Raw genomic sequence first — 72,089 nt, 5'->3', positions numbered from 1 at the left:
ATTATTATTAATTTACTAATAAAACGAACAAAATACATTAAAGAGTTGGTATTAATAGAGGTTTAATGTTCTAAAAATGAAATGTTAACTAAAATAAAAATATTATCGCCGCCAAAAGAGAGACAATATATAATTATGCAAACTGTTCTTGTAATCCTTATTTTGGGAAACAGGGTTAAAGCAACCATGGCCATTCTCATGTCCTGGTTCGGCTGCACATTTAAAGAACTCAAGAATAAAACAGGCATCATTTATCATCATCCAGCATAATTTTTCTCCATCGCAATTTATTTCTTCTTCATAGTAATGTCTGATTTTTTTCTCTAAAATTTTTTCTCCATCGCAATTTTTTTCTTCTTTATGGTGCTCTCTGATTTTTTTCTTCAACTCTACAATCAAAAATGCCTGTTCTTTGTTGATCCTTGTCACCGTTTCCTGAAGCGCTTCATATTTCTTGATCCCTCTTGCCATTCTACAAAATGCTTCACGTTATGTCAATCCATTTTACTTGTTGAACCATGGTGGTAAGGTCCTAACGATACAATGGAAGGGACATAAGCTTCCCGATTACAAATCATCATCGGTTGAAGCACCCTAAAAATACACACCTCTTCACCGGCTCGGCAGATATTACTTGAACCATCGCTTTGCCATTGGCTTCGCCGACTTGACTCAGGAATATCATCTTGTGTACCGTTGTGTATAGAAATAAGGCTGTCTGAGAGAGACATATCTTCTCTGCCTTTAATCTTTCAGACGACTGTTCTAAATATGTTCTGCAGATGTCTGCAAAGAACATAGCAAACCTTTGTAAGAGAGAAAAACAATTGACAATACCCTGCTGGTGAATAATATCTTACATTGATGTTTAAGATAGAGGCCTTAAAATACCAATTTACAACAAAACAACAAATTTAACCTACTATGATGATCATATGTTGCTTTACTAAATTATTAACATTCTACAAAAAAAAATTTAATGTATTATTGAGTTATGTGATTGGAATGATAGAAATGTATACAATGATTACATTTCTTATGAAATTGGTTAGTAATTATGAGTACACTATATATTGTTGATATTATTTCTGATAATGTCAAATTAATTAATTATTTAACTTCATAAGTCTTGAGACATGTTCTCTTACTTCAATCCAATCCAATTTGACTATTCTCAAACCTTCCTACTCGAATACTCTATATTTTCCTTGCTCTCCTGTTATGTGTGGCTAGTTCTCCACCAAATATCCATCCCCTACATACATTATTATATTTTTGTCCATTCATTCTATTTATACTACAACAAATTGTACTATAGAGTAGTTTAATAGAAATTATGGTAGAAATATTTAATATGAACCCACTTTGATGGGAGAAACTTCTAAAAGTCTCCAAAAAGAACACAAATAATGTAATATTATGATTAAATAATACTTACTAGGTCCAATAAATACCTTAATTATTCCTTGAATAACATTGAAATTAACATGAATATAAAAATGTAACACCTTGGACAACCTAATTATCTAAATAAGAATAGAATAGTGATCATATAACTTAACTAAAGGAAAAGTATGTCCCGATAAAGTAAACGTTTCAGAAGTATCTCTAATACAATTGTATGTTGCTCACAACCATATATACATAATCTAGATTGGGAAACATAGAATAAAGATTTTGGTCTCCCATGTTTTTCTTCTCGACTAGTATTAAAGAGGGTTTAGATTCAGATAAGTTAGTTATTAAATGTATACATATATACTCCTAAATATATAATTAGGACATGTGGTTATATTTCTATTACAAATGCATGTGAAAAATAAAGGTAAGCATGATTACTTTTATATTGAAATAAACAGACTTCATTAGACATAGTGAGTACGACATTAAGGAAATACAGATCAGATATCTTTTGCGTCGGATTGGCTCCTCAGATATGACATCAAAGCTAACTTATCAGTGCTTAAGACTTTTTGTGGGGTAGAGGTATATGAAAAAATGGAATTGATAATTGACATAATCCATATAGAGGCAATGAATTTCATTTTCTTTACATAGCGAATAAGAGGTCAAATAAAATAGAATTATGTGATTTTTGTTTCATAATATTAGAATGAAAATTCAATTCATCTTATTCTGTGAGAAAGTTAATAAATAAAAAAAAAGAAATATTTTTATATTACAATGTAATTTTTTTATATAAAATTAGATTAAGATTCATTATATCTTATTATATGAAATAGTTAACAAAATGAAAATAGAATTATTTCTATAGTACAATCTGATTTTTGTTTTATAAAAGTAGCTTAAAGATTTATTTCATCTTATCATTTGAATTAATTAACAAATGAAAATAGAGTCATTTCCATATTACTAGCATACCTATCTTTAGAGAAATATATGTAAAGTATGCCAAGATTGATCTTTTTCAAGATCTTTTTCACACTAATTTTTTATTTTAATTATTATGTTTAGTAATATTATTATTTTTGTTAATTTTATATTATAATTTGATTTGAAAATGGAATGTTTCTAAATAAATAGTTACATTTATATTATAATTTGATTTCAAAATGGAATGTTTCCAAATATATAGTTACATTTAAAGGAATAAACTATTCAATGATATTAGATTTCCATAATCTATAATTTAATTGCTATTGTTTGTTTCTAGATTAAACTATGTGTAATTTTTTGTATCTACATTTTTGTGATGGCGACTAATATAAAAGCATGTAAATGATATCTACTTAAAGAAAAATATTCCATTTGAAGAATACTAAGATGCATGGTCTTGGGATCATAATTTTTAAGATTGAAAATAATTATTAAATAATAAATAAATAAATAAATAGTTGCAAAGGTATCCACATCTATAATTTTAAAACAAATAATAACTATTATGAAAACTAACATTAATATTCACCCAAAATCCAACCTTTCTAAGATACAAGAAAGGAAATGTATAAATTGACAAGATTGATTTATATGCAAGGCAAGGGAAAACCTGGAAGCTACCTTCTTTTGTTTGTGCAGAAAGAAAAAATATGGAACAAGTTAATTGGCTTGGCGTGCATTTAAACAAAGTTTTATGTGCACATGGTATGGAATAAGGCTAAGCTCATGGTATTTATGGGTCAATCCACAAATATTAAAAAGGCATGCAAGAAATTTACAAAGGAAAGGCATGATAAGTGAAGCTATAGGAAAGGAAAGAAAATGCAAACTTTACCTTCCTACCACCATTGAAATGTTACCTCAAAACTTGTGTCAAACTTAGCTATAGAAAAGCAATTCAATACTCAATTCCAACTAAGAATGTCATTGGAAATAATGTATCAAAGACTAATGAGCCAAAATCGATAGAGAATATATATTCTAATAATGGAGTAGTAAATTCAATCAAACTGGAATACGACAAACAAGCAACAAAATAAAAATTTGATTCCCGATTAACTGGGAGTTGTCGTTAATTGTTGATGATGAATTTCTTCGTTTCTCTAATATTCTTGGGTGTCCTATAGGATCTTTTAGGTATCTCCAATATAACATTCTAGAAAGTGCCATGAATAACATTCACATGTGAAATAATACAAGATTGTAAATGAGAAATTAAAAAAAAAAATTGTAAAGAAAAAGATTACAATCAATGTAAAAAAAAAGGCATGTGAGTTTTAAAATCATGAAAAACCTCATGCTTCCCATGGCCCAAGCATTGGAATTCTTTGCAATGGAGTCCACATCTTATTCATTTCTCTATTTGTGTTAAATCAATTACCTTATTAGCTCCCTTGGGTGTGAGAATGAAATTTATGCATAGAATACTTTGATAGAAAGAGATTAATCTATCATTTTATGGATCATAATTTTCATTAATATGGATGAGTCACCTTCTATCTAAGTTCCACAAATTTTCTTATGTTAAAAAAAAAAAGTTTGAATGCAATAAAATTATTCTTGAAGGTGAGAGAGACTTGTCTATATTTAAATAATAAATATCCAAATCTCATAACTCAAAGGAAACTTGCCAATTAATTTACAATAAATATAAGCTTGTTAATTATAAATAAAAAGTTGTCTTTTAAATTGTATTTTGAAATGAGTTTTTTGAAATAGAAGGTTGAAAAATTAGAAACTTTCAAACTATCCATTCTTTATATATTTTTACCCTTTTTGCTTTATTACATGGATAAGAAAGTGTGTTACAAGTCTATATTTGTGCCTCTTGGCATAATTAATGGATGGGCATCAATTTTAATCACAGGGAGTTTTTATTAACAAACATTCTTCAATTCATTATGTGATTGTAATATGCCTTTCGTTACAACGGATGCCAATTTTAATCTATAGAGTCCTAAAATTGCACCCTTGTAAAATTTTGATTGCATTGGGTCCTTACCTTAGCATTTACGTCCATCCTTACACATGGGAAATTTCCTTAATTCCCTCCAACATTCAACATGTATCCCCAAATATTTAATTTTTCACTAATGGGTAACTAATGATCATAGTGCAATGCCCAAAAATTACATGCTTAATGGACATTACACAACCTATTTATCCCACTTTAAAATCATGTATTTTGAACTATTTTTTTTTTTAACAAAACATACTACATTTCTAAAACCAAAAGCAATAGTAACAATTTACTTATGTGAGCTAACACGAAGGGATGCCAAAAATCTTGGCCAATGACCAAATATTAATGATGCCATATTTTCAAATTGGTAATGTCATTTCTTGTAATAAGTGGAGTCAACATTCTAGATTGTTCTTGGTTGTCTAGTGTTGTATCTACTGGTTCGGATTCGGGGTTAATCAGGTGAATATCCAAATCTATAGGGGTACTTTTATTATGGGGGGAGATAAGAATAGAATGGAGTTGTGATCATGCCAAAAGTGGGAAAAACACAAGGAGCTATAGACTGACATTTCGGATGGTAGTCTTGCGCCATACTCAAAACATTGCACAGACATGATCCCAAGATGACGGAAGAGTTTTTGAATGGATGGCATAAAGGTATTCTCACTACTTATGGAATGGAATTTAGAATTGATTAGCCTTTCATAGCAGAGATCATGGGTTTACAAATGGAAGGAAAAAAATTCTACAAAGATCAAAAGGTGATGGAGGAAGCCCTGTCGGTTTTCTTCAACAAACAGAGTGAAAGGAATATAGTGAGAAATATGGCTAATAGGGGCTTCAATAGTAAATACCTTATGACTCTTTGGGCAGAAATGGCAGAGGTTATAGTGAGGTACATCACTTTGGATGGTCATTTTGCCAGCATTTTTTCCTATTATTTCACCATTTTAAATCATTTTAGGCATAATAGGAAAAAAAATTTACCATTTTATTTATGTTCTTCGCTTGATCATAGTCTTTCAAATCATGCCAAAAAATAGTTAGAACCTTGTCCTACATGAGGGGTTAATCTTTCTTATAATGGAATATGCCAAAGCACATGAGGTCAAGCCCTCCCTTGTTTTGGACAACCCTAACACTTCAGCTAGGCCTCATGTGCATTTGGTTTCTGACATTGAGATTTATGAGAAGGAGTTGGGTGAGATAGCCATGGACTAGTGTGACCTTCATGTGTCTGATATGCCAGATTATTGGCCCTTGGAGGAAGAGGGTCTCCCATAGAAAGCTACTCCTAAAACCAACAAAAGCAGAAAAAGAAAACCCCACCCTAAACCTATAGCTACTAAGTTGAAAACACCCCCTCTAAACCCAAAAACTTGGGCCCATAGAGCTTGAAAAATAAAAAAGTAGGGAATGTGATGGAGTCAAAGGGTAAAGGGGAAAAGGAAATCAAATTGGATATTCCCCTTAATGTGGATGCAGGAAAACAGAATAAGGACAAAATAGATTTTAAAGTGCTTATGGCTAATTCCACAAACAACCAAGAGAAGCATTTTCGCAGGATTATTAGCCAGATTGCCTTCGTTAAACAGGGAATTGATGACATAATAAACACCTTTACTAAGAACCCTATGTTAGATAAAACCAACAAGCTCCTGAGAATGACTTAAAAACTAACTAAAGATGTGAGGTTTATGAAAACTGAGTATGAGTCAACAATTACTAATCTGGAAAAGAATATGGAGGAATTAAAAGGAAATTTCAGGGGTCTGGTGGAAATAAGCAAAGAGGCTATGAATAATAGTGTGGAAAGTCTGAAAAAGGTAAATGAAGGAATTTATATTCAAAAAGTCCAGTCGCTTAGAAGTGTGCTACCTTCAGTTGCCAAGTCAAAAAAAGTAGAATGTGGACATAAATTCACAGGGGGTGGATATGCAAGTTTCATCTGGACCATCTACCAGGACTAGAAGTAGGAACCAGGAGAGGAGTGACATGAGATTCATCATGGAGAAGCTCAAAGAAATAAAGAAGAATATAATCCAGAAAAATTTTGAGCACATGCAAGCTCTTGGTTAGATTTTTGTTAGTGTTTCTTGGTTGTTTAGCTAATGTTTCTCTGTTTCTTTTTGGGAGCCAAGGGGTTTTTCCCATGTTTCTTTTTCCATTTGGCTATTGGTTGTACTCTGGTTCGCTACTAGTTTAATTTTCTATTGTTTGGATTTGGGTTTCAAGTAATTGTAAATCCTGTTTTATCTTAATCAAAAGCAATTAACATGTAACTATTAAAACTAAGAATAATTTGTTAGAAAAATGGCAAATTCCTCCTTTACTTTAGATCACAATTTACTTCTTTATCACCCAATTTTCTCTTGCATTTCATACCTACACCTGCAAGATGCCTACATGTCTAGATGTTCAAGACAAGGTCAAAGGATAATTAAATACATAACCATTGTGATAATTTATTTCATTGCTTTAATTGGATCTATCATATAGTAATCACCAACTAAATTTGCATAGATGAACAAGGTATGCATGAGATTCAGAAGGAGAGGCATGATCATTTCAAACCCAGAAGAGCAATACCTAAGGGCCAGAACTAATGTCTCGAGGGATCATCATAGATGGCCTTGCCTATGTGAAAGTGTAGAGACTTCATAGTTCAATAAAACAATTTAAAATCCATCTATTATGAAAGTATAAGAGTGGGTATGCAACCCTTTCTAGGGTCTAGTTTCCTAGACAATTTTTTCATTGATTGCCATCCACTTAGGTGAAATAGAGAAGAAATCCTAGATTTAATTAATTATTTGACATTGATTACAACATCATAGGATAGGGTACTAGCCACACTATAATAAGATCACTAATATTCATTATAAGGGTTATCACTAATTACACATTTATAAATTATTAAAATTGGTTCATTCTTTACAAGCTCCCATTTGGTGTAGGGACATCATGGGATTAATAGGATTTAGAGAATAAGAATAAATAACTAATAAAATGGGATTAATAATCAACAAATTGATCACAAAGATGGGATAAAATAACTTATTAAAATGATAATAACTTAGGACATCATTGTCATGTGATAGGCTAAAAGAAAAATCAAGACTAGAGAGATACTACTATACACAATCTACCTACCTTTTTTTTCAATTATGAACTAAATAAATTATGGAACTATCATAATCTCTTTCAATTCCTTTTAAACATACTTTTAGATACTTTGGATGATTCATAGAAAATTAATGACGATAGGTAGATATTGTCTCCAAAAAAAACAAGAGTTCTTATCCCAATAGAAAGTCATTCCATTTGTTAATCTCTACACTTCTCATTTGCTCCACTATCAATTCATGTAGAACGATACCTAACTATCAAGCATATATTATTAAAATAGATTATTAACCTTCATTACAAATGTAAGGACTATTCTTGGACTCTTTTGTATTACTTGGTCACATTTGAATTTATGTAGTGCTTATATTAGGAGAATAGTGATACAAAAAAGGGGTTTATGTTTTCTTCAATGAAGTGATGATAGGAGTCAATATCTACTATTTCTTCTTAGATCCACTAAAATATAATAGAGATTAACTATTGGTAGTTATAAGGTCTATTTAATTTATGAAAGCACATAGATAAAATTTTATAATAAACGAGAAGGAGGTCACATATAATATATTATAATAAAGTTCACAATAATAAATACTAAATTAAGAAGGTATGGAGATATGAGCCACAATAATACATAAGGCTTTCTTCTTCTTTTTTATCTAGATAATATAAGAATATAGTAATACAAAATTAATTTTATTTAATGATAAGTAGGGGATATTTTTTCACAGCAAGTTTAATTATGATATTACTATCAGGATTCAACTGTGTAGTTTCCGAGTCAAACTCATTGACCCATGATTCATGGGTAGTGGTTCACAAGAACCCATCTCTCATGAGAATGAATGGTACACTTAGCACTCATTGCAAAAACAAAAATGAATGCTAGAACACAATGATTATTAATATCAAACCAATAAGAAAACAAAATAAGCTAAATTGCATCAATAAGACGGATTAACCTATGAACAACATCCCATATTAGATAAGGCACTAAGAAACCCCGACTCAATCAAACCCACATAATAATAGAATTACCCTAATCTAAAATATACTAGCAAATTAGCACAAGTAAAGGACTTACAGGTCTAGAAACAACCGAAGGAAGTCCAATTTCTCTCTGTGTGCTATGCGCCACAAAATCGATAATCCAAGCACCACAAACAACGATCATGAAGCTTCACTTCCATCCTCCCTGCCTGTGCCCAATTGGAAGCCCTGGAACGTGACATCTTCACAGCCCTCGTAGATAGGTAACCAAGGTGTGGAAGCATAGACAAGGCAAATGTATTGTTTGACAGAATACCTCAAGAAAATTTACTCTCATGAATTGCGATTATTGTAAGATATGGGCAAGAATGAATTTTAAGAAAATGGCCTAGAAGCCTTCAAGCAATTGCTCCTTGAGGCTGTAATGCCCGACTCCACAATGTTGCAAAAACGAGAGCCTTTGAACAGGGTACGGACAAGCAAAAAGGAAAGGTTATGTCTCAGTCAGAGATTTCTAGTAGGCATTTATGCAAAATGTGGAAGCATAGATGACACACATGAATGTTTGACCGGATGCCTCAAATAAATGTGGTCTCATGGAATGCTTTTATTGTAGGATATGTAGAAGAAACGTTTAATAATTCCAACCAGATGCGATTAGCAGGTGTAATGCTCTTTCTGAATTTCCCAGCCTGTGGGAAAATGGGATCTTTGATATAGGGTATATAAGAGTTTTGTCAGGTGCTGTAGCTGCAATCGCCCTTGTAGACGTGTAAGCTTAGAGGAGGCATGTGAACGGTTTGACAGAATGAATTTGGCCTCATGGAACGCCCTGACTACAGGATCTGAACAAAATGGATTTGTTGCAAAGGCTTATAAACTTACAATCAGATGCGATTGTCAGGTCTAAATCTTTTTTTTTTCCAGCATCCCCCACGCGTGCGCTAAAACGAGAGTTGTACGGTAAGACAAAATTCTTCAAAGGGATGTCATCTCATGGAATACAATGAGCGCCAGCTTTGTAGAACAATGAATTTCATGAAAGGCTTCAGAAACTCGCAAGCAAATGTAATTTGCAGGCGTAAGGCTAAATTCTTGACTAGTTTCCTCACGTCTTATGCAAAAACAGGAGCTAAATTATTTGACAGAACAAATCAAAGAGGTTTTGTCTCCTAGAATGCAATCCTAGCCAGATTCTTTAGAAAAAGGACTTAATGAAAATGCTTTCAAAACTTTCACGTAAAAAATACCACTGGCAGTTGAAATCGACATATCCTTCCAGACATATGCAGCAGCCCCAAGGCCTTAGAAAAAATCGTCCCCCTTCCACTACTCAGCTTCTTTCAGCCCTTCTTGATGGTAAGGGTCGTAGTAGGTGGCTCAAACAAATCTTCTTCCCATTTGTGTATCACCAAAGGGCCGTCTTTTAGCTGGAGGTGGAGGCCATCCAAGTTTAAGAAAAAACATTACTTTCGTCTTAAACACATGTTTTATGTTTATTTTATATTTTTGAAGTATGTTTCAGAGCTTTTATGAATTTCACATTATATCCTGTCTTAACTGTTTCCATAATGAATGCGGCATACACGTTACTGTTTCTAAATATAACATGCAGGTCTTTGAATGTAAATAAGATGCACTGAATCTTCAGTTATTTTTTTCTAATTGTATAAAACATTTGTAATGCGGGAGTTCATGATTTTTCCTATACAAGCTTGATCATTTTAAAGAGGTCATGAAGATGGGTTAAGAAGTTTGCCACCATTTGAAGATATAGCATATTTTTTGGCTTTAATATTTCATGTATTTTTTATAGCCTAAATGATGAGCGCAAGATATAGTCACATCAGTTGGATATGGTCAAACAAAACTCTGCAACTTGGATTGGCAGGTTGTCATTGGCATGGATGTTGCTGCATTTGAGTTTTATGGTCCGGATAAAACATATGATTTGAACTTCAAGGAGGAGGTAGCTATCTAACTTTCCTTACTAGTGTCAATGCATTTTTGTGGCAAATAATTTCTTTGAATTAGGAAATGGCATTCAATACTATACAATGACCTTGTGTACGTTAGGACTAGACACGGTCATTTTTGTTTGTTGATATGTTTACAACATTTAAAAGGAGGTTTTTTTTGTTTTTGTTTGTTGTTGAAAAAATTGGAATTGTAAATGTGTTTTCAAGGCATTCTTAGTGCTCTTCCAGTGCAACCATTGATTGGAAACAGTTAATCTATATGCTCAAGATGATCATTTCTTTTGGCAAACAATTTATTTAATATATACTAGTATATGATAACCGTTTTTGGGTCATAAGATAAACAATGAAAAAGCCTTTTTGCGTCAACATTATTATGATGGTGCATTCAAATCTTCATGCTACTCAGGCTAAGATAAATTTTCTAGTTTTCTAAGTAATTATTATGTCTGAGTTTTGAGGGCCAAATGAAGACTCGGGTGTATTTTTGTTGTATCACTTTGGCATCTGTATCTAGCTAACTTTAGTTCTATTTCTTTAGCAGCTTTACAAATTGAGGAGGAATTGGGGCTAGTCGATGTCTATTGAGGTACAAATTTCTGCAAACCTATAGAGCCATACTAAAACAAGGAATGCAATATGCAATCAAGATCCCTGAATTTTCTTTTGTTGAGCAATAGAAGAGTGTCTCACAATAAGCAAGATGTATTAGGTGTGAATAAAAGGGCAGTAGATGAATGCCTTAATACCATCATTTGTATTGCTTCCTATATGTGAAGGGAGAATTCATTACCCAAAATTTTGCCTCCAACCTTTTAAGTGGGTCTCTGGTATTATTGCTAAAATATTTTCCAAATTATTTTACCTACACTAGAAATTTGTCTGAGAACAAATAACTCTTTCTTCTTGCTACTAAACTTGAGTTTTGTATCTACAGTTTTATTGTTGTTCAATGATAGTCTTATATTGTTTAGTGACAATTTTATTACTATTCACTGTACAACCTTGTGTTTTGATGTATGTAATGTTGAGATTCTATAATAAAATGAAAAATATTTGTTTCCACAATCTTTTTATCTATAGGATGATTTTAAGGAATACATTTTCAAAGATAAAAGATCACTTAGCAAAAGCATCAAATTTTTTACATAAATGAAGATCTCAATACTTATGTTACTATGGAGGAAAATATTAGTTTTCCTAAAATTTACATTTTTACAAAAGTTTAATTCATGATTTCAGTTTGGATGTATGTCTTGATAGAGTGACTTGTTTCTTTACCACTCAATATATGTTTGTTTCTCTTGTGCAAATAATTTAAGTTGTATTTACCAGTTATGGTTATACAACAACTTAATTGATGATTTCATTTTGAATCTGTAGTGAGATCCAAGATTATATTGAAGAGCATAATTATTCTTTAAAGGGTGCTAGCTTAATGGAAGAGCACCTGCTTGTTTCACAAGCAAGAGGATGGTGGTTCGATTCTATCATGCCCTAACATGAAGTAATCAATGATATTGTAGTTTATATTTAACTATACTGATTTATCTAAATAGTGAGCTATTTTTTAAAATTCATTATTTTATATCATCTCTAGAGAGACAAAAGTGATATTCTCATTAATGAGAATATTTTTATTGTCTTAAGAAAGATATTAAGTGGGATTAAAGATAAATTTGTCTCTATAGAGATAATAATGTTGGTTTTTTTTATTGTCATTATTTAAGACACTCATTTAAAGACAATATTTAAGACAATACACAAGTTTTATTTTGTCTCAAGTTAAGAAAATTTACTCAAAAATTGTCTCAAATATTATCTTAAAACCCCCACTATATAGTAGTTGCACAGATCTTATACCACATAGTAGATCACCATTCTGTGGTAATATAACTCCTGAAAGATATTTGGAAAACTAGAAATATGTACTAAAAAGGTTCAGCCTTTATCCAGAGTTAGTACATATCATCTGATATTTTGGGAATATTACATCAAAAACAGAATTAGTTCAGAGACCACAAAGAGACTCAACTCTGATATTTGTCCTTGCAATACCCATTAAATGGTACTTTCACCAATGTTCTGATTAAACTTTAACAAAATATTTAGATTCAACTCCCAAGGGACTCTAAATTGTAGCCAAGACTCAAATCAACTGCTAGGACTTGCTGTCTTGTAGGCTTCTATTTTCTTCTGTACTTTTCTTTCATCTTCTCATTGTTGCTTGTAGTTCAAAATTCAAACTCTGGAAACACTCTCTTTGATATATACAATATGCAAAACATAAAAAAATCTGTAATTTGAAACATACCGGGCAATCAAAGTTTGGGACTTCACAGCAGGTGCTTTATAAATTTTACCTATGTGTAAAACCATATATTTGAATCTATGTGAACTTTGTCGAAGGTATACACTATATAATCACTTCAAAATTGTTTAGAAAGAGCAAATGCAAAAATATTAAATCTTTCAACCAGCCTAATCTTGGACAAAGTTTCAAAGGTACTGCCAGAGCTCACAAGACAAGGCATAAGGGATCAACTTTGTAGGTTAGGTACAAAGGCAATATTTGTGGGAACTTGAAAGACGAGAACACTAGCTATGCATATGCATCAAAAGATGCCAGTTCACTCCTTTGGGAACTTCAGATCAGTTACAAAAGTTGATACATTTTATAGACCCTTTTGGCCCTATATATGTTGTAGTTGATGTAAATTAATTATTCTTTATTCTTGGCACAGAAGCTGCAATTTTTATATTTCTTCTAATATTTTTTTATTAAATATTTGTTGTTTGATATTCTTTATTGAACAGTTATCTACAAACATAAAATCAGTTAGAAACATCTTGAATTTTCGTACAGTCCACTTCAATTTCTAAGGAGTTATTCAATAAAGGGCTACAAATGTTATAATACTGAAAACTATCAATAGACTAATAGAAGAAATGAAATCATATTCTACCATACAGAAGCAAATCAAGCAAAAACCTTCTTCAAATAATACCTTATTGATATATCAGAAATGTATCGCTGGTGCAAAATCATAGAGAGAAGAACAAATCCTCTAAAGTTAATCTAATAAGAAAAACAATAGTCTAAAAATAAGCATACTATAGCTCAATCACTCCTACGCAATGATCATACTAAATACTCCAACACTAAGGATAGAAATAAATCCATTAACAAACTAAAATTTTATATAGACCTAGAAATCAATGAGATGTTGTGCATATCTAAATTCTTAGAGAATAATTACACTTCATGAATATGGGTGAAAAATTGTTCTAAGTTATAGGTTTGACGCCATTACTATATAATATGAAGGTATTAAAATATTTTTACGCTACCTCAATTACAACTGTATGTATGCACTTTTCATATCTCTAATTTTTCCTTTTCAACACTTTTATCTTTGTGAGGTTGAGCACCAACATTGGAAGAAGGTAGCTGCTGATAACCACATCTATAAGCAGTAGATGATTCTGAGCTAGATGATTCTGAGCTTGGAATTAGTAGATCACTAATCACCATTCTATACAAATCCAATAAATGACATGGATTTTCCTCAATATATTTTTTCAGCTTTGATTTTATAGAATCATCACTTTCTTGTTTTGAATTGAAAGGAAACCCTTTAAACGGGTTGGAGTTGCTCAATATTCTAGCTAATTCTCTTTTTCCTTCATCAAACTCCAATTGAAGTAGTTTGATGAGAATAGACATAGGAACCTTATTTTGTGACTTCATAATGTCAGTTAATATAGCACTATGCATACAGTTCTTGTAACCCTTATTTTTGAAAACATGGCTATAGCAACCTTGGACATTCTAATCATCTCTTGTTTCTGCTGCACGTTTAAAGAATTCAAGAATAAAACAGGCATCATCTGTCATCGTCCACCACAATTTTTCTCCATCACAATTTATTTCTTCTTCTTCATAGTGCTCCCTGATTTCTTTCTCTAACTTTTGAATCTCTTTCATCAACCAGTCTTCATTTTTGTTGATCTGTGTCGCTTATCTATGAACTGCTTGACGTTTATATTTATCCATTGTACTTTTTTCACCTTGGTGGTAAGGTCCTAATAATACAATGCAAGGAACATAAGCATCCCTATTACTATTCATCATCGGGTTAGGCACCTTAAAAATACACACCTTTTCACCCCCTTGGCAGATATTACGCGAGCCATCGCCTTGTCGTTGGCTTCCACAACTTGATACAGGAATATCATTTTGTTTACCCTTGTCGTTGGCTTCCATTGTACTTTATGTATGCAAGCTCATGTGATATGGTCCATAGGTCTGAGTACAATTTCACGTGCAAGATGATTAACTTATTTTATTAAGATCCAATTCATCATAAAATCTCTATAGTGGTCAATCAGCTATATAGTGGTCAATCAACTATATAGCATACAAAAAGAAATCACAATCCTAAGAACTTATAATTAGCACATGAAATATAAAGTGTTTCCACTTACTTTATTCACTATAGGGAGAATCTTCATGCCCAATTCAATTCAAAGAGATTTTCTCCATTTGAGGTTAATATTGCATAATCAACTAAACCATATTGTGTTTTCAATTCACCTTAAATATATAACATTCAAGAGAATAATTAGATTATTCCACATTAGCAACATATCATAATAAAGATCTAATCATTAACCAAATAACTATATTATCAAACTCAAGTATACAATCTAAAGGTAGCACCTTGAAACTAGAATTATTTATCTCCCTTAATAAACGGAGCCTGACATCCTCCCCCCCTTGGACTAAACTTTCTCTTGGAAGTTATTAAGGAGGTAGAACACCTACACTATTTAAGCTAATATGCAAGGCGATAGAGTCAAAATGATTCCTTAACAACTTGTTCAGCATTACAACATAGTCAATCATACTGATACCACTAATTAAGTATCCATAATGAAAATTTCCACAATATGGAGTGTCAACATATTCTATTAATTAATTTTATACACCACACATAGTAAAAAGATGTCAATATCATAACATATCTTATAAATATTTACAACAAAAAAGAGAAACAAGTCACACCCAAGGTGGTCTTAAATACAAAATTAATTTGTTATCACTAACAACTTTCTCTTTAACCAAACATCATTAGATTTCAAAAAATGCCTCAAATAAACTTAATTCATAGAAAGAAGTCATGCATCTCATCATGCCTAATATTTTAGCAATCATTTGATCTCCTCCTCAATTGTTAAAATTTAACACTTGGTTTCCCATTTGTACAACCAATCAATATAACCACCATACCTCAAAATGGACTCACATGACTCACAACACAAGAATAACACAAAGAGGGATGAGGATGACTAGTGCACCAATTTAAGTTCTAAGAATTCATGTCACATAAATAATCACCATCAGGTCCTCCCCAAGAACCTTTGCATTAATATATTATATAGATCTAGGGGAAATGGGTTGTAAATGTCCCATACCAGTCTCATTTTGCCCTTCACAATAGTTCCCTAGGATATCTACCACCCCCATACAAGCTATCAGGAACCCCTCATGAGTATGATAGTCTACATATTTTACATCACAATACACATGCCAACAATAAGAAGCATTTGATTGAGCCTCAAAATGATAAATTTTAAATGTAGATATTATCAATTATAGAAAAGGATAAGAAACATTTGATTGAGCCTCAAAATGATAAATTTTTGTTGGTGTAAATAATTATTCATCTTGGATATTATTACACCTTACTTAAGTTTACTTAGGTACATGCATTTCATAGTATTTTGGGTATGATACACTTGGGTGTTTGTGTCACATTGGGATAGTGTGTGTAGGAGAATTTCCACCTTTTATGGTGTTGATCTTGTTGTTACTCTCTAGATTCAGTGGGTGATCCACCTCATGTGGAATATTGTATTGTTTCTCCTACCTACCCACACCTATTTCCTACCTACCCTTATTTCTTATTGAGCCACATGTCATGTTTGTGTGCTCACATATCCATATAGCCTTGCCTATATAAACAAGCTCATATTCATTGTATGTAACATCGATTGATGATCTAGTTGATCAGTATTTTCTCTTGATAGAATACAGTTTATTTCTATCATCTATTTTGTTCTCTCTTATTTGTACTTTCCATTGCCTCTTGATCTTGGAAAAATATCACATGGTATCAGAGCTGGTCCATGTCTCACATGGTATCAGAGCCATTAGAGTGTCATTGGTTTGCCAATTGAGAGAAATTTGATGTTATTTGGGGTTTGCATTTTGGAGATTTCTATTGCAGGTTTTTCTTGAAGCTTGATGGGTCAAATCTAAGGTTACCATTGGATTGAGGAGGACCAAGAAAGTCAATTTTACCTTTTGTTTCATCCAAATCAGACTTCGAAGGCCAAATCTAGAGGCATTTGAAGTTTGACGCTGCGGCGGAAATTTTCCAGAAATTATAATTTTGTAGCCAATTTTCAAAGAGCGATATCTCACTCATCTGGACTCATTTTTTTGAGCAATTTTTTTGGTTTTGGGGTATAATTTCATGATCTAAACAGTGGTGTAGGAGTTTTCTGATTTTTTAGATACAGATTTTACAAAAATCATGAAATCCCAATTTTTACAACTTTGGAGGCTTTGTTTGGGCTCATATGGACTCCTTTTCAGGTGCCATTTTTTTTGAAAGTGCATATTTTTTCATCTACTTTCATAATCTACCATCTGTTTGCAGTGATTTTAAGTAGAAACTGCACTTTCAGTATTTGGCCATTTTTGACATATTTGGTACTTGCATTTTGCTTGGATCTCAGTTTAGATCACTAGCAGTATTTGTTGAAGTCTCTTAGATCTCATTTTGAGAAGTTGTAAATTGAAATCAGAAGTCCACTTTTCCCTGTTTTGCAAGTGGCTCATTGTATATGCACTAAGTATAAAGTGCCAAAATCACCAATTTGGGAAGATTTCTTAATTGAGTATTTTGGGGGGGTGTCTTGTGTGATTGTGCCTCTCTCTATCTTGTGTTTTTTAATTTTGGTGCTATGGGTTATCCTAAATTTCCACTTTTAACTCCTCATAATTATGCATCATGGAAAAAGGACTCATTCATTATGTAAATGAAACTATAACAGCACCACCTGATCCTAAGGCTGATCCTAATGCTCAAACTGAATGGCTTACTAAGAATGCTATGGCACTTGGAACTCTTAGAAAGTATGTATCAGATGACCTCATTTTTCACATTGATAAGTGTACAACAATTAAAGAGGCTTGGGATATTTTTAAGAAATTGTATGGTCAAGTTGATGAGATTAAGGGCTACAAGCTTGATAGTGAACTCACAACTTTGGATCCCAAGGATTTTGATACAATCCAAGATTATGTCAGAAAAGTAATTAAGCTAAGAGAAAAACTAAAGGATTGTGGAAATTACAAAAAGGATGCTCAATTAGTTTATAACTTGTTGGACAAGCTTCCTTCAGAGTACGCAGCCTTTGTATCTAGCTTTCACACCCATAGGTTAGCTCAAGGTTCCTCATACACTTCTCCCTCATTTGATTCATTCACGGAGATGTTGATACTTGAGCAATCTAAGTTGACCATGATGGGGATTCTCAAATATTCAAAGTCACAAGCTTTGGTGGCTAATAAAGGGAATCAAAGTAATCAAGGAAAATGCAAGAATCAAAAGCAACCTAAGTCTAAACCACAACAAGATGGAGCACAATCTTCCTCTCCACAACAAGGTGGTTCACCATTCCCACCTAAGAGGAAATCATATAAGGACAATATTTTTTGTGGATATTGCAAGAAGTCAGGACATGATGAACATCATTGTTATAAGAAGGATATTGATGAGTTGAAGAATCTTCTTGAGAAGAATAGAATCAACCTACCTTCTAGAATGTCTACATCGGCTTCTTCTTCAAAGGATAAAGGAAAGGATCACTCTTTTGGGACAGATAAAGGAAAGGGACAAGCTCTTTTTGCTACTACAAGTCATGATTCGGGGAGATGGCTTCTAGATTAGGGGGCTTCTCATCATATGGCATCTTCACAGTCTATGTTTTCTACATTTGAGCCTTGCCACATGCCACAGATTTTGATGGGCAATCATACATACATGGATATGATTGGGAAAGGAACCATTGCCATTGGGGATAACTCCTTCAATGATGTGTTGTGTGTACCCCACTTGACAAATAATCTTCTTTCCATCTATCAAATCACACATGGGACAACTAGGAAAACTATGGAGTTCACACTTGATTCAGTTATCATTAGAGACTTGGAGAGTGGAGCTATCATTGCAATTGGGGTAGTTGATCATGTATCTCGGTTGTACTCTTTTTCAGATTTTGGTCCTATTGATGAGGTTGATTCTTCCTATGTTGATGATTCAGATTTTGAGCACTTTGGGCATTTGAACTTGGGGATTCTCACATGTGACCCCATTCTTGAGCCTTGCATTTCATCTCCTTCTATTGATATCACACCACCTATTGCACCTAATGATGCAACTAGTGCGACAATTTTGCCTTCTTATGATTCAGTGTAGCAAGATATTTCATGTCTTCTAGCTTCAATTGATTGGGATGCCTACTTGACAGACATTGCGGGTTTGTTTGTGGACTCCTACATTGTAGATTTGGGAGACACCATTGATGACATTCATCTTCTCTTTCATGAAGATGATCCTTCTTTGATTGTTGCGAGGGATCACTCTGACCCTCTTGTGCATTCTCTACATGATCAATCTTTAGAGGTTGACATGATTGTGGATACTTTTGTACAACACTTGGAGGAAGTCTCTTTATCTTTTGAGGAGACATATGAGTCTTTGGATATTGTTCTACATTAGTCTCCACTTGATCTTGGAGTGCCTTTTTTAGCAGAGTGGCACAGTTTACCACCTTTGGAGGGGGTACCTTTTAGCATGGACATGGGGACACTTGAGTAGTTTTCAGAGATTCCTTTCATCATGAGTATTTTTGCTTCATCTTCCCTTCATGGTTGGGGAGACTTCATGGATACACCTTTGGTTTTGTTTCTTCCTAAGCGGAGGAATGTTGTTCATCATTCATAGAGCAGTTTCTTCATTAATCTTCAAGCTTCTATCATTGGTGCAGATTCTAGACTGAAGGGGGGCTTCCTAGTCTCTCTTCTTCTTCTCTCATATTGGGGGGACTTTTTCCTCACATGGGGTTTTGTTCTTCACATACTTTTATGAGAGTTCTTTGTATCTAGTTTTCATCTCTCTTTTGAGGGAGGGTTTTTTCCCATTGGGTTTTTCTCCCTTTCCCCACTTTGTGAGAGATTTCATTGCATTGATTTTCATGCATTCGCATTTGTACATGGGTACCTAACATGACCTTGTAGCCGAGACTCATCTTGCATTGCTTAGTTGCATTGTAGACTTTAGTGCATTCCCCTAAGTTGCACTTAAGGGGGGGTGTTGGTGTAAATAATTATTCATCTTGGATATTATTACAACTTACTTAAGTTTACATAGGTACATGCATTTCATAGTAGTTTGGGTATGAGACACTTGGGTGTTTGTGTCACATTGGGATAGTGTGTGTAGGAGAATTTCCACTTTCTATGGTGTTGATCTTGTTGTTACTCTCCACATTCAGTGGGTGATCCACCTCATGCGGAATATTATATTGTTTCTCCTACCTACCCTTGTTTCTTATTGAGCCACATGTCATGTTTGTGTGCTCACATATCCATATAGCCTTGCCTATATAAGCAAGCTCATATTCATTGTATGTAACATCGATTGATGATCCAGTTGATCAGTATTTTCTCTTGATAGAATACAGTTTATTTCTATCATCTATTTTGTTCTCTCTTATTTGTGCTTTCTATTTCCTCTTGATCTTGGAAAAATCTCACATGGTATCAGAGCTGGTCCATGTCTCACAATTTTAAATGTAGATATAATAAATTATAGAAACTACACAAATGAAGATAAAATTTTCAGAAATCGCCACCAAACTTCAATGCAAACATTTTAAAAAAAAAGTCATAATAATCGGTCCTCAAGGCAAAAAGGACAATTTATAATGGATTTAGTTAATACTTAAGAGAATCTCAAAACCACTGGCTTCATCAATCAAATGTAAATCATATAAATAATAAAAAACGTTTTCAAATGGCATAACTTTTCACAACACAATCACTTTGTGACTTCTTTCAAGTCACCTAAGGGGGAGGAGGGGAAAATGGTTGTCTCAAACCACGTGGATCTCATGAAAATTTCATAATATCACATTAAACATGTCCCACACAACCAGGACAATCATATAATAGTTGAACTATCAATATTAAATCTGCTCCAAAATGCAAATACACTTAAGTTCATCCTCAACCCATGGGGTATATCCATCAAGGGATAGGTTTCACTATGAACTAGTGAGCATGGCTCTACATGTGGGGGAGTCTCAAGGACTAACATTGTTCAAAGTCTTCACTCAATGAAGATCCTCTATCTCTCAACAAGGTGTGCATCTCATATAGCAGAAAGAAATTAGCTATGGAGCACTACCAACATAGAACTTGATTGTAAGACTCCAATGGAGGTCCTCTATCACAAAAACCATAATTACATGGTGTGCATCCCATATAGGGAAAAATATATTGCGAAGATACTACCCGCATAGTATTATATAACACATGATTGTTAATATTTATTTCCAAACACAAGTACTTCACCATCACATTGAGATTCATTGATACATAATCTTTGTTTACATATACATAATTTAGGTGTATCACCCATGGTGTCTGTTGGGACTGATTAAAATTGAGTCAAATTTTGTAGGCCTATTTCAAATTTTTGCTTTTCATCTCCGAGCATCTTCAAATAAGTCAGTTTGAATGGCCTAGTTAGCAAGGGGGTTAAAATGGAGCCAGTTGATTTTCAAGGGGTAAGGCTCGGGATTCATGTCCCACACCTTTCATTTGGCCTATTCAGTGATGTGCAACTTTCAGAATTCAGTTTGGATAAGTATATGAGGTACCCATTTTGAGGGGTGAGCTGGAAGTGCATTTTAGGCATAAATGCAAATTTTATTGAGTAGCCTAATTTGAGCGATTACATCTTTTGCCCTATTGATTGTCATGGAGAAATTAAAAATGGATTCAATTTTATGCATTAATGTGAGTCACCCTACAAAATTTCAGGTCTTGACGAATCCATTTGCTCAGTTTTCAAAACCGAATCCATTTGCAGTTTGTGTGTTTTGGCAAGTCCCTGTTTCGACAGCTAGTCGGAGCCTTGTTTCGCGTAAGTGTAAAATTTGCCTCAATAAGCGTCATGTCAGAATGTTTGTTCCGGACCAATTTTGGTATAAATGATGAGCTACATTTCAAATTTCAAGCCTCTATCAATCCATTTGATCGGTTTTCAAAAGAGCTCATTTTACCATCAAATTCAATTATCCGCACTCCAGTGTTATATCAATTAATCTGGCCATTTTGCTGAGCGCGCCGTTTGCATCTTGTTAGTCTGTTGATCAATCTGAGAATTCAAAGATTTAATATGTACTTTAAGGTACCTATGTTTCAAATTTGAGGGCCTATAGAGGTCATTTGATATTTTTGAGAAAGGGGTCATGTGTTGCCAGAACATTGACTTCATCAGGTCCGCAGTGTTGACAAAGCTAGTTGGGTATTTTCAAAAATTAATATCTCTTTGCTCGGGACTTGTCTTGAAAAAGAACTTGGTAGTGTTCATGCTTGTATATCAGAGTACACACCTATCAGATGGCGAGCTCCGGAAAGGTGTTTTGACAGGTTTGAAAATTACGTCTTCACAATTAAATGTGAAAATTGTGGCATAATTGCCTAGAAGTTGTAAATTTCAGTCTAATGATCCGAAAACAATGCCGATCGATTCCAGAGGTATGGGTAAGGTCCCCGAAGCATTCCTAAGGTCAGTTGCATGAAAAAAAATAAATTTTAAGCCAAACCCACTTTGGGGCCCGACCTGGCTTGCTGCTTCATGCATCTTTTCAGGCAAAGTTAAATTGTTATTTTCGCAATCATATGTTTATATGATTTAAATATGAAGGAATGGTATTTATATTGTTGAAAAGAAGAGATTTGCGGAGTTTGGGAAGTTTTAAAACTTCAAACAAGTGCGTTGACAATTCAGAACCAGCTTCTTCCCCCAATGTGGCAGTTGAATGGGAAGCTTAAAAGCTTTTTAGCAAAATGAAATGGTAGTCTTATGTGCAGTGTTTGGAGAAGGGAATTAAAACTCCAACAATACCATTGATAGGTGAAGAGCCTCCTTCCTTCTCCCACATGTTGGCAGCCCTCAAAAGATTTCAACAATGGCTGGGGAGTGCAAGTTAAAACCTTCAACATTAAATCTTCAGCGAAATTCAATTGGCAAGTGACAACAACAACAAACCATTAAAAGCTAAAATCAAACAAATGCAATGCGATTGGGACTACTTACCTTCATTATGGTTTTTATTCATGCCTTACACCAGTCTTCCTTGCTGCACGTGAGGTGATTGGAATAAAAATCATGGCTTAGAACTCTCCCAGCAAACACCATTGGGTTTGGAGCAAGGCAGATCACTTGAGATGTAAGAGAGTTTTGTTTTCCTAGGATTTTTGTGCATGAAGTTTTCAACAGCAGATTTAAACCTTCCCAGCAAGCTCCTCATATACTCTCCCTTTGGTAGCAACTACAGCAGCAACCAAGGACCTCCCAGGTGGATGTGTAGATGGTAAGATTGCGTAGAATTCCATTTAAATGCAAACCAGCAACTAAGTCCAGCGTGGTGTATGAAGTTCCCTGGTGGTGGCTTAACCCCCAAGTTCTTCCTTGTCTTTCTCTACCGGTGGTGGATGTGTTTGCTAGGTGTTGGAAGCATGTTCCAAAACAAAGGAAACAATTAATCCAAGTCCTCCTACGTGGCATGTGAAGGGAGGCATAGAAATCATTAAGAAAAGTGACACGCACAGCAGGCAACATGGAGAATATGAAGCAGTGATTAAAGCATTCAAGAAAATGCAGATGTTGACAAATAAAAATTCCAAACACATTCCCAATTCCTCCCACGTGATGCTTGGAAAGGGGCGTTGAAGAAACTACAGAGTGTTTTTTTTTTAAAAGGGGGCAAATCCATTCATCCTCTGCGTGCCATCAATGGAGGGGAAGTAGTATGAAGTTTTTCATAACAAATCTTATTGGCAAACCTATTGGACATGGCGTGAAGATGGAGTTTAAGCATTAAGAAGGTCTTAGACCAAAGGCTCCATGAAAAGTCTCAGAGATTGCTCCAAAATCGTAGTCCCAGGCATAATGCATTATCCCACATTGGCTGGGCGAGAGCATTTTTTGATCTTTATAATAAAAAACAAACCCATCTATAATGTCTAAGCCATAAAGGCTTTTGACGGATGGTGCCTATGGGTGCCAAAAGTAGGCCCACGTGTGAGCATGGATCCCGAGGTGATAGAGGAGATGACTGAGCGATGACCAGGTGGACCCCACGTAGGCACGCTTCTCGAGGCAGACAGGCAAAATTTTGTAGAGAAAGGTCAGGCTAACAAGTGAGTAAGTTCGAGATGGATCAACAGTGCACCCTATTTCGCGAAGGGAAGATGCACGTAGTTTAAACCCCACAAAGTTGCAAAAGCCAGGTGGTAGGTACAGTCAGATGTCTAGCAAGTGGGTCCTAGTGAGGTGGCAGTGATGTGGCACATAGTTGGTGCATAGGTGGTAGTCTAGTGGTGATGACATGGCGGCCAAGTGGTAGTGACGAAGCAGATGACATGGCGGTGATGAGGTGTCATCCCAGGTGGCATCCAGTCAACCCCATTGACCAATCAGATCCCGCCACATGGCAAAGCATCAGAGCACATATGGAGGCAAAAATCAAATTTAAAATGAATAAATGATATACTTTAAACTATAGAGAAATTCAAAAAATTTAAATGATGGGTCCATGTTGAGGATTAATTCACCCAGGGCTCAAGTTTTGGCCAAAGTATAAAGTGTTATATGTTTTCAGAAAGCTCTCAGAGTGAGGAATCCGATTATGAGGTTAATTTTGACAAATGTGGGACATTTTGGAAGTAGTATCCATGGGAACAAAATTCAGTTAGAGGGGAGACACTTGGCAATTTTCAGTTGTAGATTTGATTCTCTTCCCTCTCCTTCTTATTCCCCATTCTTCTCAGTTGTAGGGGTTCCAGTTTTTGAGAGATTTGCTCCAAGGGAGAAATCCGAAATTGTAGGTTCCAGTGATGGCATCCTTTTATCAATGCAAATGATAGTGTGTTCATCTATGTTTTTAGTGTTGTCTTTACTGTAGGTTTAGTTTTAGTTTCCAGGTTCACGCATATGCAAGGCATGTGTGAGTTTCCATGAAATTGTCTCCAAAATGTACTCAGATTCATATAATTTCATATTATCAAGGATAATTTGAGTTGTCTCTTTTAGATTCCTCTAAGAGTGTAATGTTGTCTTTTTGGTATTCTTCAAGGAAGGATTTAAATCCTAAAACCCAGCAATTTATGTTTTCTTCAGTGATAGGAGTCAATATCTACTATTTCTTCTTAGATCCACTAAAATATAATAGGGATTAACTATTAGTAGTTATAAGGTCTATTTAATTTATGAAATCACAAAGATAAAATTTTATAATAAACAAGAAGGAAGTCACATAATATATCATGTTAAAGTTCACAATAATAAATACTGAATTAAGAAGTTATGACGATATGATTCTCAATAAAAAAAAAGGATTTCTTCTTCTTCTTTTTCTTAATAATATAAGAATATAGTAATTATTAAATTAATTTTATTTTCATAAGAGTCCCACCATTAACTCCTTGGATACATGTAGGTGATGAATAAGAACACATGATTACCATAAGATTATTAATATATCACCAATTAAAAAAATGCATCATGTAATGCCTCACCAAGAACCCTAAAGGAAAACAACACAACTAGGCAACTAAAGGGTGAAATATTTTTTTTAAAAAAAGATTAAGTTCATTAATTATAACAATAGAACATTTAATAACACAGTAGAAGTTTAACACATGATTTCCTAAGGGTTACAAATGAAGATTAATTCATAGATTATTTTAACACCATGGTTAATCCAATTGTCCATTTAATAAGGTAAATTAAATTCTTAAGATTAAACCTACACATACATCTAAATTCCATAATGAAAGAATCAAAGTATTCCAATGCATTTATTTATACATATTTCATTTATACACAAGATCAAAGCAACTGAATTAACATACATTCCATCGATATAATATTACAATATCCATAAATACATGGCTTCCAAATAGACCATGGAATCCAAAAGTTACAATATCAAGGTTACATTAAAAGTTTGATACAATGACCACAAGGTCTTAACTGAACAAAGATCATGAGCATGAGTTGGTACATGAACCACAAACCAAGAAACACCAGCAAAGCCTTTCCTCGCCTGAAGATACAATCCAGAAAATCCGATGGGAAGTGTCACTACCACCAGACCATGTGATCCCAAAATGGAGCCACCCCATCGTGCTAGGAGATAGTAGAAGATCCTCAAGCAAGAAAAATAAGACAAGTATGATAGAATTAAATGACTCTGCAATCATCCATGTGACTCAACTCACAAACACTAGTGACTCTAAGGAGAGAGTGTCATCGCATGGCTTAAGGTAGTTACCCTAGTAGCCCTCCATAGGTCCCGACCCCATCTTGGGTTATCCTGGTAACCTCTCTCGAACCTCCGGCTCCATCTAAGCCTCATGTGGACCCTACCAATCCTTTCGTGAAGACAAGGTGATAGGTTTGCCATTCCAGGCCTTCTCACCACATCCTGAGCCTATACAAGCACTCAACCATGTGCGAGGCACATTATCTTAATTAATATTTTAACTACCCACCCCCTAATCAATTATTAGGTTATCACTTTTTAATTGACTTTCGAGGTGTTATCCTGCCATCCACTTCTAGCACGACCCCTGCTTGAAAGCCACTCTCTCTCATAGGACACTAACAGGAAAGGTTTCTCTATGAGAACTCTATGGTGAAATAGATAGCCATATCTAATCCTAACAAACCACAGGTGAAGAATACACAATCACTAACCCAGGATTGACCATTTGGAACAAAACACACAATGGCTCACATCAATAGGGTTATACAACAACACCTGACCAAGGGGTATAACAACATATGACATAATGACAACTCAACCAGAATTGCAACGAAATCAAGCTTGACTGCAAATACCATTTACACAAAATCCTAATACAGGCAATCTTTTCTTTAAACAGCCAATAGCAAAAAATATTTGCAATTAAAGATTTTCTAGAATATAAGAAAATACAACTATATTAATACAAGGAAATCAATGTTGTCATTTGTCCAATAAGGTTAAATAAAATTACATAAAAATTAACCCCTAATTATATGTTCATGATTAATTTATAAATAAATCCGATTAGCTTATATCAATAATCAAAACTAAATTTCAAATTATATATATATATATATATATATATATATATATATATATATATACATAACTATAAATATTCTTCGAATATAATATCATGTAATTATATCACATTAAAAATATATAATAAAATGAAGATTTAATTTTGCAATAACTTTCATTTTCAATAATTAGGAAATAACTTTATTCCAAAAATAACATAATTAAAACCACAGAAAATACTATATATATATATATATATATAATATTATTATTATTTTTTAACGTATTAAAAATTAAATAAAACTGAATTATAAAACTCTGGCATGAAAACCAAAAGTACCAAACTTTGCACAAAATTTAACATAGGGAGAAGCAAATCATTATAACCCCTTGCTACCGCACGGTAGTAGGTACTACCGTAGGTAGTACATGCTACCTTATGGTAGTAGGTTCTACCACTGGTAGCACTGCTACCGCATGGTAGTAGGTTCTACCGCTAGTAGCATTGCTACCGCATGGTAGCAGGTACTACCATAGGTAGCACTGCTACCTTACGCCGATAGATGTACTACTGTTAGTAGTAACTACTGAAATTTTATATTTTTAAAATTTTTTCTTTTAATTTAAAATTTACAATAGCATAAAAAAATATAATAAATTTCATTTTCCAATAAAATTTATTTCTCACCAATTTATTTAATACATTTTTTTTCCCAAAAATAATTAAATAAAACAATTTCCCCAAAACTTTAATAACCCAATAAATTTAATTGAAATTAAATTTATTACCATAATAATTAAATAATTACACAGAGATGCACAAATACTAAAAAGGACAGCCGTAGCCAAATATCGAAACAAAAATCAAACAAGATGGAATATTTTCTCTAATAAATTCCATTTCTCCCAAAACTTGCAATTTTCATGCACAGTAGAAATCTTGAACTTTTCCCAATTTTCTCAAAATTTTAATCTACAAACACCCAGGAAATAACTTCTTTCCATAAACTAGAAATTAATTTCAAGAATGGACTTTAACCAAGAACAAGAAATAACCAGAAAGGATTTTGACAAATGTTTTTAACACACATCATTCAGAAAGAGGAAAGAAATAAAAATATTTTCTTTAAAAACAACCAGAAGAAGCCACCCAACCTGGTATAGCTGTCCTGGAAGAACTTTGTCGAAGAGATTCAATCTTTCAAAAGGCTTCCAAATAATTTTTCTTCAAAAAAATCTCTACCTCTTTCCCGTGACTCTCCCCAAAATAAAAAGATATCTTCCCCTTTTAAACCAAAATTTTAGGTTGCATATATTTTTCCCAAAAACCCTAATATTTAATTTTAGTAATTAAAAGCAATTTTCTTTTCTTTTCTAATTCGTAACAAAGGAATAAATTAACATGCAATAAGCAAAAATCATTTTTTTCTTTTCTTTTCTCATGCAAATAATTAATTTTCTAAAACAAGAAATTAAAGCAATACTTTAATTCTAATTTATTCTTTTATTCATTTATTTATTATTTAAAATTCTAGGAAACAATAAATGAAATTAATCTAATTTATTTTTCACTAAAATTTAAATAAGATATAATTCGAATACAATGCAACTTGCAATCTAATTTAATAACTTCTTTTAATTAATTAAATTTATAATCTTAATTAAGTCGACCGTAGCCACTACTCTTCCCCCACCTCACCCTCCTCTCCCCCTCTCCTCCTTTTTTGCACTCTCCTGGGTTGATGACATACCTCTCCCCTCCCTTAAAGCCAAATGCATATATGCATCCCTCAACGAGGCAGATGCCATTTTTCTTCACCTAAATAGTTGTTGGGATCTAAAATGGGAACCAAAGGAATGGAAAGATAGGTTAAGTAAATTTTGGATGACTCAAAATGAACTTCAAAAACAATTCTTTTCCTGGAGACTACTGTTAAATAAACTCCCCATTAAAGACAAGGAGGGTAACTACCTAAACTGCAAAATATGTAGAGTACCCAAAACTATGAAACATACCTTTTTTGATTGTCACTTTGCAAAGGAAATATGGAACTTGTTTGGTCTGAATCTGGAAACTAATTGTGTTGAAATCATAAATGTTGTTTTAGGCTACATTAAGGGCTATAGGAAAACTGCAAATATCTTCTGGTCCTGTTTATCTTCAGAAGTTCTTTGGCTCATTTAGAAATACTGTAATGATGATGTCTTTAATAATAGCACCAGGCACCTCACTGAGTCTCTTAGGAGACTCATTTTTTATACTATTTCAATGCAGATTATTGTGGTTATAAAGTTAGAATCAGAAAAGTTTGATAGATGGATAAAGGAAGGTGCCACCACTGTTTACATCTGAGAGCTACCCACGGCTTCACATGGGAGAGAGATGAACCAAGAAAGGCTGCATTTGAGCAAGCACTCATGGCCTTCGTGAGACAGATGGACCGTAGACACCTACACATGGAGATTTCTCAGGATGAAGCTGACTTGCTTCATGAGCGCACCTCACACCCCCACAAGCAGGACATACTTGATGGCTGCGTGGAAGTATGGCAGGATGGAAACATGGGCTGGTGGCCTGGATCCCACCAGTGGGACACAACTTTGCTCCATAATCTGAAATCTCTTTTTCATAGTCCTTTAGAACTCTCTATTTTTGTCATTTTTGTTCATATAATTATGATGTAATTATTGTAATCATCTTCCCATAAGTGGAGGTGCTTGTGAAACTGTATATTTTTGGTGTATGCACCTTCCTACAATGCCTAGATGTGGCTAAACTCAAACATTTCTGATGATATGTAATGGCTATATGATATCTGATCCAAAAAAAAAAATTATAATCTCAATGCATAAAATACATAATTCAAAAATACCAACTATGAGATAACTCCATAAATTTAATTAATTAATTAAATCCACTAAACACACAAACTGAGAAAACCCCAAGCAAAGACTTAGAAAAAGTCAAACGACAATACACGAACGCTGAACAAACTGACAGGACGGCCAACTGACAACACTCACAAGAATGTAACTGGTTAAAATAGGGTCAACTACTACCTCCTCCACTTCCATTAGATAATATAAGGCACGCTCAGACCTGTGAAGCCAGGTGGAGATGATACCCCGTACCTACCCGGTACTTGTACCTGCAATATCCTGCATCACCGAGCCACACATGCATATATACAATATAGAAAACATGGCATGCATACCGATGAAGGAGAATCGCGACGTTCCTTGTCTCACTGGAGTGAGTGAAGGAAAATCGTCCCCTTGCATCCAATAGACTCACAGACATGCAACATATAATTACACATTGCATAGATAAAGTAAAGTGTCAGTGCATAGAAATAATCCATAAAATACCATAAATCACAAGTACTGAAATAATGCAAATAAATTATGCATCTCATATCTAGATAAAGCATGAAACAATGTCATACAAGTCTGAATAACACATCATGGTAATGTATCCACTGAAAGTAAACAATAGTAAAATATGAGTCTAATAATTTCAAACGAGGAGGGGTACTACACATTAACACCTCTGAATAGTCTAGACTTAGTATTACAATGAAAAATATGGATTAAATAAAATCTAGATCCTAACTCAACACAGTGACCATTTTAATAAAATTATGTTCATTGCATACTCCAAAATATTAAACTTTATAAATTTACATCGAAAGTTTCCCAACATCCTCCATTTCAAAAAAAATTCCTTTGAATATACAATGCAAAAACATATATTAACCTAGAATTTAAATATTATACCCCCTTATAAATTTTCAAAATAATTGGTTTAAATTCTTTCAATATTTAAGCTTGTCAAAATATATAATCAAATATTATTCTTATACATGAGTGATTTACCCAAAATAGTTTCATAAATTATAGGTTTGCTACTCATAGCCCAACAAATATAAAAATTCACATTCTTTAAACCTAACATTTCTACTAAACATAAATACAAAAAAGGACTTGGGTTTATCAAGCACCTAGACATAAGGAAAAATGAATCATGGACAAAAGTCTATAATTAAAAAATGACAATAGAATTATCTTAGGTCTAGAATATACAAATAGTTCTTTAATTTGAACACTATAAATTTAAGATGATGAATAGGGGGAGTAGAAAGGGTTTTTGGTCAAAATATACAAATAATTTTTTAATCTGAACACTATAAATTTAAGATGATGAATAGGGGGAGTAGAAAGGGTTTTTGGTTAAACTAGAAATGGAATTGAAAAAAATGATATAAGGCCAACATAGCATACATGATACTCAAAAATTATAACGTATGCATGAGGGACAAAAATCAATCCACCATGCATAAAACTTCTAAGATTAATTCAAATATAGTTTACTAAAGAAAATTTAAAAGGAAATAAAAATAAGAGATACAGACATGATGAAGAGTTCAATAATGTACATAAAACTATTTATTGAGTCAACGTTATCAAATTGGTTACAACTAGGGAACTAGTATATTAGCGGAAATTAAAGAGAATTTGAAGTACAATATTTTGTGTCAAATAAATAGTCCACTATAAGTTTGACAATGGAAACTAATCAAAACATGTGATAGGTCTAATACAATATAATATATGAAGCCGATGATAAATCACAAAAGATGTATAATAGTTATGACATGAATCAAGCTATTATTAATTTGTGTCAATAATAGTAACATAAAATGCATGCATTAGTGTATTATTATCATTTATGTATAAGCTCTTCATATGATAACATAATGGAATCCACATTTGAAACTACATGTCCACTAAAAATAAATGACTCTATAACGTGGTTAAAAATAATTTGCATTGTAACCCAAATAATTATCTAGAAAAGAGCCACTAGTATCATCTTCGCAAAATAAAGCAGTATTACTATGGTCATAATACATGTATGCTTAATAGATATCAATCCCCAAAATATATAAGAAGAGCTAGCAATGCCATGTGAATGTTAAATTCTTGTATCATCGTCACTAGAATCTTAATGAAAGTTTGAAGTAATAGAGATACAAGTAATAAAATTGATATATTAACAATGAGAACTAAAATTATATATAAAATATATACTCATACTATCTATTGTGATCACATGTAGAAATATCCTTAGACATATGTTGAGGGAAAGTGATAAGATATTATTAATATAAACCAAATTACTAAATCATAGGGAGGGATTGTTCTCAAATAGAAACCGTTAAAAATTAATTAGTAGTTTTAAGAAGCGGAGATATAGGTAACAAGAAGCTCAATGGTAAACAATGTATGTAAGTAAAAAAATCATAGAAACACATTAAAATCTATAATAGAAGTCGAGGTGAATGGTTGATGGAAATCCATCATAAAGATATAGAAATGGAGATTAAAAACTATAGTAAGGTTCAAAGTGAATGGTCCATGAAAATCCATCAGAAGCAAATAAAAATGGAGATTAAAATCTATAGTAGAGATCAAAGTGAATGGTTCATGGAAATCCATCCAAAAAAAAACAAAAACAGAGATTAATATGAGGGTGAAAGGGTTAAGATAAAAACACATAATGAAAAAAGATCTACCACAAATAGAAACAAATCACTAAGATATACATCATAATTATCTCTAATGTAAAAACTAATATATGAAAAACACGAAAATTTTAACACTACTTAAAAAGATAGAAACTATAAGAGGAGACCCTAGATCATGTAAGAAAGTCAACTTCACCAAAATGAAGAAAAATAAATAAATAACCATCAACTAAGTGCTAATTTCTTTATTACTTTAAATATTCATTCTTTCCCCGTCTACCAAAATAGACTAAAATAGACACTGGTGGCACAACAATAACCATTAAAACGTTCAATTTATATTAGAGATGGACTACACATTCAAGACGTGCTTAAAATAACCAAAAAGTCTCTGTAATTATTTAATCTAAATATGCTATTGGGCAATGTAAAATCTAACTATAACATCTAAGAGTATAAAACGTCATAACACAAGCAATTATTAATTTAATAAAAAAACAAACAAAATACATTAAAGAGTTGGTATTAATAGAGATTTAATGTTCTAAAAATCAAACGCTAACTAGAATAAAATATAATATCGTCCTTAAAAAGAAATCCATCCAATCTAGAGCAAAACCATCTAGCCCTAAATAATTCAGAATTGATTCTGACGAGCTTAACAAATATCAAGTCATGATTCAAGATTGAACAATAATAAATTCTACTCTACTTCACTGCATACACAGTTTGAATAAGTGTCATAACCAGAAGAGCTGTCGCCGCCAAAAGAGACACAATATACCACGGCTTTGAAAAATACGTTTGGTGAAACTCGCTCATCAACCGATTCCATTTATTTTTGTAATGCTTTCGCGCGTCTGCCATTACCTCGTCAAGCTGAGGAATTGATTCAAAATTTTCGATTCTATCACCATCAGGAGGTTCAACTGTCATTCCAATTGCAAGTTTGTTGAACATGCCAACTATAACTTCATCACTGCCGACGAAGCTCTTAATGATTTTGGAATCATGAAGCAAGGCAACATCTTTCTCTGAATCAATTAGTTTATCTAAGAGATTTACATAACTTGAAATCACAGGTTTTTTTGGATTCGATGAACACCTTTGACACTCTTCATAAGCAACCAGGTTCCGCAGCAATGTTTCTGTCCTATACTTTACCGTGATTTGAGGAAGGAAAAGCTTACTGATTCCAAACTTTGTCTTTTGAAACTTGATAGGGCCTGATTTAATTTCAATACCAGCGTTCTCTAATTTTTCGGCACAAGGGATATACCTCTCTAATTTTTCCTTATCTTTGTGAGGTTGAGCACCAACATTGGAAGAAGGTAGTTGCTGATAACCACATCTATAAGCAGTAGACAATTCTGACCTAGACGATTCTGCCCTGAACGATTCTGAGCTTGGAATTAACCGATCACTAATCACCATTCTATACAAATCCAATAAATGACATGGATTTTCCTCAATATATTTTTCCAGCTTTGATTTTATATCCTCATCATTTTCCTGTTTTGAATTGAAAGGAAATCCTTTAAACGGGTTGGAGTTGCTCAATATTCTAGCTAATTCTCTTTTTGCATCAGCAAACTCCAATTGAAGTAGTTTGATGAGAATAAACATAGGAACCTGATTTTGCAACTTCATAATGTCAGTTAATATAGCACTATGCATACAGTTCTTGTAACCCTTATTTTGGAAAACATGGCTATAGCAACCTTGGATATTCTGATCATCTCTTGTTTCCGCTGCACACTTGAAGAATTCAAGAATGAAACAGGCATCATCTGTCATCATCCACCACAATTTTTCTCCATCGCAATTTATTTCTTCTTCTTCATAGTGCTCCCTGATTTCTTTCTCTAACTTTTGAATCTCTTCCATCAAACATTCTTCTTTTTTGTTTATCCGTGTCGCTAATCTACGAACAGCTTGACGTTTATATTTATCCATTGTACTTTTTTCACCTTGGTGGTAAGGACCTAACGATACAATGCAAGGAACATAAGCATCCCTATTACTATTGATCATCGGGTCAGGCACCTTAAAAATACACACCTTTTCACCCCCTTGGCAGATATTACGCGAGCCATCGCCTTGTCGTTGGCTTCCACAACTTGATACAGGAATATCATTTTGTTTACCCTTGATCACAGAACTATGGTTGTTTGAAAGAGCCATGTCTTTTCTGCCTTTTTTATCTTTCACACCACTGTTCGGACAATGTTCTGCAGATCTCTGCATAGAACATGGCAAACCTTTGTAAGAGAGAAAAACAAAAGGGCAACCTTAAGATTCAGAATCAATAGTAGCATCGAAAATAACATTGAGAATCAGAAAAAACAAATGGAAACAAAGGCAATCTGTCATCGACGATCGTATAAATGCTATGGCTATTTTAAAAAATATTTTTCTCAAAACATGCTTCCACCACTTTTAGTTTTAGTTCAATGAAAGTCCCTCTATATTTACGCTGAAGGTGAATAATATTTTGCATTACTGTTTATGACTCCGTAAAATACCTTTGTACAAGAAAACAATAAATTTAACCTACTATGATGATCATAAGTTGCTTTAATATATTATATGCAGTGTACAAATTTAATCTACTATAATGATCATAAGTTGCTTTACATAAATTACATTAAGTGATATTATATTTCCTCTTGATCCACATACTCTGACACTCTCTCAATTGCTCCTCTTTCTCCCTCTAGAAGTATTATATCTTTTCTCCACAATAATTTACTATTCCAGCATAGAAGCTGAAGAAAGTGGGAAAATTTTTCATATCATATATTTAGGAAGGATTCTATTGTTTATAATATATTGTAGAGCACATCTTTTGAATTATAGTTTGTGATATCCATTACTACCAATTAGCTTTTTAGTCAATTAGCTTTTTGGCACCTTGTTTTAAATTGCATTATGGTTAAGTTGGTTTTAGTATTCATTTGTATAGTTTTTGTTGCATAGATTTTTTTTAAGTAGTTTAAGAGGAATGTTAGAAATACTTAATATTAAGTCACTTTGAGGGGAGAAACTTAAAAAGGTTATCAAGAAGAACACAACTCATAATATTATGATTAAATAACATTTACTACCTTGTCGAAATACCTTAATTATTCCTTAAATATCATATAGTTTATAAATTGACATAGATACAAAAATGTAGCACCTAGAATGGTCTAATTATCTAAATAAGAATATTATTATGATGGTATAACTTAACTAAAAGTTGTAGTAGTGATGAGATGACTACACATTAACATTACATGAGAATTTATGAGTATTATAGGCTTAAAATATATTTTTTAAATTTATTTGTCAATGATCCAATAAAGAAATAAATGGTTATGACTACAATATATTCCTTTTTTTTTTCTAAACAATAATTATCTAGGTGATTATAAATTTTAAAGTAAGTTCTTTAATTATTTTTTTATTTTATTTAATACATTATATTCTTTAATAATTTTACTTTTTTAAAGATCCATATACTTATGTTGAGAATGTAGAATTAAAAATGGTTACTTAAGTTATTTAAAATATGGATACTTCCTTGGACTTTTTACTTCTTGAATCTCTAATATATATATATTTTTAAAAAGAATCTTCAAAAGCTTAATTACAAAAAAGAAAATACGAAAAATGTTAATAATGTTACCTCCACTTCTAATATTTTTAATTCAAAAATCAAGATACTAGACAATTTAAAATTTTAACTATAGATAATCTATCTCAATGTTTAATGAGTTTTGATTTAATTAAACTTCTTACCATTTCTCTATTATCTCCACCTTGCAGACTCTTTTTGGGAGGTATTTCATATGTTTTTATCAATAGCATATGATTAATGCTCATTTAATTCATCAAAATATGATATTTAAAGAAATATCTTATTTCAAATTTAGTAGATTTGTTAATTTTACAACAATTTTTTACAACTTAGTCAAAAAGTGACTTTGGTGTTAGTTAGAAAATATTCATAATAGTTACAATGGTATAACAATACATGTTTTTGTTAGAGTTATAATCTTATCATTTCAATATATCTTCTTGGATAAGAATGTAAAGGGAAATTTCCTTCAAGACTCATAGTTGCTTAGTTGCATGCCCAAATCCTAGATTGTAGTTCCTATTCTAGTTGGCCTCTCTTGCACTATAAATTTTCTCCTATGAGTTGATAATCATGGAGATTAATGGAATTTTTATATTAGCATATTTATTCTACATTTAATGTTTCCATCTCTTGCATATTAACCATGTATTAGCTTCACTAACATAACCATGCTAGTACTATAATTTCTATAGTTGATTCTCAGTTTCTACATGGTACAATAGCCTCATTTTGGATGAATTTTTACTTTGGTTGCAATTTTTAATTAAAAATATTATTTCTTTGCAACAAGAATATTGTTGTTGTTGTTGTTTGTTTGGTTTTTTTTTTTGATCATTTTGTGTGTTCTCTATACAAAGTGTTTGTAGTAGACAACAAAAAAGATATTTAAAGATCACTTGAATGGTTTAGATATTTCATTTAATTAACATTGGTGTCTCTTTTCTTGTACATGGTGAGCTAAAATTCTCACATAGTGGATTTTTATTGAGACTACATAAGCATTATTACAAATTGCAGTCTTTTTTGTAGGATCCTTTGGTTTATTCAAAGCTATATATTCTCTATTGAAGACATGTGAATCCTACAATTAGTGATCAAAAGGCATCCATTGTGCAAGTTAAATTTTGGTATGTAGTTTTTGCATGAGATTTTTAAATGTGACTCTTATGTGTTCTAATTAATTAAAAATGTGTTAGGTCCATACCATTATATATCCATAGAAAAATGATGCCTAGGGTGCATGACAGATGTATACCTTGTTAAAGTATAAATACCAAAAATTAGAAAAGAACCACCAAGAAATAGACCAAGACCAAGGAGATGGAAAAAACCAATAGACGAAAACCACATAATCTATTCTACTGCCAAAGACACAAAAATATGGTCTATTGGGCTGAGGGGTTACCTTCTTGCCAATATTTACACAATCCTAAGAAAATATCATAGTAAAAGATTTTTTTATTAGAGTCCTTACCAGAGTTCAAAGTACCAAAATCTAGAGTATCTTTAACCATAGATACAAGCAGCTCTAATGAAGTAGAAGGGGATAGACTATGTCTCTTACACTTAGCTTTCTTGTGGTTGATTTCCTCCTAAAGAGCTTGTAAGGAAGCAAGCTCTTTAGGACCATCTCTTGGCTTCTCTTTAACATATCCTCATTTTTTTCTTTTAAGGATCTCCTAGCTTTCCTCCAGATCTATAATAACATTGTTCTCATTTCTTTGAGATACCTTCTCGATAAGGTCTTTTAGAATTCCTTCTACTTTATCCTAATTATCTAATTTACCAGCCACATTGCTCACAACTTCCTAGATCCATTCATCCTTCTCCTCCACAACCAATTTGTTTGTCCTAGCATTTACCTTAGCCATAGCCTCAAGTCTATTAATCTTCCTGATTGTCACATTAAATTATGATAAAATCCATTTAATTACTAGGTCCTATTGCTCAACATGGTCCTCCAATTTTGCAATGTTTGGTTCCAAGTTAAGAGGGCTAGTCTTGGTGTCGAGAATCTCCTAACTAGGGGGAAAGAAGAAACCCTCTTTAGAAGAGGTAGGGGACTAGTACGACTTTGAATCATAGGATGAGTCAAAGTCCTTGCACAAATCCTCTTCATCTAACTCCAATATCACCACATCCTTAGGAGGTAGATTAGGATAAGTCTTATATTTAGCTTATCTAATAGGATTAAGGTAGGTAGGGACAATCTTAGGGCTATAAGTGGGATTGGGGTTTTCTATGGGGGGGCCAGAAAACTCAACCACTAAATTTGGGTTTGGTGGGTGCTAGGAGGACTTAACAGGGACCCACTAGGAGGGGCTAAATCAAGATAAAAGTTATAGAGTCTAATAATTAACCCTTGATGGAGGGGAAGGGAATTTGTAGACTTAGTTGTAGCAATAGATTGAGAAAGTGAAGAGCAAGCCTAGTAAGTGAAATTCATTCTAATGCCAAACCTAAGGTGGTTTAACATCAAGAAAGGATGGGTATGGAATATTTTATAATGCCCATTTAAAGTCAATAATCTAGTCAACAAAAGGGCAACATATTTCCAAATACTAGGTATCTCTCTTTTCTATACCCACTTCATAATTTAGAAACCCCTTCACTTGCCTTGAAAAATCATTTAAATTCCTCCTTGTAAGATCCTTCAGCGTCTTGGGGAAGGCTATGCCATCTTGCAAAAGCCCAATGATGGTGGAAATCAAATCTATAGTGACTCTAAAATAAGCCTTACCAATTATCACTACCCTTCTACCAAGCTAGTGCAAAATTATTGGATAGCTTCAGAGTGCAAAGTTTATATAGGATAACATTTGTCTAAGCACTAAAATAATAAAGTGTGAAAAAATCAAGGGGGGTTGTTCATGCACTTGCTCTTAATTTTAAAGTGTCAAATCTAGGGTGATATTTACATCTGTATTTCTTTTCACTATCATATTCCTTATACATGTATAACACTCTTATTCTATAACCTCCCTTAAATTGCAAATTAAATTTCTAAAGTACTAAATTAGTCAATAGTTTCTTATTCACAAAAAAATACTAATATTAAGGGGGTTCCATATATTCTCTTGTTTAAATAGGGTATTCTAATCATGAATTGATGAAAATTTCCACATATGGGGGGTTCATCACGGTTTGGCATTTATTTCCATTCTTCTATTATAAAAATAATATTATATAGCTGTTTCATCTTTATAGAAAGGGATTGATAATTGTTATCTATAGTAGGATCTATTGTCTTATCTTCTTAGACTCATTCCTAAACCAAGCAAATATTAAGAAAAAATAAACTCTTATAAATGATACCATGACCCTAATTTCCCATCTTATGTGGACTTTCTCTCATTGGATGATCACTCTACTTGCCACATATATTGTTGTAAACACTTCTCCATCACTTGTTTCTTCATCCAAAGCTTCTTCCTCGAGAACTTCTAGAGAATCATTGTAGAAATATTTTTATACCATTTTCCCCAACACATTGGTATAGATTTTAATTGGATATTATATCTTTGTTTCTATAGAAATAATTTATAGATTGGAAAACTACATTCTTGATAATTATTTCATAGAAATCCTTCTAAAAATAATATTCAAAATTTCATTGTAGTGGGACAACCTTTATCTTTATCATTTCTTTCATTATGAGTCATATAACTACATGATATTTTAGAGACACTTCTTTAAGAGCATCCAAATATTCCTTCTAGCCAAACATTATCACCTAGAGAAACTGAATAATATTTTGAGATTTCATTTTTAGGAGAACATATTATGTTATATTTGGTACAATTTTGTTTCCTTTTCTCTTTTTTGGAGGGAATTTTTTATTGACAATTTTATTCCTTTTTGCATTTATGATAGGTTTTTTTGGTACCTCATTTGGCATAGATTTTAGGACCCAAAAGTTTTTGTACTCAATTAGGCTATTGTAATGGGGTGTGTTAATGTTATAATATTTTATTTTTAATATATCTTCTAATGTAACCTTGCACAGGTTGATTTTCTTTAAGAATTTTAGTTTCTTAGTTGCATGCATACATCCTATATTGTAGTTTTTATTCTAGTTGGACTCCCTTGAATGATAGTATAAGCCTTTTATTGTAAGTTGATCATCATTGAGATTAATAGAGTGTTCCTCTTAGCCTATTTCTTGTTTATTTGATGTTTTCATTTCTTGCAAAGTGAGGATGTGTTAGTATGACTAATTTAGCTTTGCTCATACAATCACCCCTCTAGTTAATTCTTAATTTCTAATGTTTGCAACTCTAAGAGCTCTAGGATATTTAAAATCTTGATTTTTAATGTATCTTTTGTAAACATAATTATATAGGATTTTTTTACTTAAATTAGTAGAATTCAAATAATAGTTCCCTAAATTTCAGTATTAAAATTAACTTGAATTTTTTTAAAGAGAGATGATTAATTTTATAAGTAGCAATTGTCTAAACTAAAATATCATTTTATGTATTGGATTATGGTTGTTACCTATTTTACCTTTCCTTTTCTTTGTAACTTTAAATTAGTATTAAAATAAGATAAATAATTTAATATAAGAAAATGTGTGGATAACAAAATATTAGTCAACACATATTATGTGTAAAAATTTATGATGTATATTTAATTGGTCATCATAACTCATGCAGGTTAAAGGTAGTTTCCATGATATTGTGATAATATTGTATTAATCCTAAAATAGACTAGTCCCATGTATTATTAAAATTTTAAATGAAATATTACAAGGGTTAAGTTGTAAAATTTATTTGTTACAAAATTCACTCTTGTATCAATTATTACATCAAATATTTTTTATATAGAATAAATAGGAATGTTCTAGAATTCCATTATGTCTCTTCATGATTATAATTTTAAATAACCTTGTTGGTAAAATATAATTTCATTCTATATTACAAGTGTAAATAGGTAAACCCAAGAGGCTATCATGTAAATAGAGTAGATGTTAAAAATTTTGGCTAGAAAATGATCAAAACAATTTTTAATTTATAGTTCGAGTTATTTAAATATAGAAACTACTTGAGGGTGACCATTTTATAAGTACAAAGTTAAAGTAAATTTAGGGTATTTACCTAGGCATTTGGCTCCTTTTGTGCAAGTTTTTGTGTTATATGGTTAGTATAAGTGTAATAATTGGAAATGCATTAATATTTGATACTAATAAAGTAATATCATAGGTACGATGTTAAAAAAAAATTTGTTAGGTGTTACTAATATGTGATGACAATGTAGAGAAAAGGAAAATAAACCATAGTTTGATGCATTTGAAATGCACTAAGAAAACTACAAAGGTGCCTAAAATAGAAGTATCTTCATCTATATGAACCACAAGTATCCAAGTATTACTCCAACAAATTTCATATTTGACTTGATTTGGAATTTTTTCTTTTTACCTTAATTCTTTATTAAGCCCTAGAAATGACAACCTATCTATATGGGGCTATCATTCCAGTCAACAAAAAAGTAAAAAAAAATTAAATTTTCATTTTGAAAATATATAGATGTAAAGACAATCGTGTGTGTGTTTTTGTGTGTGTGTGTGTGTGTGTGTGTGTGTGTGTGTGTGTGTGTGTGTGTGTGTGTGTGTGTGTGTGTGTGTGTGTGTGTGTGTGTATGTGAAAACATACATACATACATACATACATACATACAAATATTGTAATTGTAAGTGTTTGGGTTCTAGGCACTTGTTCCCTTTGTGTCTGTGATTATATATGTACACATACACACACATGTATATGTATGTATGCATGCATGTACATATGTACATATGTATGTATATATGTATATATACACACATATGTATGAACAAACAAACATATATATGTGTGTGTGTGTGCGCACGCATGCGCACGCACACGCGCACGTGTGCATGCATGTATGTGCGTACATATGTATATAAAAATATTAAACTGTTCAAATATTATGAAATGTCTTAAATGCCTCAAATATCACTAATTATCTCTTAGTTGCATTTCATCATCTTTAATAGACTCATGTTTCCTTTCTTGTAATAATGTTCATAATTTTCAAAGACATCTTTATTTATGTCATTATATTTTTAAATATTTCCCTAGGTGTACAAGTTCTAAGATCCTCTAGATAACCTAAAAAGACCTATTCATAGATTTACAAATTTAGGTGAATTGCATCCAATATTTGAATATTGTCTCTATTTATCTATGTCAATAGTAATATTCTTAAATAGATGGCCATCCTAAACCATCCTAATCCAAATCCATTCAAACTACCTTTCATTGATAGATACTAGTTAATTCAAAGAGAAAATTCAAGTGTGAAAATTATCCTTCATTATTAGTTAAAATGATACCTAAAAATTATTAATAAAAAGGAAATATTTTCTATTTATATAAATATATCATTTTTTATATATTATACTATTATATATCATGTCTTTTTTTTTATTAGGATAAAATAGGTTTTGAAGGGGCCCCAAAACACTTACAACTAGATAGCTACCATTGAAAAATGGACAAGACTACCTAGTAGTAAACAACAAGTTTTAGAAAGGACTTGAAACCTTCTTGACTTATGGGCATCTCGAACCCAAATCCCAAAGACTGCACAAAGATTAAACAACACTACAACACAGTCACAACCAACCAAACACCAACCAACCATCAAGTGTAAAACATTACAAAATAGGCTAGCCCAAGAAGAGTGTCTACGTCGTAAAATAATAGACCACAAAAATAACAACAAGGGTTTAGTAGGCACCCTTAGCTAACATGAAACATTTTCCCAGACTCCCATAACCTGTAATAGAATCTCTAGGCTACACAAAACCACATAGCCCAAGCCCAACCAAAAACACACATTGAAAAAACTAGGCCCTTGAAAACTACTAGCATCCAACCTATCTCCGAGAAAAACAAAAAAATATAGGTTTTTTCTAGGCTCCCTCAACCATGAGAGTAGGTTTTAGAAGGCTCTGACAACCTACAATGATGGGTTTTTAAAAGGCTCCCATAACCTTAAGCTTGAGAGTGAACATAGTAGAGCACATGATACCCTCCAAGATCACCAGTGCCTCAATAGGTGATAAAGAAGAAAAACCAAATAAAATAACATCCTTTGTTCCCAAACAACCCAGAAATAGGGTGCCAACAACCTCCCACCAGCACCTCCTAGCCTCCACCGTAGCACCCAACTCCACTTAAATAGGAGAAAGGTTATCTCTAACATCATCCATCTCCACCTCAAAAGAAGATAGGGCCACCCTTATAAGGAAAACCAAATAAAATAGAGGCTATAGGGAAAGGGTCATCAAAAAGATGTAGTTTGCACAAACACGATTGGAACAAAGATGACAACTATCTATCAAATCTTCAAAAAAATCCATAGGGCACAAAAAGCTCCAGATGAGGCCTCGAATGGCCTTAGAGAATAAAAAACCCTCCTTCCCTATTATAGAGCCACCATTAGAGGCAAATGCCCCCTCATGACACCCCATTATATTTGTAAAAAATCTCCGACCAAGGGGAAAAACAACAAAGCGTTTGTATAGTCCAAAACAGCTAGACTGCCAGACCTAGTAGAAAGACAAAGGTGAAGGGCATAGAAAGAGACCAATCCACACCCACCACCATGTCCTTAAGTGAATCCCCCAAAGAAAACACCAACGTGCGACAATAAGGCTGCCTTCCAACAGAAGCTTATTCAAAGGGGACAACACTAGTTGCCATAGAAGCACCCAAGGAAGAAGGCACCAAAAATAGCAACCAAAAGAAGGGGAAGGGCATCCAGTCCAGCCCCAATGCATTGCAGACACCAAACACCACAAGAGCCATAAGCAAAGCCCTAAAAAAATGAACGTATCGTCAAGAGTAGCATTCTTTGCAATAAGAAGTGCATCACCCTCTCCATCTTCATTAGAGTTGGCATCCTCCTCCCCCGAAGAAACCCTAGAGCCTACTCTCCTGCCTCTCCCACTCCTTCACTCTATTTGAATTCTTTGATTTGGTGGATTTGTATTTATATATCTTGCCTTGTTAATAATAAATCTCTATTCAAGGTTCCTCTATCTATTAATTAAATCATAATATTACTATTTTAAAAAAAAATAGCTATTTGTTTAATTCTTTAACATAATTGTTCTCTTAATCAATCATTTGGCACTCATTTTAGAAATTTTGCACTATTATTTATGTAACTCTATGATCATAAATAGGTAATGATAATTTATATTTTTTAATACATAATCATTATCTTTATAAAGCTAAGGTTAATGGAAATATTAAATATTAATATTCTTTATTTTATATGTTATAACTTATTTTGAATGAAGTGAGATCTTTATATTATTTAATTCAATATAGTATACATAAAAAAAAAGTTAATTATAAAATAATTTATATTCATCAAATGAGTTCAGTTTATATTTTTATGTTACATTATAGTTATATTTAAATTAGTTAGATTTTAATTTGTGTGTTCTTAAGTTATTATGATTAAATAGTTTGGAGGAGGCAGTGTGGGTTACACATATAGAATAAAAAAATATGAAATCAAAAATTATCTGCTTACTTCAAATGTCTAGTAGAATGATTTAATGTGTATTATTTAATTCTATTTTCTAATTTTCATCAATAATATATATCAATTTTTCATATTAAATGTTAATCTTTTTTTTTTTAATGCGAACCTTGGTGGCACCATTAACAATGCTACAACTTAACCATACATGGAGGGATTGACCCCATATTATATTAACCATTTTTATTAAACTATTCAAAATATGATTTCATGTGAAATTTCTTCTTTTAAATAATTATTTTTAATCTGAACCCCTTCTATTAATGTGTTTCCATTAGTAAGAAGACAATAGTTTTTCTTTCTTTCAAGCTATTAACATCTTTTTATTACATCAAACTCGTCAAAACTTGATCTGTGATAGATTCATAAAAAATTTGTCAAATTCACCAGCAGACTAAATGCTCATTGACTAATTTTCTATTTTCAAAATATCTCCAATTATCTTAATTATAGAGAGACCTAACCAACAATAACAGCATTACAGAAACTCAACACATCCATTTTACAATTGTGAAAACCGTAGCCTAAATTGTAGGGAAGTTACAAGAATATAGAGCAGAAGTGCATGTGATACAATTATACGTACTAATTATCATCTTAAAGTCCTATCAACATATTAAAAGCTGTACGTTTGCCCAATATAAATAAATGATGGATGTTCTTTTCATACAGGTGGAACCCTCTATTCCCTATTATGCGTGAAGAATATCTCCAAATGAACCTGGATAAACTTTGAGAAATACCTCTTTCCATAAACACAGAGATGATAGAAAGACTATCAATAAACATGCAAAATCCTTGTTCCTAATTATGGCTGAAGAGTAACTCAAACTCTAAGTGATGACAACCACCCTGTCTATGGCTACTATGGCAGCACTAGCACACCCAAATGATCGTTCAACATTGTATAATGACAATTTTGTAACTGGTCATTCAGAATTAAAAAGGAAAATAGATTCCAGAAGGCATCGAATGTTAGATCAAATTAAACGTTTTAAATATACGTGTACATTAAGCATCGATTCTATGAAATGAAGGCTATTGTAGTTAAGAATTATGTTTGCTTGTAACTTGTCGAGCACCGCTTTAGGTTTTTTTCATTTTACAACGTCTCTACATTTCTACAATTTATATGGCAAAAATAATAGACAAATTTTATTTACGTTTTTTATTTATTTTTTATCTTATAAAGTTTAAATTCTCTTATTCTCATTTCTTCTAAGATATCTCTTCTCATATATTATTTTAAATCTAAGAATAAAAAACCATTCTTTTCGTTTTACTAAATCAAAACAAGATTATAGATAATAATAATAACAGCTACACAAATGAAAGAAACAAAACAATATTTTCACAATTCAATTTTTTAAAGAAATGTATTACATACCTGCTAGTGCAAGATAAAACCACAAATGTTGAACCGTGGAACTTCTGACTGATGCGCAACTCTCCGAAGCGTGACTATTTAGCCCTCGTTGGTGTGGTATTTATCGGCCTCGCCCCACGCAAAGCCCGTTTTTGTCGACAATAGTGTCAATGATTTTCTGATGCTATTCATCACATCTACCGACAACGTAGTGATTGATATTTTAAAGAGGGCGGTTATTAAAGAAAAAGTAAGGTTGTTATTTGTGTAGATTTGATCATATATCTTATTAGGGAAAAGAGAGAATTTACATATTCTGTAATAAGAGAGTTATAGAGACAAAATGAAATTTTATCATGGTATGTAATGTAATATATTGAATGAGACAAGCAAATCCCTATACAGAAACAAACTTCCACTTTGATAATTTATTTGATTTATTTTCAATATTACAACTTAAAAATTTATCAAACTATCTAATTTGATTTGTTATTTTTTATTTCCGGTATATACATTAAATTAGTAGTAAACCCTAAATACGATTCCTTGATATTTTAAGATAAAGGCACGATATTTTAAGACAAAGGCACGCCGCCAGTGATTTGGTGATTCATTTAAACTTCTTATTGCAACAGAAACCTAATCCAGACATGGCATAATGATAGAACAATGTACCATACCAATGCTATGAGTCAATGCACACTTACTAGGAACAGATCAATGACGTGGAAGATAAATTCGATGTGAGACTGTAGGTGGAAGGTTCAAAGATGAAAATACAATTCATCGCATGAAAGATTAAAAAGGACATGTATAACCTCGATTCTAAAACATGCAAAGAATTTGATGACTTATTTGATCTGTTTTCAATATTGTTATTTAAAACTTTACTAGATCATCTAATTTAATTTGTTATATTTTATTTGCTGTATATATGATACTTTAAATTCATTGTAAACCCTAAATACCATTCGTCCCATCTACGAACATCTTAATCATTGATATTTAAGAATGAGGCACGCCGTCAGTGGTTCGGTGATTCATTTAAACTTCTTATGACGACCGAAACCCTAATCCCAGACATGACATAATGAAGGAACCAATGCTATGAGTCACAGCAAACCTACTATGAACAGATTAGTGACGTGTAAAAGCTGAATCATTTATTGATTAAAACTTCTTAATTTGTTTTCCAGAATGTACACTCCAGAAAGCTCCCACGTTTAACTTGACCTTAAGCTGTAGTTTCAGCTTTTATGAGGAACCTAGTGACAAGATGGCTTTAAGCCCGAGTAAACTGTGGGATCTTTCTCAATATAAATATTAGAAACGTAGTTTAATATGCTTTACATTGCTCATGCATTATGTTATGTGTGGAATCAGCTTTATTTTGTCATAAGAAATTTAAATTAATCACCCAATCTGTACCTGCATGTCAGTCATTTCTTTCTAACAGTCTTGGAGTTGTACATGACTTCTCCGTTATTTTAGCGTTAGAAAGTCATTCACTACATTGTGGGTACATGTGCATATGATTTGCGCCGGTTTTGAGATGGAGTAATGCCCATAAACACCGCACTAATGGTAGCTGAATTGTATTTTATGAACCTTCGGATCGGGATTTTATATATTTTAATTTGATTTTAAATTTTCTTATTTGATTTCAAAAAATTATTCATGAGCCTTCCTTAATTCTTTTCCTCTATATTTATTAGCCTTTTAAAACAGTTTAAGAAAATTTTAAAAGAGTTAAAAGAACCCTTTATTAATTTAAATATTTAATATTAAATGATTAATTAATAAATATAATTATACTTTAAATTATTAAGTAATCAAAATTGATTAGTTAATACAAATTTTAAGAATGAGAGAATTAAGAACTATTTCAAATATGTACATTGTTTTTTATTTACGTATAGAGTGTTCAGTAGATCAGAATAGTAAGAAACAACTCAAAAGAGAAACATTTAGACATCAAATGATCAAACCAACAGCTACAACACAACAATGAAACAATGAAAACAAAGAAGAACTAAGAATAACATAAAAAAGCCAACCTAAATCAAGATGATTTAAATATTAAACATGAACATTGTTACCATTAACAATTATTAAATAAAAATAATTGATGGTGGTGGATTATAAAAGATTACTGATGTAGTAAAATAGTAAATGTTATAAATAAATAGTAAATTAATTATAATTAAATAAAATATTAATTAATAATATCATAAATTACATTATCTAATTATTAATAAATGATATGATAATAATTAAATGAATAATTTTTTGTTTATTTTTTGTCTTTCTTTGAGATAATATTCAAAGTAGCATTGTTTTAAAGAAAAAAAGAATCTAAGAAAATAATTTAGAATAGATCATGAAAGTGATAATATGTTTCAAATGAGTAATTTTTTGTTTAAATGAGAAGATTGATTCTCTATCAATAGACTATCTATGTGAAAACCATATAGATGATCTCTAAAAATAACAAAAATGAAAAAATGTGAAATAAAAGATAGAAAGTGATGGAAAAACAATGATTATGAATGAACTATTAATGATGATGTGTTATGGATTGAGTCACAATATGATGTGAGAATTTGAAAAGGGAAAGATGACGTTGTGATGTGAGCCTTCTAGCCAGGGCCGAGAGGCCTGACAACTTTTTCTATTGCATGGTACCGATTCATGGCACTAGGAGGGAATTTTTTAGTTTGCAAGGTGTGGGGGGTGAATCTCAAGTTACATTTGGTGTCTACCACATAGGCGGTGAGGCTTTTGGTGGCCTTTAGAAGTGCTAGTGGTAGGCTATGTGGGTGCCCCATACAACAGTTTCCATTGTTTTTTCTTCTTATTTTGCGGAGGGAGACATTGTTGACTAGAGCCTTGCGGTTGGGTTTTTTTTCTTGCGGGGTCATTTTTCTTCTGGGTGTTTGTGAGAAGGGTTTCAGGGGTTGTGTTTTTTATTCTTACAATAGATTAGACCATTTAGAGATGTGTTAATGAGAGGTATTGCTTCTCAGCATGGATATTGTAGGCCTTCGAGAGTGAATGGATGTATTGCAAGAAGTTAGCATAGGCCTATGCTTGTGATTCAACCTTCTATTCTGGAGGACAATATTAATTATCTGACAAATTATGCCTCGAAGTGTAACTTTATGGGAATTTGGGTTTCCTTACCTTTCTTAGATTCATGCGCTTGGTGTACATGGAATCTGGAGGGCGACATGGAGGTGATGTTAGCTACAAATAATTATTTTCTCGTGGTCTTTTTAAGAATTGCAGATAGAAATATGGCCTTTGAGGGAATGTCATATTTTTATTATCAAGTTGAGTTTTTTATTAAGCCATGGCATGTTGGATTCAATCCCTCAAAATAATTACCATCTTGGTTCTTGTCTAGGTGTAACTTCCATGGTTTCCATTCGAGTTATAGAGATATGACATTTTTCATTTTGTTGCAGTGTTGCTTGGCAAACTTATGGCCCCGTCGCAACAAAATTTGGACAAAAAGTTAATTACATATACTCATGTTTGTATTGAAATTGATTTAAGAAAGACATTAGTAGACTCTATGGAAAAATAGGTGGGATCCATATCTCGGATTCATTAGCTAGATTATGAAACTCTTCCTTCTAGGTGTCAAATTTGTCATGAATGTGGTCATTTGAAGCGGATGTGCTCCAAAGCTAATTTTGGAAGGTCTTCTAGTCAAGTTCCATCTTGGTCAATTCCTAAATAGAATAAAGGGAAATCTAATATGGTGGAAGATAAAGAGAGATTCATTCCAAACAAAAACCATAATAAAGGAAGATGACGAAAGAGAACACTAGAGGATAGACAGTCTGATGATGTTTTTAATAGATTTGATGCTCTAGATGATTTAGATCAGTTCGATGAGGTTCTTCCAATTGTGTCTATGGACCAGATACCCTTGGAGATACGTCACTTAGAGGTTAAGAAGGATAAAGTGACTCCTGGTGGCTTTCGAGAAGGAGGCTTAGACATTCATATGCATATAGATGCTCCCTTGGTGACCTTTGGGGGGCAAGAGACTAGTGAATGCAAAGAAGGGAGACTAGTCGAACTATTATTATTCAAATATTAATTTGGAAAAAGAATCTCAAGAGGTAGGTGGAAGTTGGATTTGTACAAGAAACCTCTGAAAAAGAATGCACTTGTGTTGCCCCCTAGGTTGGTAGGAAGAAAGATCAAGATAAGGTGAAGTTAATTAGGGAGACTTTGGTTGAGTCTGGTTCTGTGAAGGCACTAGACTTCCATTTCTTTTTATCCTAGAAATGATTTTACTGTAATGGAATGTAAGGGGGTTGAATAACATCCCTAGACAAAAGGCTATTCGACAGTTGATTAGTTCTCATTCTCTTGATGTATTTTTCATTCAAGAAACTAATTTATTAGTGTATAGTATGATAAATAAGGATCATAACATTTGGGATCGAATTCATTGTTAGAGTATTGGGGCCCATGGTAATGCAGGATGTGTGGCTTTCCTTTGGGATCTATGTAAGATTGTTCCTCTATGGTGGATTTCTATCAAGCTTTCTAAATGCATGATTGTGATGAGTTGTGAATCTAGAAAGAATATCCTCTTCACTAATGTTTATGCTCCAAATGATTTATTGGGAAAATACTTGCTTTAGGCTCATATCAGATATGTTCGATCCCTTGCTCCCTTTTTCCCTTAAATCTATTGAACATACGAGAATACTGAGACGAGGAGGGTGGGGGCAGTTGGGGGAGAGGGGGGGGTGAATCAATATTCCCCAAATAAAACACTCTCAAATTTTAAAACTTAATTTGATCTTAATTAACCTTAGCATGAAATGACATATGCAATAGAAATGAAATGCAAAATATACACATCCATAAGAGAGACACCAAAAAATTTATACGGGGAAAACCCAAATCGAAAAAACCATGAAGCAGGTTAGCTCTCAAGATAATATAACTAGTTATATGAGATGATAAAGGCTCACTACCTGGAGGGCTCACTACCCAGATTACAACTTACTACCAAAAGGCTCAATACCAGGGAAAATAAGAATGAACTGAGAGTATTGCATCTATATTTGCATAGGATCAATTCCTGTTAATCTCAGACATCACATCAATTGCTTGCAGTAGATGTGGTTAAGAAAATTAGCAACTCATTCTCTATCTACCTGCTCCAATCCACTTACACTCAAAATACTATTGCACTAAATCTACTTTTCTTCTTCGCCCACAAATATCAAGTTTCTCACTCTATCACTCATCACCTTCTTTTTCACTCATCCTTCACTATAACCAAACATAATATGTATATGTATACATGTGTGTGTATCACCAAGTCAGCCTCAAATACACTTTCCCAAAAGATACTCCAATTATTAGATTACATGCTACAAGAATTGGGGAAAAACAACAATAAAAACATTCAAGGTTGGCCTAACTTAGAATGAACATATCCTTGAATTTTCACAAGAAAACGCTTTTGAAGCATAACAAGCACAATCCAATTCTGCATAAATAAAGTTAAAGACATGAATAAAATATCATCCAAGGATTATCATTAGATATAAAAAACTAGAGGAAAATGGAACTCATACAACTATCAAACATTGCACAACCAAATATATCTTTGGAGCATAAATTTGGTGCATGACTTCCCAAGCATCACAAATAGAATATAGCAATTTAAGGTAATGACCACCAACATATCAAAAATATGCTATCATATTTGCAATGAGACAACAATGTGAAGCACTGCAATTTTAGAGAGAAGTGTCAATTGAATACCATCAGACTACATTATCATTAAAGGAGATACATCTAGAGCATGAAATTTATTATCACAACCAACACCAAAACTTGTACACTATAAGAAACCTTTCCACATACTCACAACATATTTTTGGAGCAATAGTCTACCAAAAGAGTATACCAGCAACATACTTACAACCATTGTTGAATACCTTTCATACATACATACCTATCTTACACTATTCTACACTCTTGATACTTTGCATACTCAGCATATACTACATACTGCAATATCCAGACCAATCTGAATCACCAGGATTAACATCAATTACAACCAATCAAGTATTTCTAACAAGCTCCTCCTTTTTCATTGATGAAAAAACACCCGCCATATCTCCCCCTTAGATAATATTTCCTTAATTCTCCATAATTCTTAATATTTCTCTCAATACTCAATATTTTTCCCATGGTATAGGGTCTCCCTATCTATATAAGCTTTTTTTAAATAGATCCTCCAAGTTTTATCAAGAAATTTGATGCACTATCTCAATAATTCTTGTGGATAGGTAACTTGCTATCTTCAAAGTGGAGTCTTGTTAAGTGGGATATTGTGTGTAGGCCAATATAAGAGGGCAATCTTGTTCTAAGCCATACTAGCATGAATGGTCATTTTTTGTCTACTAAACTCTTTTAGAGATGATGCATCAATCAAGATAAGGACTGGACCTAAATTCTTAATATTAAGTATCTAGGGGGAGTGTATACCAAGGATGTCCCTCGCTTTGATATGACAGGAAAAATTTCTATGATTTGGGACACTTTAAGGAGGGGAGCACAATTACTTAAATGAGGAATTTTTGAATATGTAATAAAGGTGTCGAAGCTTTCTTATTGTATGATTCTTGGGATGGACACCCTCCCATTATTCAATAATTCCCACAATTGCAACCTTTATATGATAGTTTTCTTGCATCTAGTTGGAGTAGATTTGAAGAATTCACTCTACTCAAATTTGGGGGTAGTGGAGGTGGCTCAATGGAAGGAGTAACATGAGTGACCACTAGGAGGTTCTGTGGAAATGCATGAGGAACTTGCTCAAGTTTTGGTAGATAGAATGTGTATCTCTCTTAAAGGAAAGGATGTTCTTTCCTACTTAAAAGATACTTTGAACCTGGGGCAAGTGGAGGTGGATAGATAGAAGGAGTAACATGAGTGACCTCTTGGAGGTTCTATGGAAATACATGAGGAACTTGCTTAGGTTTTGGCAGGTACAATGTGTATCTCTCCTAAAGGAAAGGATGTTCTTGCCTAGGGTCCTAACTTAAAAGGGAAATTATTAGTCATTTTAGGCTACATGGAGCTGGGTAAATTAGCTCATGGAAAAATCAATGTGCCCTAGTGGAAGAGGGTGTGGAATAGGTTTTTTTGGCCTAGGTGTATTTTTTCTTATGGCTTTTTGTGCAAAATAAATGCCTAACTTGGGAAAATCTTAGGAAAGGAGAGTTTCAAGTGTATAACACAAGATATCACTGAGAGGGGGTTGAATTAGTGATTATAAACAATTTCAAATAGTGTGTGCAACCAGTAGATTAATGAAAACACCAACAAACCATAACACACAAAAACACATCACATAACACAAGATATATGAGGAAAACCCAATGTGGGAAAAACCTCGGTGAGAAATCCTATTGGAGATCTACTTCTCCAATCCATCCTCACAATGAAATAACTATTTTACAATATTTAGGGTACCAACCCAAGGAGCACCAACCCCTAGCAATTTATGAGCACCTACCCAAAGGAGCACCAACTCAAGGAGCATAACCCCTGCATTGAGCACCCACTCAGTGAAATACAATGAGATATAAAATCAACACAATGATATGCACTTTGTTACAAATGAGTTTTGTAACACTTGGAAGTTATTCACTCTACTAGTTGAACTCTTTTTTGTCACACTACTTCTTCTCTACCAGCTCTTAGTTTTCTCTATCTAAACCCTCTTGAACTCAGTTTCTTCCTTGTCGGATTTTCTCTCACACTCTCTCTACTATGTGTCACTATCTTCTTTTATCTTAGTGGTTCAGTCTCTGTTGGTTTAATAGACTGTTATGCTCTATAATAGTTTACCAGTTACCTTAAGCTTTTCGGTTACACCTTCCTTACCAGTTTGTCTTCCATCACTCAGTCACTTTGATATTTTGCTATCAATGCACAGACTGATCAACTCTCCTCTAGCATAATCACACTCTCTTATCAATTAGCCTAAGTCTTGGATCTACACATTTATACACATGCTTTCCCACCAAAATAAAAATTCAAACTTTATGTCCCTAGGGTTTTCTTCATGCTAATGTATTCAATGCATGGATTGACTCTTAAAAAAGTAAAAGACAAGATAAATGTCCTTTTATCATAAGACACCTATTTCTCTTGGTGGATTTATGATGAGACAACCAATAGATATAAATATATCCCTACTTATCACAAGGTACTTGACCTTATTGGATCTAGTGTTAGAAGAAGCATTGTGTATATAATTGAGAAATAATAGTTCATTGCTTAGTAAATATCATTCAAATAACACCATGATATTAAATAATCCTGGTGACCTTGAGTGGGTGTAGTATAGGTTGAAAGATAAATCAAAATAAAGATGAAAAGTTTGTAAAGACAAAAAAAAGAAATAGACAAGAAACTATCAATTAGCACATATTAGTTATATCTCATGAAACAATATGGAAAACACTAAAGGATGGATTTATATCATGTTTAATTTAGAGAAGGATAGATCAAGGTTCAAGCCAAGTGATGGGTGATAAGAAAATATTCATGATGGAAAAATAATGTGATGACTATATGTGATTAAAGTTGAATGATGCTTTAATTATTTACATTGAAAATTCATATTTCAATTGTGTTATTTGAAGGGTTCAAATCATGTATTTGTGTTGGGTGTTTGATGATTTTTTCTTATATTGATGGAGTTGCAAAAAATACATGCAATTTATTGACAATGGAAGGTATCCTAGTCATTAATTGAATCAAAACACCTAAACTAAAATTTATTCCAACATAGGTTGTAGTTACCTACAGTCATAAAAATACACAAAATAGAATGGAGGGAAAATTGAAAAAAGAAAATGTCATAGAAATAGGATAGGGAAATAGATGAGGATCGATAAGATGGTAAGATATGGTTTTTTATAAATGGAATCTATGAGAAAGGTCTCATGATGGTTCTAATCCAAGGTTACAATATAAGTGGGTTTCAGTAGTGGGTCATTTTCATCTAAGTTAGTATTTTTAATATTTTTATGTTTTATTAGGTGTCAAGTTACTTGATGGTTGTGTGTGGGTCAGTGCAAGAAGATGAGTCCACTTTTTGGCCAAAAAGTGGAAGTATTTTCCCTGTTTTTCAGATTTTGTCTCACTTGAGCTTAAATTTTGAAACACTTAGAGATTGAATCTTGGAAAAAGTCAGTAATATAAAAGATAGCTCTCTGAGTGTACTTTTCAAATATGTAATTTATTTTAATACCCACATAATAAAAAATAACTTTTTGAATGAAGTTCTAAAAACTATGTTTTAAAAATGCTTGTTTCAGGACCATACCATGCATGTGTACGACCCACACTTTTTGACACAATTAAAATTATTTTCTCAAACCATTTTGGGAAATGGTTTGTAACACACTGGAGATTGATGAGCATATTTTTCTATATTTTTTTTTCAAATATTTTTTTTTTAATTAATTTTTTAATGACCGTAATTATCTTTTTAAAAATTTGACGTGTACGACCCACATAATTTGACGTAAACTTAGTATTTTTTGAATTTTTTTTTTAAAATTGAAAAGAATTTTGTGTAGATTGATGACATATAATTTTTTTTTCAAAATGTATTAAAATAAATAAGTTATTAAATTAAGAAAATTAGTTAATATTTCAAATTTATGACCCTGATTTAGTATAAATTAAATGAAAAATAGTTAAAATAATCAATTTTTAAATTAATTTACATATTTAGAATCTAGACAGTATAATCTGAAATGGGTTTCAATTCCGTATAAAAATTCTTTGATTAGAGGCACGTAAACTATTTCATTTCATCATATTTGTGCTTTCATTCATGGAGCTTTGAATTTGCAGGTTCATGTCTCAAGTGTGGCCATCCCAGGCCTATCTCGGGCCTAATCCCAAGGGAAGTGGCGGGTTGTGAATTCAAATTTTACATAACGGGCCCCCGTTTTATAAACGGGGGCCCGTTTCATTTTTTGCCCGTTGGATTTAACAACGGGCCCCCGTTTTAATAACGGGCCCCCGTTATTTAAATAACAGGCCCCCGTTTTAAAAACGGGGGCCCGTTGTTAAAATAACGGGGGCCCGTTATTAAAATAACCGTTGCTGTAAAAAAAAAATAGATTGCATCGATTTACTACACTATCATTGAAATCCGTACTGACAAAATTTTTTTACATCATTTGGCAGTACTTTTAAATATTTTTTACGTGATTTTTTGAAGACAAGTTTGTAAAAATGGGTTCTAAGCAACGTCAAAAGAAAAAAAAGAGGACAATGACAGTGGACGAAATTCAAGCACAAAGAGAGAAGGAGGCAAAATGCCAAAGAGATCGAAGATCACAACAACGACAATTGAATAACACTTTTGAAGCATCTAGTTCAGTGCCCGTTGTAGATGAGACCATTGAAGACATCATGATGGATGCAAGAAATATAGAACCACACACGGGTATGACTGTTGATGCAAATGTTGATGTGGATGTGAATCCTAGTATGTTTTTAAATCCTGATGACTATGATGCCAATCAAATTGCTGAATTAAATGAAGCTGGATATAAATTTCATACACCAATACGAAAAGAAATAAAAATTGAAAATATTACACCACCATCTCTAAAAGAAAATGAATGTAATTTGTTTACTATTGATAGCAATGTGCTAGATAATCTTAATGGGTTAGTTTCTTGGAGACAAATCAGAACACATGCAAACAAATTATATAAACAATTTTTCTATAATAAAAAGTTAGGATTCCAATGTCAATTAATGCTACAATTAATAAAAATGTTAAAAATGCGTAAAGTCATTAAAAAAATAGGTATTTATGCAAAACCAAAAAGAAAAGATGAATCATATAAGCAAGTTGTATCTACTGTTGCCAGTGCCATCGATTCTATAGGAAAAACAAGTCGATCTAAAGATAAGAATGCAGCACGTAGAGTTATAACGACTGCTATAGTTGATAAAATGATTGTTAATAAAAGAATGTTAAGTGATATAAGTGGCTATTTGAACTTACATCATAGAACCTTGTCAAGAGCGGCCAAAAGAAGAGACACAATTGAAATTGATCCACTAAACCATTGTTGGAGTTTTAGTGGTAGACTTCAAAGGTCTGACATGAAATTAAATGATGAAACTAAACAATTAATTACAAAATTTTGGCATGATAACACTAGAGTTTCATCAAATGTTAGAGATGTTTTAAAGTTAAGGGTGGGATCAAAAATTCGTGATCCTCATCCAAAACATCTTCTTGACATGACTCAAACTGAATTCTTTAAAAAATTTAGTGATGAATCTGTGTTAATGAATTTATGAATTAGTCAAAGATCATTTGAAAAATGCAAACCCTGGTATGTTAAAATCAATAAACAAAGAATATCTTGTTGTTGTAAAACTCATGTCCAGTTTCGTTACTATTATGATGTTTTTCGATATATTTGTTGTATGTTGCATGGTAATGATCTTGTGCAGGATTGTGGTGTTTATGTTCCACTTGAAACTATAAAAGATTTTATTGGAAGTTTATTTTGTAAACCACCTAATGAACAATTATTTCTTTCCAGTTCATGCATTTATGGTCTTTGCAATTTATATGGGAACTATTCTTTGATAGGTGAATGTTTGCATGAACATGTTTCATCTAAGTTTGGACAAAAAATGGTTGATGTTAGGAGATTTAAAAATATAGAATACCCTCTAAAGGATGGAAAGATGGGGAAACGTTTAGAATTGATTACAGAACAGAATAGTGTGAATGCATTTATTAGTGAGTTTAAAACTCATATTGTTCCAAAATATGTGAAACATTCCCAACATGCCCGATGGCTTGATGGACAGTTTCGCATATGCAAGAACACACTTCCAATTGGAACAATAGTATCAGTTGTGGATTTTGCATAAAATTATACTCTAAAACCACAAGAGGAAACTCAATCACAATACTACAACTCAGTGCAAGTGGCCATATTTGTGCACATTATATATAGACATGACCATGACAGTACAGAAGATAACAGAAAAATTTTGAGGGAGTATCATTTCTATGTTAGTGATAATCGATTACACTCTTCAGAGTTTGTCCAACATTGTTTCGAGGTATTTTATGATAATCTTAAGGAAAGAGAAATTGACATGAAACAACATATGATATGGTCAGATAACTGCACTGGATAATTCAAAAATGCAAGAATGTTTTATTGGCTATGCAAAGTTCACAAGATAACCAATGTCCAACATTTATGGAGTTTTTTTGAAGCGGGACATGGTAAGGGGGAACACGATGGAGCCGGTGCCTGTATAAAAATAGCTCTTGCTAGAGAACAATTGAAATTCGAGGATGCAGTGAAATTCAGAGATGCTCGTGCAGTTGTAGATTGGTGCAATTCAAAGTTGTCAAAAGGATCAACTGAAAACTCTGCAATTCAATGTTTCTTCTGGTTGATAGAGGAAGATAGTATTCCTATTCGGCATGATTGTAATACCATCATTGGATCAGCTAAATGGCATTCGTTTAAGAGTTCTAATTCAAACACATGGACTATATTCACAAGGCAACTTGCTTGCTTTTGTCAGTTTTGTGTTTCCAGAGATTGGGAATTTTGTGAGAATAAAGAATGGGTTGAAGAATGGCAACAAAGATCATTGACACCCATAGATGCAAATGATCCGCATGAAAGAACTGATGAAGATATGGATCAAATGTTTGCATCAAATGACTATGATCACATTTCAGATCTTATACAACAAGGTAAAATTATTTTTGAAATTTGTTTTGATTTATTAAATAGTACATAAATTTATGAAATCTTACAGTGTATATTTTTGTTTTTATTTCTCATTAAATATTAAAATAAAATTGTTTTGTGCACAGGACATGTCTATGCTGTTGTTGCACCAGAGGACAATGAAGAGGGGATAGAGTATTGGTTGGCTCGATGTGTAGAGCCAAAACATAAGTTAACTACTCCTCGAGTAGATGATGATGGTTATGACTATCCAACAGGATCTGTGGTTGTTGTTGGCACTTGGCTACGCAAATATCTAACAAGAAAGAATGGATTGCCCGCATTTGAAGATTATGAATTAGAGAAAAAGATTATACATTACTCACATTTGGTAGTGGCAACTAATATAAAATTGGATAGATATCGTGGCAGGCCTGCTAATAAACAATTATGGACTCTCTCTATGGAAGAGCACGAGACAATTATAGATGCTTTGCAAAAGAGAGAGGATGCAGATGGTATAATGGAATAAATCTAGTAAAATTTTGTTTCAGGTCTACCACAAGTAGAAGGCATCAATGAAAACAAAGTTATTTAAATAGACTGTTTATTTTATTTTAGATATGTCTTCTTGATTACATTTTGTGTACAATATACATAAATGAGAGACTACTGGTCAAATTTATGAATGAGATAATTATGTTTTAATCAAGTTCTATTCATTATATTTGTTAAATGATACTTTTTGATTTAGAATATGTTATAATTATAAGATATGTTTCGATACTTAGTTCATGATGTATGCACATGTAGTTTATCTAATCACAAGAACTATTTAAATAAAATTCCAAAAATAAAATTACAAGTCCACATAATGCCTATAAAGTTGTTTAAGCACAACTTCCATAAATAAAATTTCAAGTCCACATAATATCTAATGCGCACAATACACATAAAGTATGCACATAATATATATGATCTAATCCTATTATGAAACTATCCATATATATAAAGTATGTGTGTGCATGTGTAAACAAATATGTAAAGCCCATAAAATAGTACATTTCAGAGCCAAATAAATAGTAAAATTTCAAGTCCACATAATCCATATAATATCTAATCCATATATATGTCTAGATGGTAACATGATGTTCACTCCACATAATATCTAATGTGCACAAAATATATAAAGTATGCACAAAATATATATGATCTAATCCTATTATGCAACTATCCATATATATAAAGTATGTGCACGTGTAAACAAATGTGTAAAGTCCATTAAAAAGTACATATCAAAGCCAAATAAATAGTAAAATCTAAGTGCTATCATCAATAACATCTCGTGGTCTCTTGTCCCCAGGACGTGGTCCAGATCCACCTGTCTCATTCTGTACAATAAAAAAATAATATTAAAATATTACTTGAAATTAACTATTAAAAGAATCATTTATCAAATATAGTAGAATTCATAAATTAAGTTACAAACTTACCATATGCTCATCAGATCCTGTAGCAGTATCTCTCTTGTCCCCAGGACGTGGTCCAGATCCACCTGTCTCATGTTGTATAATAAAAAAATAATATTAAAATATTTCTTGAAATTAACTATTAAAAGAATCATTTATCAAATATAGTAGAATTCATAAATTAAGTTACAAACTTACCATATGCTCATCAGATCCTGTAGCAGTATCTCTCTTGTCCCCGGGATGTGGTCCAGATCCACCTGTCTCATGCTGTACAATAAAAAAATAATATTAAAATATTAATTGAAATTAACTATTAAAAGAATCATTTATCAAATATAGTAGAATTCATAAATTAAGTTACAAACTTACCATATGCTCATCAAACTCTCTAGCAGTATCTCCTCTAGCAGTATCTTGTGCAGTATCAACACCAAATGTAGTGCTAGCTAACTCCTGTACAAGGTCAAATTCAAAGTGTCCAATTAAATCTTAAATTAAGAGTCAAAATAAGATCAAATTAAGTATTACATATTAATACCTCAAAGGATGTTGATGTGCGTTCAAATTGGCTCTGATCAAAATTATGAGGATAAGCTATCCTAATGGTAGTGTCCACCTGCATACATGCATTTAATGAAATCATATTTAGTGAACATATATATGTGTACTAAATAATTTCAAGTTAAGTTACAATATTGTAAGAGTTCATATTTAAGTTAAGAATTATAAGATACATACCATAGATGGTGTCACAATAGTCAGACCCTCTTCTCGATGTGATGTAGAGGGTCCCTCATGACCTGAATCCTCGAGAAAGAAGCATTCAATGTATCAACATGAAAATTTATATAATATACGACGATAGCATATTAACTTAAAAAGATCTAGTACAATGTCTAGATAGAAATTTATACTATACCCCATAAGGTGTGCCGAGTTGTCTTCCAGTAGATGGAATATTGACTCTAATATTAGGCGTAGTCCTTATCTACATAAACAAAATTTATTTAATGAAGTATTAGATTGTATAAAAAAAGAGATGCACTTAGTTTATACCTATATTTAATGAAGTACATAAAATGATTGACATGTACATGTATATATATCTATACCTGGTCAAGATGAACATCCGAGCAAAGAAAATCCATATAAGATGTCATCATACTATCATCTGCTGCATCATGCTCATCTAGAACTGAAGTAGATCCTGCAGCAGTAGTAGGACCTACACACGTCTCATGACAACTCAAACACATATGTGGCATCCATCGAGGAGCAGATGCCATGTGAGCAGCTTGCTCACTCAGGTTACCTGTGAGGGAAGTCAAAGCATCTAATGTCGAAATGAATGATGTATTTTGGACATCTGCAGGAATCGATGGAGCAACAAGTGGAACTATGGGTGGATCCGGTAGGGGATTATTACTCCGTGCCCCTAATCTATGCTGTGGCATTCCATGACCAACACCCTGGAATGACTTAATATCAAAATAATTTGGTTTTTGGTTCATTACAAACTCACAGTATAATTTCTTCAAAAAATAAAAAGGGACCTCATAATTACGATGTGGTGGATAATCAAAAACCATCCACCATCTATCCCAAAAGTATCTAGCCATTTCTGGATGCACACACCACCTAATTGAAATTCTTTTCTAGTTAGGTTGCATTGGTTCTCTTGTTTTTGGGTTGGTAAAATATGGACATACATAGGCTTTGGTTATTTTCAAATCTGTGATTTGTCTATAAGTTAAACCATCGGCATAAAAATAACACAACTCTTGTCGTCGTCTATGAAATTGATCTAATTGAGAATCAACAGATCTAACTGACTCGACAACAGTTTGCATTGATTTTGCAAACTCTACAAGATGGCGTGGCGTGACTTGCTCATTTTGGATAGCAGCAATGTTTTGTTCAATCACTTGTAGGTTTTCATTAATTCGTTCTCTTAAACGAATTTCATCCAATCTAGGGGGTTGTGGTGGTGGTGGTGGTGGTGGAGGAGGAGGAGGAGGGGCTTGTGGTGGGGGATTTTCACCTAATAGTTCATCTATGTCAAAAACATCCATGATAGCAAAGAACTCATGCATATATAAAGATATACATGAATTATATACAACTCTATGTCAAAGAAGAATCTATTTTACTAAATTAAAAAAAAACATTTATAAATAGTAACATTTCTATGTTGTTGAATGAGATACACATGAAATATATAATATAATATTGAACTTAAAAAATATACATGTACATACTATTGAATCTTGAAATATAAAATTTGCGCACAAAACTTAATAAAAACTTTCAATGAAACATCATAAATCTATTATATATTCAATTTAATAAATTCATTTCTTGTAAAATGCATCAACTATTAAAATCAATATAAAATATTTCATACATAAGATCAATAAAGAAGTGAGAAATAAGATGATCCTCCTTCTAGTGTAAGAATATATAGCATGGAAACAATATTACTAAGACAACATAATATTTTGTTAATTTTAACTTAAAGTTATTTTGAAAAATGCAAGAGTGTGTTTGGATGCTCCATATTTCTAGTGTTTTAGTGTACGCATGATAATTTATTAGAATTCAATTACATAGTTTTGAGATAATTGTCATCAATTCATATTACATTGATTAGTCTTCAAACAATCTTAAAAAAAAACTAATCTCCCATGACTATAAATGACATACTTAAAACATATTATATTCTAAGTGGTTGTCATGTAAAGACAAAACATCAAAACTTTTGAAGAGTTAAGCATATTTCACCATTAAATTTCTCCCATAATCAAATCTACACAAGATTATAATTTACAAAAGGTCTTCAAAAAATATTATTTCCTATAAATCATTTATTATAAAACTCCGCAATCATTTGTTTTCATATATAATCTTTCTATAAAATTTAAGATATCAATCCATACACAAATTCTCTTACAAAGTTGAATAAGAAATGAAGGATAGAGGATTAAATACTAAGATTGTTTTGAGAGATCAATGGAGTAGATTGATTGAAAGGATTGTGTGCATTAGAAGCTTCCAAGTGGCAACTTAAATGTTTGGTGCACATGAGGAGTTCATGATCCAAGAAAGTTTTGAGGAAAAGGTCTTCTTAGGGGCATATACACCAAGATGTTGTAAAAAAAGGTAGCCAAATGACCAAAAAAAGATAAACACGAGTGCGTTATTGGGAAATTCAGTTAACGCATTTGAGGTCTTTTTTGTAGTGTTTTTTTCTTACACTATACTAGGCTTGTTTACACTATCGTAGGTTCATTAGGACTATCCTAGGTTCATTAGGATTGTCCCAAGTTCATTATTGCTTTCTTAGGCTCATTAGGACTTTCTTAGGTTCATTAAGACTGCCCTACATTCATTAGGATCATTTGAGGCTCATTGGGACTATCATATGTTCATTGTGATTGTCCTAGGTTCATTAATTTAATTCATGTGTTCATTAGGACTATCTCACGTTCTCAAATAGCTTCAACTAATATCTTAAATTAACTATTTTAAAAAAAAAAAGCTCCTTAACAATTTAATATTATATACAATCGAATATGATTTCAACTTCAAACCTTGTGCACCTTTTAAAACCAAAAGAAGTTGTTAAAACCATTCTTCTAAATTAGCTTAATCATAACATAATCTAATAAATCTTCCTCAAAATATCTACCAACTTCAAATCATATATTAAATCTTTTATAATATAAATTACATTCTAGATATACCAATATACTTCTAAAGATATTCAAAATACTTCTTGGGAATTATATTTTTCAAATCTTTCGGATGTATATATAATTAGCACCCCATTTAGAAAACTCATTATCAATCAACATTATAAATCAAGAATATTTTTTATTTTGTATTAATGAATTATATATTTGGCATATTAGCTTCCTTTATGAACCTATGTAAACCAAACTCCAATTTTAGTAACTTATCTAGTTTTGCTCTAAAATTGTGTCCATAATTGATCCTTTTATACCATCACATGACATAATAGGACCATAATAGGACCTTTATGCCATGACATGGCATAAACCTAAGCCTAAACTTTCATATCTAAAATTTGAAAAACTTAATGTTAATTACTTTTAAGGTTATACTAATTTAGTGGTAACTTTTGTATTGCCTAATGAGGATTAAGAACAATTTAGGTACATATGTTCGGTTTTATTTCAATTTCATTTTCGAACGTTTTTGTTTTTGTTTCCATTTCATTTTTGGTTTTTTGTTTGTGTCGATTTCATTTTCGAACGTTTTTGTTTTTGTTTCCATTTCATTTTCGGTTTTTTGTTTGTGTCGATTTCATTTTCGAACGTTTTTGTTTTTGTTTCTATTTCATTTTTGGTTTTTTGTTTGTGTCGATTTCATTTTCGAATGTTTTTGTTTTTGTTTCCATTTCATTTTCGGTTTTTTGTTTGTGTCGATTTCATTTTGTTAATTATCTAGGTTTGGTTTTGGTTTCTAAATTTGTTGATTACGGTTTAGGGTTAACTGTTCAAAAATATTTTACATCGAAATCAAGAATTTACAAATATAAAAAATAATTTATTTATATGCTACTATTAAAAAAAACTAAAATAATAAAAAAAAACTAAATAATACACAAAAAAAAAAGAAAAATATACAAGAAAATTATGAAATGTGAAAATAGATGACAGAATGTGTACCTGGGATAGTGGTGGAGGCTTGAAGTGGAAACCACAGCACGGGGGCCCGTTTTCGATCTCCTCTTGTGTAACAGTAAAAATGAAAAATTATCCAAAAAAAATGGTAAAAATAGCTTTTGAAAACGGGCCCCCGTTTTGTTTACAAACGGGGGCCCATTTTGTGAATAAACGGGGGCCTATTTTTTAATAAACGGGGGCCCGTTTTATTTGGCTTTGGCACCCCGTGACCTTTCGGCTTGGGAAGCCGAGCCATTAATGGGCCCCCATTTTTTATAACGGGCCCCCATTTTTTAAAAACGGGGGCCCGTTTTGCGGAGCGCATTTTCCAATGCACAGACTTCTGCGAATTTGTGACTCATTAGCTTGCACATACCCGTGTTAGGTATTCATAATGGTAACTTCACCAAGGTACCATAAAAATGGTATTCACTATAGGATAATTCTTACTTTTACTTTTTATATTTTAAATATTTTTATTAAGATATTCATCAAATTAGGAATGTAATTTCTTAAGGTGTTTAACTTTTATTATTTTATCAAGTTCCTGACCATCAAGGGTAGCCATAAAATATGACCCTAATAAAAGAGATGGCATATGGGCCCAACCAAATAGGCTAAAATTTATCTTTCTTGTCTCTATCCTAAAGATCTCTTTGAGTTTCAAAATGGACAAGATCACCAACCCAAAACTCTTGAGCTATAATCTTCATTTCATAACTATGATGGAGATACTTTTTATATTATTAAATATTATTTTGGGAATTAATGCAATATCGATATATACAGTAAAAAATAAGAAAATATATTTTAAAAATTTTGATGATTAAGATTATATTGATAATATTTTCACCATATATATAGTTGTACAACTCTTTTACTAGGGGACATGCCTTTTCTGAATTAAGGTATATATTTAAAGCCCCTCCAATATAATGTTCTACTGAGAAGAGAGAAATAGGGTTAATAATGGATAAAATATTGTATTGTGTATGAGTTTTGTTAGGTGGTAAGGCTTGATAAATATTTGCATATTCTATGATATAATGAATTGTTTTGACAAAAAAGTCAAAAAAGATTTTTTATTCTTCGATATTGAATGTGGTGACCTAAAGTTTCTTGAAACAGTGGTAACTATTTTGTAGAATATTTAGAGGGATCCAATCATAGACATAGAAATTTCTCCTTTATTATTGAATCTAGAAACCAATTCAAAATTGTATTCATTTTATGACACCTTTGGTTAAAGCCTCGTATTTTTCTTAATTATTTATTCATGAAAAACTTGGTTTAAAAGATTTTATATTAAAATCTCTTTGAGAGGTGATGAAGATGATGCTTAAACCTTACCATTTTATCTTAGAAGAAATTTAAGAACCTAAATGGAGTTTTTAACCTGTAGCACTTCATACTTAAGCATTAATTTTTCTTATCTAACCTCCAACTTAGACATTTATTTTCATTACCTCATATCTTCTTTCCCCCTTTTGTATGCATAACCCTCTAAAAAAATTACTGGGTCATTTGAATCGTCATAAATTGTTGGCACGTGACTGCTTGTATTCGATAAGTTCTAATTAGACAAGGACGCAAAGCATCAAGTTCCTGCCATTAGTATGAGTAGTTTAGAGTAAATAATAATAGAGATAAAGATAGAGGGAGAGGAGGAAATAGAGGGGGAAATAGAGGTATATGTGGCAATATGATAAAAGGATAGAGAGAAAGGGATATAGAAAGACATAGAGAAAGGGGGAGAGCTAGAGAGAGATAGGTAAAACTAGTATTATCTATTTTTTAAAACTATATTAAAGAGTGGATAAATTTATAATCAAGATATCTTAAATTAAAAGGTCACAAAGGACTAATATCCATTAGTAACTAGTGTTTGAAATAGGTTGTTGATGTAAGAGCCAATATGACTTATAGAATATTGACTTTGAACTCTTGAGTGCTCTTTGTGATTAATAAGTTGTCTTAAAATGATGGATGTGAATGATTCTTTTCTTTATTAAAATATTATAGGGTGATGTCATTCTTTGAATTTCTTAGGTTTACAAATTAAAAGTTTGGATGCAAGAGTTATTGAGTTATAATAAGTTAGAAGAGAATCAAATTGGACCAATTGGCAAATTGGAATTTTGCAAAAGTGAATATTCAAAATTATGATGTTGCTTTTTATAGTGAAGTTAATTTGGTCAACCTTTGGGATAGTTGCCTTTAATCGTTCTTGGTGTTATAAAAATTATGAAGCCACTATAAATCTAATTAGAATATTGGTTGACTCAATTTTATTACATATCTTCCCATGACTATTAGTTTAGAATATTGGTATTTTCTCCTTCAATTTTAGCATACTCTACTCGGCCTCTAGAGTTAGAGAAAGGTAATTATGTAACCTATAACTACATGTAACTTGTAAATTGTTGAAGCACCTCCTTTGAAGACTAATGGTTACTTTAGTTATGAATCATGTTTGCAAATGAATCTATATGGTAAAATTACATGGAAATGCATTTTTAATTCTTACACATTTATAAGTGCATCTACCTCTCTACTAGATATTTATGGTGTTTAAAAATTCTCATAATATTTTATGATTAGATTTTTCCCTTCTCTTACCCACTCTAAAAAGACTATACATTTTTAAATATTTATACTTTATTTACAAATAAATAAAATTTATATCATATCAAACACGAATTCTTAATCCCTCCTTAATTTCCATTATTAAATAACCATATCACCCTTTCCATTGATAATTTTAAAAAAATCATAATGAAATATGAACTAGACTTCCAAACAAATAATAAAATAATTTCTAAATATAAGTTATAAATTAATCTTAATTTTGATAAATTCAAATTATTTAATTATTAATTTTATGAAAAATAATTAAATAATAATAATGATATCTTAACATCCAAGACATTATGATATGTGAATATAAATTTATTTTAATCTTATAAATAAGATAACAATATTAATGTTTACAAATAAATTAAATATAATTACAAAATATAAATATAAAAATAAATCATTACAATCTTAAATTTAAAAAATGTAAATAATTAAAATTAGAAATATTATTATCCATAGAACTTATTAATTGATAGGTACATTAGTAAAAAAATAAGATATAAGATATATAAATAAATAAAATATCTTAAATGTAACATAAATAACATTAAAGTTGCATGAAATAAACAAGGAACTAAACAAGGGACTAGCTAACCTAAAACAACTTTAAACCTAATTTACACACAATTTAAATTCTGTGAGAATTCATATCCATTTGTCAACCTGCGATAATGAATGCATGTTCATTTTGCGTGCCATTGAATACACTTCAATAAAAATTACTTGCCCGTGATTCTATAGTGAAAAAAGATCATATGCCTATTCTGATATTACTCTAATTTAAGTATATTTATTCATTAAAGTAAAAATAAAAAATAAAAATAAAAACTAGTTAACTTTTAGATCATTTATAAAACCTAAAATAAATATGATAACTTATAAACTATTCATTATAAAACTTTCTTAATGAATCCATTTATCCTCCAAAATCCACTAACATATGTTTCAACTTAATTAAAAGTATAAATCAAAATGATTATATAAATTAAAATGACTTAAAAAAAATGATAAATCAAATGGTTTAATTTCTTTTAAATTTATCCATTTTGTAGTATAAAATTAACATTTAAAAATATTAAGATGTATTAACTAATTTTTAGTGTGAAGAGGTGGATTTAAAATTTAATCAATAAGAATATTATAAAATATATGTTTATATCTATTTTAAGTTAATCAATTTAATTAATTACTAACATTTTCATTAGCTAAAAGGAATTTTTTAAAGAGCCTCAATCTTTATACAAAGAAAAAAATAAATAGGAAAAACAAGATATTCAATGTGTCAAGGTTAGAGATAGAGATAGAATAAGAGTCATGACTAACCATATTACTAAAGTTTGGATTGTATAATAAAAAACAATTTTTTTATTATTACATGGTTAATAAAATGCATCAAAATTATGGTTTTCATTTTAAATTTTGAATTATATAGAAGAGTTTTTTTGTTGTATGATTAATGAGCCACCAATGTTATAGTTTTCATTTGAACCTTTGAATTGTATAGAATATAAAATGTTTTATTACAAAGTTAGAGTTTTCATTTCATCATTTGATTTGATTATATAGTTATAAAGTTGAATAGTCTCTAAATAAAAATATTAAAAATAAAATCAAATTATATTCAAAATCTTAAAGCTAAAATTTTAACTTTTACATTAAGAGTTACAAGTAAAACCAAACTTTAAAAGTTAAAAATTAAATAAAACTTATTAAAAATTGTAAAAAGTGAATTCTATTTTTTTTAAATGTAATTAAAAAATAAACAAATATTTATTGTCATTGTGTTTTCTATTTAAATGATAATTATAAAATATGATTCTTTCATTAGTACTACAAATTATCATACAAATAAATTTAAAAATCTTTGTACAATTGTAATTGCATTGCATAAATAGAATTTTTATTAAATTATTTTTATATTGCATGAATAAATAATTAAAATAGATGTTAAAATTGATTATAATTATTTTTGAACCACAATTCTTAATAAAGATAAAAATTAAAAAATAATAAATTTATAAAATCAATATTAGCAAATTATAAAATATTATAAAATTGAACTCTACTCCAAACAAAACATTTTAAAAAAATAATAAAAATTTTAAATTTTAATTTTTATCTTTTATATTTAAAATTATAAGTAAAACTAAAATTTAAAAAGTAAAAGAAATGAGATACAATCTATTAAAAAAATTTAAAAATCGATTTTTTTAAAAAGAATATAATAAAAAATTAAATATTTATATTTGTTAAATTTCTTTGTTTAATAATTATTGTAAGCTAGCAAATTATCGGGTCCCATATGGAGCAAATTACCAGGAAACCGAGATTAATAACTGACGTAAATAATTTTTAATATATTTTTGTTGTGGATGCATTAAATTTCTGACAGCTTTTAATTGTAACAGTACATAAAAATTGTGTTATTTTTGTTGATAAAAATTAAATTTTATGCCTATAGAAATTCATATAGACCAATCACAACACAAAGAAGTCTTTTTTAAAATATTTTTTAAAAAAAAAAAGCAAGTTAACTTTTGAAAAAAGAGATATTTATTTTAGTTTGAAAAAATCTAAAAAATTGATTGGCTGAAAACACAATGTTTAATCACTATTTAAAAACATAGTGAGTGCATAAGTATTCCTGCCATGGGCAGGAACTAATAAGTATCCATTTTAATATATAGGAGTTGATATAAATTAAATTTTATTAACAATCACATGTTTAGATGTCTCTTAACCCAACAATTGTGTAGTCCGCTTCGGGTTATTCATTTTTAAATACTTTTATGTAATGACTTATGTTCCTTTCTTTAAAATATACATAGCTCATGATCTATGTAATTTATAGTATACATGCATAGCACAAAGACTACATGTCTCTCAAAACCTTAACCGCACTTCATATTTTATTTTGAATTAATCATGTGGCATTCATCTCGGCACATAATTCCTCGTAATAATTAGGAGAATATGAAATCAACTTTTTAAGTCTCATAGCTAAAAATGAATTTTAATAAAATTACTAATAGAAGATACATGTCGCATTGTGTGGAATAATCTTTTGAAGATTCTTATACGATATTTTGATTCTAGATTTAATAAAATTTTGGTTTTAAATATTTTATTGAAAATATCAATTAAGTAGGTAATCACCTTTATTTTTACAATTTTTCGAGACTTGAAACTTTCTAATATTGATAAAATTCCAACACCACCAAAAACTACAAATAAATTCTAATATATATACATGGAAAAATGTAGGAGCGCTTGTGGACCTGGATGCCCCTGCATCATCATTAATTGTATAAGATTAGCTAAAATATAACTTCTATGATATGAAATCATCCAGAGTTAAGATAGACTAAACAAGTAGGTATGTGATTAAAGGATGATTTCTATTAAGGTTTCTTGTGATAGTTGCTCTATTATGACTTATGATTTTATTTATCTTCTATCCACATACTTCATGTAAAATTCACTAGGCGACATGACGTATTTCTCTATATGAAACATGAGTATTGGTATGAAATTGAGGTGTGCTTAATTGGTTTATAACCTAGGTCCTATTCACACTAGTTACTTAAGCTTACCTAGAGTACACATTAAATATTTATCAATTTATGACTTAATTCATTTACAATTAAGACACATGTCATAATCTTATGTGACCTTTATGTCTCACCTTGATCTATACAACTAGGGGATTCTATTTATGCTCTCATTCATTATAATGAATGTTCTTATTCATTATAATGAGTCACTATCATTATATATTTATACATTTTTATAAACTAAAACTATTCTCTCATATTTGATTTCTCTTTTGATTTCATTGAAGCTCCTAGATTCTAGGTAGCTACATCTTTAGCTAGTCCTAAATGGTATAAATTATTCTATGATAACTATTACATGGTACCACTAACTGTGGGATTCCTTCTTGTTAGTGGTTATTAGGGTATCTAAAATGAAAATCATTGTTAATATTAAAAATTTAAGTATGTTCACTCTTGCATCATATGACAATCTAAAGAATACATTATCTTATCCTTCAACATATTTTGAGACAACATGATGTTATGCATTCACTTCATTATATTATATCTAATATAAAATTGAGAAGAGATGAATCTTCAGATGATGACAAAAATTCTTACCAACCTAGCAAAGTGCACATGGATAGTAATAGATATATGTATTCCCCTCCAAGGATATATCCTCATCAAATTATACTCACAAAAAAATTCAATGAGGTTTATGATGAAATTTCATCTCCTTCATAGTTCCAAATAAATTATGAGGTTAGCTATTGATGCAAGAAAAAAAACACACCCCTCTCACAGAAAAAAACACATCTAATAGTTTACAAATCAAGATGGAAACAAGCACCAAATTAAGTAACAATTTTATTCATTTATCAAATAATAATTACAAATTGTATAAAGATTAT

At 31.7% G+C, this 72,089-nt stretch overlaps 1 protein-coding gene across 1 annotated transcript; it reads right to left on the bottom strand.

Annotated features, from left to right (window-relative positions):
• Positions 1 to 32,931: 32,931 nt before the first annotated feature.
• LOC131078250 (putative UPF0481 protein At3g02645) lies at positions 32,932 to 46,192 on the bottom strand. Its single transcript, XM_058015907.2, has 2 exons — positions 46,061 to 46,192; positions 32,932 to 34,709 (listed from the first exon to the last, which is right to left on the bottom strand). The coding sequence occupies exon 2, from the start codon at positions 34,650 to 34,652 to the stop codon at positions 33,177 to 33,179; it is 1,476 nt and encodes a 491-aa protein (XP_057871890.2). The 5' UTR covers positions 34,653 to 34,709; positions 46,061 to 46,192; the 3' UTR covers positions 32,932 to 33,176.
• Between the last annotated feature and the right edge of the window lie 25,897 nt (positions 46,193 to 72,089).

This window comes from Cryptomeria japonica, chromosome 7 (genome assembly GCF_030272615.1).
Source record: "Cryptomeria japonica chromosome 7, Sugi_1.0, whole genome shotgun sequence".
NCBI classification, from domain to species: Eukaryota; Viridiplantae; Streptophyta; class Pinopsida; order Cupressales; family Cupressaceae; genus Cryptomeria; species Cryptomeria japonica.
Note: the sequence above shows the minus strand (reverse complement) of the source record. Positions and strands in the feature narration are given on the sequence as shown.

Bases quoted from the DNA above. Each gene is read 5' to 3' on its own strand.
- LOC131078250 (XM_058015907.2), bottom strand. From the start codon at position 34,652: ATGGCTCTTTCAAACAACCATAGTTCTGTGATCAAGGGTAAACAAAAT.